The following is a 72,089-nucleotide window of genomic DNA, read 5'->3' on the forward strand; positions in this document are numbered from 1 at the left end:
ACAGCGCAGCTTTCATTTTACCTCAGCAGCACAAGAAATAGCAACCAATCACAGCAAAGCTTTCATTTTACCTCAGCAGTATAAGGAATAACAACCAATCACAGCACAGCTTTCATTTTACCTCAGCAGTGTAACAAATAGCAACCAATCACAGCACAGCTTTAACTTTACCTCAGCAGTATATTGATTAGCAACCAATCACAGCGCAGCTTTCATTTTACCTCAGCAATATTAGAAATAGCAACCAATCACAGCGCAGCTTTTATTTTACCTGAGCAGTATAAGGAATAACAACCAATCACAGCACAGCTTTCATTTTACCTCAGCAGTGTAACAAATAGCAACCAATCACAGCACAGCTTTAACTTTACCTCAGCAGTATATTGATTAGCAACCAATCACAGCGCAGCTTTCATTTTACCTCAGCAATATTAGAAATAGCAACCAATCACAGCGTAGCTTTCATTTTACCTCAGCAGTATTAGAAATAGCAACCACTCACAGCACAGCTTTCATTTTACCTCAGCAGCACAAGAAATAGCAACCAATCACAGCAAAGCTTTCATTTTACCTCAGCAGTATAAGGAATAACAACCAATCACAGCACAGCTTTCATTTTACCTCAGCAGCACAAGAAATAGCAACCAATCACAGCACAGCTTTCATGTTACCTCAGCAGCATAAGAAATAACAACCAATCACAGCGCAGTTTTAATTTTACCGTAGCAGTATAAGGAATAACAACCAATCACAGCGCAGCTTTCATTCTACCTCAGCAGTATAAGAAATGAAAGTAGAGCTGTGATTGGTTACTATTGGCAACAAAATATACAGGGGGTGTCGGTGAGTTTACGATGCTTAATTCCACCAGCATTGGTCACCTGGTGCTGAAGAACGCTCATGTAACATCTTACTCAAATCGGACCAGTTGGTGTGTTTTATAAATAAGATTACCCAGAGGTACAACTTCAATGAGGTAAATAGAGTCCTAAGGTCCAAGCAGGATCTCGCAGGACGTCCTCTGATACCAAGCCTTGGTGGACTTTGAAGATTGCAAGGGATAGTTGTCCTGTTGGTCCAATGACACTCAAGCTGCAGTTTCCTCATAGAAGGCATTATGTTTTCTCCTGATACTTGATTGCATTCATCTTTCGCTCCGCTCACTGCAGGAAACAAAGCTACCTCACAGCATCACCAAGCCACCGCCATGACTCACGGTAGGCAGGGTTCGCTTTTCTGTGTAGGCTTCATTCTTCCTCCTCCAGACACTGATCCTTAGACCAGATTTGTTTAACCTCTTAAGGTCATGGCCCTTTTTTTTCCATTTTCGCTTTTTCCTCCCCCCTGCTGTAACTGCTTTATTTATCCAGCGACATCGCTGTATGAGGGCTTGTTATTTGCGGGACAAGTTGTATTTCTCAATGGCACTATATCATGTACCATATAGTATGGAAAACTGGAAAAGTGGAGTGAAATGGAAAAAAAAAACTAATTCCGCCATCTTTCGGGGCGTCTTGTTTCTACAGCGCACAAACTGCATCAAAAACGACATGATAACTTTATTCTCTGGGTCAGTACGAATATTGTACAGTTTTTTCTTTGCCGCACTACTTTTATTTTTTTTTCAAAGACATTTTTTACAATTATTTTCTGCCACCATTTTCTGCGCATAATAACTTTTTTATTTTTCCAGCGACATTGTTGTACAGGGGGCTCATTTTTTGCGAGACATCCTGTAGTTTATGTTGGTACCTTTTTCGAATACATATAACTTTTTGATCACTTTTTGTTGCATTTTTTCTGGGGGACAGGGTGACCAAAAAAGTGCTTTTCGGCGTTCTTTATTTTTTTTTGCAGACGACGTTCACCGTGCGGGATGTACTACTTTGATAGATGGGACTCCCCGGAATTGACAGCAGCATTTAGGCCTCATGTCCACTGGCAAAATCAAATTGAGGATTCCATAGGGATCCATTAGCCATCCGCGGGCAATTAAATTGTAATTTGCACCCGCGGATGGCATTTTAATGGATTTGCGTTTTCTCCCGCACGTGAGAGAAAATGCAGCATGCTCTATTTTCTGCGGATCTCCCGCGCGGACAGCTCCCGCAGGCTTCCATAGAAGCCTATGGAAACCGTCCGGTCCCGCGGTACACCCGCAGCTGAATTTCTGCTCTCTGGCGCGGGAGTGCAGGAGAGCAGGAGTTCAAAAAGAAAAAAAAGAGAGTGCATGGCGCATGCGCGCGGCACGCTGCCGGCGTGCCGGGCGCATCCGCCGGGCTGAGAGAAAGAAGATCTGGCCGCGACAGACAGGAACCCGCAGAGTCCGGACAGGTAAGAAAAATCTATTTTCAGGCCTCATGTCCCCGGGAAAGGAGGGTCCCACTGTGGGATTCTGCATGGAGAATCCGCTCGGGCCATAATTTCCTAGTGGACATGAGGCCTTAAAGGGTTAATAGTGCTAATCAGACGCACAACTGATTGCAGCTATTGCCCACGGGTGTCAGCTGTAATAAACAGCCGACACCCGCGCTGTATGAAGAGAGGTCACTGTGCGATCTCTCTTCATACATATCCCGACCCCGCAGGACGTAAATGTATGTCCTGGAGCGGGAAGGAGTTAATCACTCCACAGAAAAGAACCGCACAGCTTCAGGCTTTGAGCATATTAAAGCCTCTTGAGCTTTTAGGTCAGTAGTGTATGTCTTGGGATTTGGGCATGAATACCTTCATTTACTGTGCAAACAGAAAGCTCAGTGACTGCCGCCACCAAATCTTGCTGTAGGTCTTTTGCAGTCTCTCGAATGTTTTTGACCATCAGCTGCCTCAGTGTTCCTTTAGCTTTAACCATTTGCAATCCAATTTTAGATTCAGGGTTTCCTATGGGGCTTTCTCTTTTTGCCATTATACAATGGCGCCGTCTGCTGGCTACAGCTAGTACTGCGGTATGGAACATGCTGGAGAGGCCCTGATAACAGAGTGGCCAGTAATATACAGTAAGAATACCCTGCCGGACATCTTCAGACATTGGAGCTGTACAGCCTTCAATCAGAATGTCTTCATTTGTCAGACAGTGGATTGGAAAGGGTTAGACTTGTGAACTATGCTTCTAACTGTATCTTTAGGAATATTCAGCAGCGTGACTGCTAAACTCCCAACCCCTTCACTGTTCCTCTCTGCCCCTAAGATCCACACCTGTCCCGCCTCCTCCCATTGCTGGCTGTGACAAGGGGTAGAGAGGGGGTGGGCTCTTAGCACACTAGATCCCGCCTCCTCCCTTAGCAAAGCTAAACTGTCTTCACCCGCCCAACAGCATTGCGGGCTTGGCGTATATGCACCGGGCCACTGCCATCTGAACAGGCACACAAACGTTAGACTTGTGCACCTGTTCACACGTTTTTACGTTGCTGGTGGGCAAACGTAAAAACGCTGACGCCCGTGTGAATCCAGCCTGAGGAGGGATTCTATTCAGAGGGGTTGAATAATTCTGAGACTGCATAAGTCATTATTAGTAACATTTTGCGCTGATTTTGGAGAAACCACTTGTCATATTAGTTGAGTTGAGCTATTTCAATTATTTTCATTTAATTGTTTTTTTTTTTGCAAATAAATGAAAGTTTGTAACTATGGCAAATAAACCTGATTTGTAATGGCAGTGGAATAATTTTTGTTGCAACTGTAACTAGACATATTGATTGTGATTCTCTTGCTGTCTGACCAACATGCCCAAAGCTTATCAGATTTGGATAGTTTATCTTCACTATGATGTTTAGAACCAGTCCATACTTCTGCGCAGGGGCGTACCTAAAGGCTCCAAACATGACTCATTCCCTCACTACATGAATATTAGTTTGCAGCCACTTTGGCCACCCTCACACACACCACTTTTTACTGTTATTAGTACGGGGTTCTGAGCACCGTGCTAACAGCAGTACAATGCTTCCATTGATTTTAATGGAGTTACTCAGACCTGAGCTCGAACACGGTGTTTCTAACAGCGCAATCTTCGAGAGCTGTCTGTTTTATTTTTGCACTTTCTTGGTTTTTAATGCACCTCCTCACCCATCACAATGATAGGGTGCATTAAAAAGCACTGTCAAACGTTGTAACATGCGTTCAAAACCACAGCTCAAAATTCCGATAAAAATGCTACGATTTCGAGCTGCGTTTTCTGAACGAATGTGTGAGTGGCCTTAGGGTGTTTTCCTATTTTTCGTTGTACTTTTGAACCACAATAAAGAAAAACACATTTTAAAAATAGTATACAGTATTCAAAGACCACATATGGTTTTAAGAAACTGCATACACTGTTATAAACCGCATGTGTTTTTGATGCATTTTTTAATTGCGTGTAAAGTGTGCAATTGTATGCAGTACATACAGGGAGATGTAGAACGTATACCAGCCGTAAATAGATATAAGAGAGAGATATAGATAGATAGATAGATAGATAGATAGATAGAAGTGAGGGCTCCTGCACACTTGCGTTTTTTTTCACGCTACTCCTCCTCCCCCTCCCCTGTCCTCCCTCCAAGTCCTTCAGACTCCCTTTTCCCCTTGCTCGTGCTGTCGGCCGTTCCTCACTAATCACGTGGCCGCCGACAGCGTGACCTTAATGTGTTTTTGTATATGGCAGAGGGTGGCCTCTGGGCCCCCTTAAGTGCAGTGGCCAGGTCGCTATTATGACCCCAGCGACCCCTGACGGTACGCCTATGCTTCTGCCCATTCCCCAAAGGTGGGGTCCCTATTACTAATCCAATTACGAAATAACAGAAGATAAATATCCCAACAGTAATACCTTGGACCTCCTTTGGCTGTCAGAACCACAATTCAGCATGGCATAGATTCCACTAGGTGTTGGAATCGTTCTGCAGTATTATTGACACATGCGGACAGGAAGCTTCTTGCAGTTGCCACAAATCAGATGGAGGTACTGACATGCTGTGAACAGCTGACAGGAAGGGCTCATCGATTCATGCTGCTTGTGCCAAATTGTGACCTTTGCATCGGTATGGTGTAACTGAAATCTTGATTCATCTGACCAGGCAATGTTTTTCCACTGCTCAGAAATCCAATGTTTGTGCTCTAGTCCACAGTCCGTCTTCTCCTTCTGTTTCTCTTAAGGTATGTTCACACTGTGGATTTTGGGGGGGATTATTGTTACAATACGCGTACCATTTATTTGAATGGGAAGTCTGTGTCACTGCCTTCTTAATGCAGATTATTCTGCTGCGGATTTCAAATCAACATTGTGGGGAAAAAAATCTTAATGTGGATCTGTGTCAGAAATTCTGCATGAAGACTTTATTAATTGACAAGACATTAATCAGCATCTAGAACTGCGGCATATAGAGTGGCAAATCAATGGCAGAAATATGCGGTCTAGCTGTCAATTTCTGCTGTGGTTTGACGCTGAATCCAGATGGAAAAAAATCACACCGAAACTGGTCCATGGTTGATTCTATGCAGCATGGTGTCATGTGTCGAATTTTCATACAGGAAAGGGCAGATGTGACTGGGATCACTCCGAATCTCTTGATGTGGGTTAGAGAATGCACATCTGATAAATACGCGATAGGGATGGTTATTCAAACGGGACTCTTGAACAGGTTTTCTTGGCCTTATTAGAAGACTGTCTACGGTCTTGATTCGCACCAAACCCCTGGTACCTTAGGTTTGCTGGAACTTCATTTGGATGATGGTCCTGTCCAAACTAAAATCTATTGAATGTTATATCAGGTAGAAAGCTCATTTCTGTGTACTGTATATATGCCTCTCCACCTTTGCTACAGAAATATATTGAAAAGATGAATAATTTTATTACCGTGTTTCCCCGAAAATAAGGCCTACCCCTAAAATAGGCTCTACTCTGAGAGGTGGGGGATTGAAATATAAGCCATACCCCGAAAATAAGCCCGAGCTACACTACATGAAAAAAAAGCAATACTTACCTATCAGGCGCCATCCGGGTCCCTCCCGCTAGTCTCTGCAGTTCCTTGCAGTTCTCAGCCGCCAGAAGAAAATCACTTGCTGGTATTGGGGCTTGTTAAACCCACCTCCAGCATGCAATTGCTCAGACTGGTTCTCGAACGCCGCGATTTAGCCAATCACTGCAATGCTCGAGAACTAAGCAGAACAATCGCTTGCTGAAGGCGGGGTTTATAAACCCTGTTACCAGCAAGCAATCTTCTGTCGGTGAGAACTGCAAGGAAGCCTGCCAGAATTGCAAAGACCAGCCGGAGGGACCCAGATGGCGCTTGCTAGGTAAATATGACAAGACATCCCCCAAAAATAAGACCCAGTGCCTCTTTTTGAGGCAAAAATTATTTTTTCAGACACAGTCTTATTTTCAGGGAAACACAGTAGGTTGGAAAAAGGGGTTTATGTTAAAAGAACTGTGCAAATTTGAGTCCATTTGGGGACCATGTACGACTATCCTCTGATTATATCTTCTTTGGACTCGAGAATGGTTTGTCTATATTTCTGAACTACAATAATGGGTTTTTCATGAAAGGCTCTCGCACTCGAACATCACTCAAGCTACAAGTTAAGCACAGGACATTCCCCCAAGCAGTCCAAATATCCAGGAACACCACTGCTGCCGCCTGTCATTGACTAAAGGCCAGCTCCTTTCTCTGCTATGGCTGATGTAGAGACAAAAAAGGGGGCTGACTTAGTCATTGAAATGAGCCAGACCCCATGACGGGTACAGAAAGAGGGGCCATACCATGTGACCGGCTGTCAGAATTGGGCTAAGAGTGGAGGCTTCAATATTGTCGGTCTGTTTGGGATTGCTTTCTCCACTCTTCAAAAGCCATAACCTTTTTTAACTTTCTGTCATCATAGCCATACGCTAGCTTGTTTGTTGTGTGGTGAGCTGTAGTTTTTATTGGTACCAAATTGCAGTACATTTAACGTATTTCATAGCTTTTATTACATTTTTGGGGGGAGGTCAGAGTAAAAGAACACCGATTCTTTTTAATATATGTGATATAAATGACATAACATTTTGCTGTGGGTCTGTACGATTACGATGATACAAAAATCATATATTTTTTAGGTTTTTCTGATTTTGCACAATAAATCCCTTTTTGGGAGAAATTAATTTTTTGGAATCACTGCATTTAAAGACCCTATCTATTACCCCTATTCTTTCACAATTCAAGTCAAGGATCCAGATCCAGAGGCCACTTCTTAGGCCTCCAGTTGCCATGCCAACCCATTGACCCTCCGCAATTGAATGGCAGAAGGTTGATAGGGTTAACTTGTACATACTGCAATTGTGACATGTATGGGGTTAACTGTGGGGATTGGTGTTAATCCCAGCTGGTTTCTGTTATGGACGGCGTGGGCGCAGACCTTGAGCCATCCATATGACATACATGTATGGCATTTCACGGGAAGCCCTTTCCTCCCATGATGTACATGTATGTCATAAGGCAGGAAGGGTATAAAGTGAAGTTAGAGAGGTGCATGTGTATTAGTAATATTCCCTTGTACCATCAGTTTGTACTGTTCTGCTATAAATATGCCGCTTCCTGCACCCCACGTCTCTCTTCCAAGATGGCTGCAGCGCTCCCCTCTCTACCTGATAATAATCTTTATTTATATAGCGCCAAACATATTCCACAGCACTTACAAAAACAAGGGGATACAGAAAGGCCAAAATCACGGTTACATAGTAATCAGTTGATGGAAACAGTAGGGGTGCGGGTCCTGCTCCAACGAGCTTACATACTACAGATAATGGGGGGATACAGAAGGTAAAGGGGCTAGAGATGTGCACGGTATGGTAAGATGGAGAGTGTGGGATGCTATACACATAGACAATGGTCAGACATTTAGCCGTGTGGTGCCTGAGTCGGTGTGACTGCAGGGGGCAGTTGATGGTGGCTAGCAGGGTTTTAGTCAGTAGGACAGGGAGCATGTTATCAGGTGGAGTACAGAGGGGTTTGGTTTAGGGGATATGGTATGCCTCCCTGAAGAGGTGCGTTTTTAGGGCACGTCTGAAGTTTTGTGTGTCAGTAATTGCCCGAATAGTTTTGGGTAGCGCTTTCCAGAGGACCGGTGCTGCTCTGGAGAAGTCTTGGAGGCAGGAATGAGAAGTTCGAATTAAAGGGGCACTCAGTCTGGTTTCATTAGCAGAGCGGAGAGCCCGGGCTGGTTGATGTATTGTGATGAGGGAGGCAATATAGGGGGCGCTGCGCTGTGGAGAGCTTTGTGGATGAAGGTAGCGAGTTTAAATTGAATTCTGTATTTAATGGGCAGCCAGTGCAGTGACCGGCACAGGGCAGAGGTGTCCGAGTAGCGGCTGGACAGGAAGATGAGCCTGGCTGCCGCATTCAGGATGGATTGGAGAGGGTCGAGTCTGGTGCAGGGGAGGCCGATCAGCAACGAGTTGCAATAATTGAGCCGGAAGTGGATGAAGGCGACAATAAGCGTTTTTAGCGCGTCTATGGTGAGAAAAGAGCGGATTCTTGCAATGTTCTTGAGGTGCAGCTGACATGTTCGGGTCACAGATTGGATGTAGGGGGTAAAAGAGATTGGCATCGAATATGACCCCAAGGCAGCATGCGTGCTGTCTGAGAGTTATGGTGGCGCCACACACTGAGATGGAGATGTCAGGATGAGGTCGGTTAGTAGAGGGCGGAAACAGGAGTAGGTCAGTTTTAGAGAGGTTTAGGCCTCATGTCCACGGGGAAAATCAGGCCCGCTCCGGATTCTCCATGGAGAATCCGTAGCGGGTCCCTCCTGCCCCGCAGACATGAGCGCTGAAAATAAGAATAAATAAGAATAAACTTACCTCCAGCCCGCTCCGGATCCTTCCTTCGCTGCCGCGTCATCTTCTCTGCGTCGCGGCCGGATCTTCTTTCTTCGGCCCGGCGGATGCGCAGGATAACGTCGGTGACGTGCCCCGCGCATGCGCCTGACCGAAGAAAAAAGATCCGGCCGCGACGGAGAGAAGATGGCGCCGCGGCGAAGAGAAGAAGCGGAGCGGGTAAATTCCGATTTTTGTCTCCCGCGGATCCGGACGGATTCCATAGGCTTCAATAGAAGCCTGCGGGAGCCGTCCTCCCAACGGGAGACCCGCACGAAAATGGAGCATGGTCCAGATTTTTTCATGCTCCATTTTTTTTAAAATCACTTTTATTGACCATCCGCGGGTATTTATCTACCCCGCGGGTGGTCAATGCATCCCTATGGGATGCGGATCCGCGGGCAGGAGAAGAGTTAAAATCTGCTGCGGATTTTAATTCTTATTTTGCCCGTGGACATGAGGCCTTGGTTTTAGGTAGAGAGAGGACATGGTGTTAGAGACAGCGGACAGTCGGTGATGTTTTGGAAGAAAGCTGCAGAGATGTCACGGGAAGAGGTGTATAGCTGGGTGTCGTCAGCATACAGGTGGTATTGGAGGCCAAATCTGCTGATGGTCTGTCCAATTGGGGCTGTGTAGATGAAGAAAAGAAGGGGGCCTAGGACTGAGCCCTGGGGGACCCCAACAGCAAGGGGAAGAGGAGGGGAGGTAGAGCCAGCAAAGGAGACGCTGAAGGAGGAGAACCAGGAGAGGGCAGTGTCCTTTAGGCCGATTGAGCGAAGCATTCTGAAGAAGAGATTGTGGTCAACAGTGTCAAATGCTGCGGAGAGGTCGAGGAGGATCAATAGAGAGTAGTCACCCCCTGATTTGGCTGTAAAAAGGTCGTTTGATGCATATTGTCTAGCGCTAGTGTGACACAGTTCATGTTGCTTTTGGATTGGCCAGTGATGCTCATGTGACAAGTGCTACCCAATCCAAGGGCACTAGATTTTGTCCCTAGTATGCATGCAGCGCCTTCTTTAAACTGGTTTAGTTGGAGCCGCCCTGAGACAGGTCTATGGAAGCTTCTGTACTCATGTTTGGTACTAAACCTTAAACTACAGCGCTGTTGTGGCGTCATACATTAGTGCCCCCACCCTGCTCCACAAGCGCCAAGCCCAAGGTAGCCTACAGGCGCCGGCAGCATTATACAGCTCTCTGTCCCTCCTGCATCCATCTCTCACACCCCATACAAAGTGAGGTATGTACTAAGAGACTACCGCAGCGTGTCGTGCACGCCCGGCCTCTGCACGCTCTGACGTCACACCGAGTCCCCAGCGAGCTGATTGGTGACGTTCCCCGGTGAGGACGCAGGTGCAGATACTTCTCAAGTTCTGATTGGTCGGCGGACCTGGGGTGACGTCACATGGGCGGTGCCGGCTGGTGAGGGTCTGTCCTGTGTTCTCATTGTGCACCTGCCCGTCTTTGTAGGTGGCGCGCAGCGCGGGCACGAGCCGTCGGTACTCGGTGAGTGAGGGGCTGCACGGGGCTGCGGGGTGTGAGGGCGCGGCATGTGCGGTCGGGGAGAGGGGTTACATAGAGGGCGTCCTGTGCTCGGACATGACGTCACCAAACAAGTGCCGACGTCAGCCAGGCGCAGGTGCCCACCACTGAGCTGGCAGGGACAGGTGTGCCCCATCAGTACAGAGGGTGCTGGGGTCTTCGGAGGGGCTTCTGACCTACTTTTCCTTGTTGGCAACAGTTCTATGGCACTGGCTGTGCAGGAGGCTCCTGACAATAGAAGCCAGTAGCCCGGTGTGACACAGCAGTCGTTCTGTCGGCTGTGCCCGCTTTGGGTCACCCGTTATCTGGTGGGTGCTGTGGGTGACACCCGCACTCGACAACCAATGGACTTTTTACTTTTCAGTATTTTTCTAACGTAGCAAAACAAAGTGCGTTTGGCCCCGTTCACATGGCGCAACTGCGGGGGTACAGAAGCGGTGGGCTCAGTCACGTGAGGGTTGTGGGCGCAGCATGTCCTATGTGGGTCCTTATAGCAGACCATTGAAGTCAATGGGAAAGCACAAATACACAGTGATGCGTATGATACACGCAAGTAACTGCGCAGCGGCCACACACAGCTGCTCCACGAACGCACGGAATCCGCAGGGTCAGTCTGTGAATCTGCGTATCTTGTGTGAGCGAGCCGCACGGTGAGGTTATGTTCTCGTCAGTTATGTACTGGCTCAGATGAGCGCCGGAGGTTCTGTCCGCCGTTACCGCCATCGCTGCACTCAGCTACATTGCTGGACGAAGGATATATCCACACTACTTTGTCCTGTAAATGCTGGTCATCTGACAACAGAATGGACCGCCATGTAGTCGCTGGGGACGTTCGGTTCTGTCACAAAACACTTCCGTTTGGCCAGCGGGTGCCACTTCACAACTTTATAACAGAACCCCCTGGCGCTAATGTGAATGAGCCTTAGGCCACTTACACACGGCCAGGTCGGATTCCGCAGTGGAATCTGACCCTGTGCCCGGAGGGTGACCCCAGTGTATCTGTCCGCCATCTTCATAATCTGCGGATGTGTCGACCGGCGCAGTACAGATTATGTTGCTAGACGAGGATGCAGATCCGGCGACGTTTCCACAATCATGATTGAGGAAGGGTCACAGGCGGACGGCTTACGTTGCGTTCAATGGAAGCCATTCTCACGGAATTGCAGCATGCTGCGCTTTCTCCTCCGCGGGTGAAAAATTGCAATTGCTTTCCATCCACGTAATGGCGTTTTGCCATAGCATGCTATGGGCGGCAGTTGCTAACGGATCTGTCAAAAAAAAATCCAAGGCTGTGTTTATATTAGCATTTTGTTTCCTGTTTTTGTGTTCTAAGAGCAGAAAAATGTGACCGAAAAAAAATGGATTCCCTAAACTTCTGATTTCATTGGGACTTGGAGCCCCTTCACAGGGGCCGAGAGATTGCTGCGATCCCTGTGATCAGCGAGAATCTGGACGATTATTGTCCCGTCTAAATGCGTGCAGGATAAATCTGCTCAGTGTCCGCAGGCGTAAGAACTGCACGGCCGATCCATCGCTCAAGCAGGCCGTCCTTCGTCCCTCAGCGACAGCCTGCTTACTGTGAGTGGTGGCCGGTGGCCAGCACGATCCGCGGCCTGCTCCACCTGCGTTCACTAGCGATAATTCTGCCTGTGTAAAGGCATAGCACTGATCATCACAGGGCGACATTTTGGGCATCTGCACCCGACAGATTGCTTTGTGTAAAAGAACTCTTATTTTATTTGTTTGTTTTCAAAGGAAACTAGACAGAATGTTCTTGTGATGAGGATTTAACATGCGCAGCAAATATGCATGTATTTGCTATGTACTGCGTATTTCACACGCATGAAAAATGTGCGCAGGACACATACGCCATGTGAGTGAGCCCTTAATGGAATGTCTGATGCAAACAGAATCTAAAGACCCATTTAGACACAATGATTTTTCGCTCAAAAATCATTCAAAAGACATCTTTCGAGCGATAATCGTTGTGTGCATTTACATGGCAAGAGGATCGCTCAAAATTTGCTGAAACAGCGAGTTTTGTGCGTTCACTTTACATAAGTGTGTAAATGAAGGCTCACCCTGTATGCAGAAGACAAGCTGGACCGCTATCTTCTGCATACAGCTGTTGTCTTCTTGGAGCGCTCAGCTGGTATACCAGCTGAGCTCTCCGAGCGGGGTATACAGAACACAGCTGGAGTGCTGTCTTCTGCATACTCCTGCTATGTTTACGGAGCGCATAGCTGGTACACAGCTGAGCGCTCCGAGCGGGGTATGCAGAACACAGCTGGATTGCTGTCTTCTGCATACTCCTGCTATGTTTACAGAGCGCACAGCTGGTACACAGCTGAGCGCTCCGAGCGGGGTATGCAGAACACAGCTGGAGTGCTGTCTTCTTCATACTCCGGCTGTGTTCTCTGAGCAGGATACCAGCTGAAACAATAATATGAGTGGTATCCCGCTGAGAACTCAGCGCGCAGCACTAGTAAGGCTCATCGTTCTTTCACCTTGCATGATGTCCGTGCAGTCAGACCCAACGATTCTCGCTTAAAAGACGGCTTTGAGCGGTTTTTTTTTTTTTTTTAACGACAATCGTTTGATCTAAGGCCCCCCTGTCCACGGGCATTGCGGTAACCCGTGGCAGAGCTCTGCGGCAGAGCTCTGCGGCGGAGCCGCTGCCCTGGAACAGGAGCCGCAGACGAATCTCCGCTGGTCAACGTAATCTGATAGATAGGTTGACCGCGGAGAATCAGGGCAATTCGCAGCATGCTGCGAATTGCCTGCCGCGAGCAGAGAATTGCAATGATTCTTCGCTCGTGGACGGGGGCCGTGCTTTCCATAGCAATGCTATGGAAAGCTTCACACGGCATGATTCGCCGGTGGTTTACCGCCGACTAAATCACTACCGTGGACAGGGGGCCTAAATGGGTGTGAACCCAGCCTATCCATTCTGATCAGTTTTTAACGCATCCGTTTTTTGTTGTTGTAAACTGTAGCTCTGTCTTACAGCTGCATGTGTATTAAATGGAAGCATAAGGTAAACAAAGTAGTTTCTTTTTACTTTCGAAAGCCAAGCGGAACTGATAAGAAAGATCTTTTGGAGATTTGGGACTTTTACAGGATGCATTATTTTCAGTTTTTCTGTTATTGGGACAGATCAGAAAAAAAAAACGGAACAGTGATGTGAACATGGACCAAGTCAACATATAGTATTTTAGGCTCTGTTCACATTGATGGTATGGCTTCCATTTCTAACAGAGCTAGGATATGCATCACTCTCTGCTTGGTGGGACCTAACTGCTGTGAATAAGGAGGCTTTAGTGCCGCTTCCAGAATGGCGCTGAAGACAGCGTTAATGTCAAAAATTTTGAAAAACCTGATGGAGCTTTTGAATACCAGTCCCTTTTGTATATATCCTCCATAATGTACTCTTACTATGCAGCATACACCCCAAAATAGTACGTAGCGATGGGCTGCGTACAACCAGTACACGATGTCATTGCATACTGGTTGCATGCTGCGCTCATGTAGGCCCGGCCTAAACACTGTGTATGTCGTGTTTTTTTTAACACTACTGACAAGAATAAAACTTGGGTCCCGAGTCTGCTGTTGGCAGCGGTGGTCTTCCTCTTGCACTACGCTCTTTTTTTCACATGGGAACTGACCTGTAGGGCTTATTAAAGGGGTTGTCCCGCGAAACCAAGTGGGGTTATACACTTCTGTATGGCCATATTAATGCACTTTGTAATATACATCGTGCATTAAATATGAGCCATACAGAAGTTATTCACTTACCTGTTCCGTTGCTAGCGTCCCCGTCTCCATGGTGCCGTCTAATTTCAGCGTCTAATCTCCCGATTAGACGCGCTTGCGCAGTCCGGTCTTCTCCCTTCTGAATGGGGCCGCTCGTGCTGGAGAGCTGCTCCTCGTAGCTCCGCCCCGTCACGTGTGCCGATTCCAGCCAATCAGGAGGCTGGAATCGGCAATGGAACGCACAGAGCCCACGGTGCACCATGGGAGAAGACCTGCGGTCCACCGTGGGTGAAGATCCCGGCGGCCATCTTCGCAAGGTAAGTAAGAAGTCACCGGAGCGCGGGGATTCGGGTAAGTACTATGCGGGTTTTTTTTTTTAAACCCCTGCATCGGGTTTGTCTCGCGCCGAACGGGGGGGCTATTGAAAAAAAAAAAAACCTGTTTCGGCACGGGACAACCCCTTTAAGTTCAGAGCTAGTCAACTTCTGCACATTTTTACCCCTTTCAATGTAGGTGGGTGGGCGGGCAGCACAATCCTCTTTCCACATTCCTATTTTCTGCATATCTGCAGTGGTTGTGGCCTTAGGGTACCTGCACACTTACCAGAAATGCTATAGGTTTTCCAACAGATTTGTGCTTGATAAATTAGGATTACAGTGGCAGCCATTTATGTACAGAATATCTCTAAATGGAGTGGGACATTTGTGGCAATGGACCTGCGATGTGGATTTTTAAATCCGCAGTATGTTAATTTCTGTCATGGATTTGTTGCATTCAATGGGTTAGTCAAAGTTTGCAAGAAAATCACAACTAATCCAGAGCAGATTGCTAAAAAAAATTGAGCATGTCGTGTATATTTTCACACGTGTGAAATTTTGTGCACAAAATGCATAATGTGAGGGAATTTATTGAAACCAGTAGGTTCTATTTTCTGCATTTTGCAGTACCAAATTTGCCTAAGGATGATTTCTCACCTGCGCCCGTGATTCTGCTTTCCTGAAACCCAATCTGGGTGTCTTGTTGCATCCGTTTCATGGTTGACTTTGGAAGTGTCCTGGCCTGATCATGGGTCTCTGGACCCAACCTCTGTGTGTGTGTGTGTGTGTGTGTGTGTGTATGTGTGTATAATGCTCCAAGTGCAGGGCCGGAGACCTACAGTCAGGCCGGGACACGTTTTGACGTCCGTATGTGGAACAGATGCCCCTTTCTCTGCGTTCAAGTGGCTATAATTGTAGTGTATTTTGTGCCAAAAGGGAAACGAGACCTCCAGAAGAGAAGCAGGAAAATGTAAAAAGTAAATTTGCCCTCGGATGGACCACAAATAATGCTGTTTGAGCTTATCCTGGGCTTCCCACGGGTAAGAAAATCGCACGCTTTTCGCCTGCTGCAATAGTCAATAAAAAAGCAGAATATGAAACCAATAACTTAAAACTGTTTCATTCCCACCTGTGATGTTTTCACTGATGCGATGTTGAGAGGATGAAAAAACGTGGCATGCTCTATCTATCTGCGATGTGCCGTGCCATTTTTCTTTATTTTTTAATCCCCCATGTATTCCTATGGAGGCTTCTTTTTATCGCGCTGCAAATGCGTGTTGCGATGCGATTTTTAACATTACGAAGTCCCATTGACTCTTGTGATTAAAAAATCAGGTGATTTTTTTTTATTTATTTATTTTTTTTAATCGTGGTCGTCAGCAAGATTCTCCATAAAAAAAGCATAGCTGATGCTCACAAATCCCAGCGAGTAAAGATCCAATCTTGCCACAATTTTCTTGCGGCAAAATCGCGATCGCCAGTGTGCAATTAACCTCGGTCTTAAAATTTGCATTCAGGATACTTTTTAAATTTTCAGTTACTCTGATGATAAAGGGTAAAATCTGCAGAAGCGTTGAGTAAGCATATGTCAAGTCTAAAATATTTATTAAAGCCTCCTCTGGTCATGTAAACTGATGCTCAACATTGGATCTCGATGAACAATATGGAGACTAGCAGAGCTCACTGTCCCATAGCAACCGATAAACTATTTAGGGTAATCTAATAGAGGCAGGTTGTCCGTTATAGCTGCCCGCTGCTAGAAGGCCACACAATAGGCAGGCATTGGCAGTCTGATTGTTAAGATTGTTAATGGTAATCCTTGCAGCGTTTAGGAGGGTTCTGGGATCACTGAATTGTAGTATTCGGAGCCCCGTTCATTTTGGTTCTGATCTAATCCTTGTGCCAGCCTGCGCTCTACTGGTACCAGAGCTGCATGTTCTCTCGCCTTTGTGGTAGCCCCTCATTGCTTAGTCCTTTATGATGTGCCACATGTCATGTTTTGCAGTGATAAAACGCCCCTTAATTGCCCCTCCGGTTGTGGTATTTGGTGGGAATGTCCTACTTCTCTGCTTAGCACATAATTGTTTTCATATTGCATACGTAACCCAAACCTTCCTAATAATGATTAGATATTGACTGTCTCCTGGCATCCAGATAGTCTTTACTGTAGTCCTTTTAAAGCTTTTAGAATGCATCACCCTCCCTTTAATCTGTTTGGCAGATTGTGTGCTGTGTATTGGATCTTGGCTTAGAAAATGGGAATATCACATTATCCTCTGAGGATATTTATTGCCAGGAACACACTGAAAATGTAGAAAATCTCTGTTGCCCAAGGGAATAGCTGCATCGGCTTCTGCAGCAAACTCAACCACTTCTCCCTACGATGCAGAGGACTATTTTTAGGGGGAAACTTTCAGCACTACTTTTTCTTAAGCCTTGATACATTCTGCATATCTGGACCGTAATCTCCATACCGTAGTAGAATAGCTGTTCTTATTTGCAGGTGCTTAACAAACAATGATGGGGTAGTTTGATATTCGAGTTACTGTAACGTCATTATTTGGAGCTTCAGTTACACCTTCTCTGCAATTTTATTTAAAGAAACATTCATATATTTGACCACTAACTTTATTGTGCATGGCCTTAGGTCATTTAAAGGTTTTATTTAAAGTGACACAGCAGGTATTAACATGATTTATTACTCCTGATTCTGCAGTTTTTAGAAATATCCCGCAAGTGGCCCTAGTGTGCTAATATCACTAAAACAGAGACTTCCAGGAAAGAAGAAGCACCTTTTTTTAAAATCAGGATTAGAGATGAGCGAGCATACTCGCTAAGGACAATTACTCGAGCGAGCATTGTCCTTAGCGAGTACCTGCCCGCTCGGAAGAAAAGATTCGGCGGGGGGGAACGGAGGGGAGATCTCTCTCCCCCTTTCCACCGCTCCCCCCTGCTCACTCCCGCAACTCACCGCTCACCCGCGCCGGCACCCGAATCTTTTCTTCCGAGCGGGCAGGTACTGGCTAAGGACAATACTCGCTCGAGTAATTGCCCTTAGCGAGTATGCTCGCTCATCTCTAATCAGGATGTTTTTTAGTCACATTTCAGGTTTGCATAGGCTTTCAGTTGACAAAACTTATGTGGTGGCGCAGCAGAGAGCTGCAGGCGGACGCTTCTCCTTCACTACTCACAACTTCAGGGAGGAAGGAAGAGGGGCAACGGTCTTTTTGGTCCCCGTCACAAGCTCCTTTTGCGTGCTGGAGCTTGTTCCACAGTGAGACCGGGCCGCAACTCCCCCCAGCAACTTATCGACAAATTCCACCGTCAAGGCTGAAAATTTCTCAGGATGTCTGCGCAAGTCACCGTAAAGGCTGGCAAAATAACTCTTCAGGTCGCTGCTTCATCAGAGGGTGAACTCAGAACCTCCGCTTCTTCCTTTTGGGCTCTTCCTCTGGCGTTGGTTGCAGTCCACCCCCACCCCCCCCCAAAAAAAACTGGGGGCTTGGCAACTTTTCAATTGGGCTTGTGATTTCTTTCTTTTTCTTTTTTTCTCTCCTCGCAGATGATCCATTAAGCAATCGCGTACCTCCTCACAGAAACATTCTTGAATCCGCAGTTGCCTGCAATCATTTAAAAACTAATTACCGCAATGATTCGCTTGTCTTCCGTTGCGGAAATCCGCATGCGGAATACTGGAGGCTGTGTGCATGTAGCCTAAAGGCCTCCTGCACACGGCACATCCAGATTCCAGCTGTGGGATTCCACAACGGAATCTGGCACTGGCCGTAGCTGGTGACCATGCTATCTGTTTTTTTTTTTCTTATCTGTACGGTGAATGATCCACCCATCGCACATGCACAGTCCAGATTTTCCCACGCCATCACTAGGTGGCTATGTGGATCCCGCAACCTTTCCGTAATATCTAACGGCTGTGGGTCGGTTGGCTCCCATTGACTTCAATGGTGCCCGTCCGTGCGAGGCCTGCAGAAAAATGGAGCATGCCCCCCCCCCATCTGCAATGTGTACGCCATAGAAATCAGACCTCCTCCCCAGATTGTGGGAGTGTGGTTCTCTTTCTCCTTGTCACTCCACAAAAAAATTTTTTTTGAGGTTTTCAGTAAATTATGTGGTACATAGGAAAAATATAACCCCCTGCCAAAAAAGGCCTCATGTAGCTATGTGAAGGGAGAAATGGGAAAATAAAAAAGTAACAGTGGCACGATATGCTGCAGACTGCCAATGACCATGCACTCTGTTGGCATGTATGTGTGCGTAATATGCACCAAAATAAACCATGCTGTGATTTTGATTCCACGCAATGTAGGTGATCAGTAGCATGGGAGCCTATGGCGGAGGGGTACAGTGTATTCTGCGTGTGGAATACGCTGTAACAATGTTTGTTTGAAGGAGCCCTAAGAGTAGATCAACTCCATATTCTGAGTCTAATACAGGAAAAAATTAATCGTCCAGACTGTCTGCTGGGTTAGTGCATAGCCATCTGTTCAGAATCCAAAAACAACATAGAGGGCGGTGTCCTCTTTGTTTTAACCTCCCCATACACCACCGATTGGCAATATGTTGCCAGTTGATGGTGTATGAGGAATTAGTAATATAGATGTAGTTGGGCTGACGCCACTTTTTGACTTTTTTTTTTTTCTTCATATGTCAAGTCTAAAATATCAGGGGTGCACAACATGCCATTCTGTGCGGCCCCAATCATCTTGTCACAGAAATATCTTTGTGGCTGCTCACATGTAGATTCCATGTCGGGGTGTAGAGGAGTGCCACATAGCAGTGCAATGGGAATGGACAAGTACTAAGGGTGCACTGAAGTCATGTCTTGGTCCCCTATATATTAGGAGATTGAAGTCTCTTGACCCGGCTGGCACTCCAGAATTGAGTATATGAGTTGGAAGCATTTTATATGCATGCAGCCCTCTCCATTGTAGTTTATAGGACACCCATCATCTGCAATGGGAAAAGCCACGTGTATTTGGGGGTGGTGGAAGGTGACCTCCATTCTCCCAGCAGGTGAGAGTCCTGGAAACGGAATTGACTTCAATGTATTATGGCATATACTTATGATCTACCATAACTGTCTCAAATGGGAACTACCTTGCGACCCTTGGAAGTGCTTCAGTATGGCAATGTGGCCTTCAGACCCAGAAAAGTTGTGCACCTTTCCTCAATACGCACAGACTATTTCTTTTCTGCAAAGCAGTTAGCAATACTGTAACTTGCCAGTGTTGGGATGTAATGGTCATGTATGTCCGTTCTAGAAAGCTTTAAAATCTGTACTAGTAATCTTTTGTCCACTTAAAAGTGGTTTAGCCTAGTTTGTTACAAAATGAGCTGACAAGTGTTGTTGGTCCCGTTATTGGATGTCTGCACTCCGGTAGTATCTGCTGTCAGTCCTACATGCCTTCTATATTATTGGATGTGTGAACTCCGGTAGTATCTGCTGTCAGTCCTACATGCCTTCTATATTATTGGATGTGTGAACTCCGGTAGTATCTGCTGTCAGTGCTACATGCCTTCTATATTATTGCATGTCTGCACTACGACGGTAGTATCTGCTGTCAGTGCTACATGCCTTCTATATTATTGCATGTCTGCACTACGACGGTAGTATCTGCTGTCAGTGCTACATGCCTTCTATATTATTGCATGTCTGCACTACGACGGTAGTATCTGCTGTCAGTGCTACATGCCTTCTATATTATTGCATGTCTGCACTACGACGGTAGTATCTGCTGTCAGTCCTACATGCCTTCTATATTATTGCATGTCTGCACTCCGGTAGTATCTGCTGTCAGTGCTACATGCCTTCTATATTATTGGATGGCTGCACTCCGGTAGTATCTGCTGTCAGTGCTACATGCCTTCTATATTATTGGATGGCTGCACTCCGGTAGTATCTGCTGTCAGTCCTACATGCCTTCTATATTATTGGATGTGTGAACTCCGGTAGTATCTGCTGTCAGTCCTACATGCCTTCTATATTATTGGATGTCGGCACTACGACGGTAGTATCTGCTGTCAGTGCTACATGCCATCTAGATTATTGGATGTCTGCACTCCGGTAGTATCTGCTGTCAGTGCTACATGCCTTCTATATTATTGCATGTCTGCACTACGACGGTAGTATCTGCTGTCAGTGCTACATGCCTTCTATATTATTGCATGTCTGCACTACGACGGTAGTATCTGCTGTCAGTGCTACATGCCTTCTATATTATTGCATGTCTGCACTACGACGGTAGTATCTGCTGTCAGTCCTACATGCCTTCTATATTATTGCATGTCTGCACTCCGGTAGTATCTGCTGTCAGTGCTACATGCCTTCTATATTATTGGATGGCTGCACTCCGGTAGTATCTGCTGTCAGTGCTACATGCCTTCTATATTATTGGATGGCTGCACTCCGGTAGTATCTGCTGTCAGTGCTACATGCCTTCTATATTATTGGATGGCTGCACTCCGGTAGTATCTGCTGTCAGTCCTACATGCCTTCTATATTATTGGATGTGTGAACTCCGGTAGTATCTGCTGTCAGTCCTACATGCCTTCTATATTATTGGATGTCGGCACTACGACGGTAGTATCTGCTGTCAGTGCTACATGCCATCTAGATTATTGGATGTCTGCACTCCGGTAGTATCTGCTGTCAGTGCTACATGCCTTCTATATTATTGGATGTCTGCACTCCGGTAGTATCTGCTGTCAGTGCTACATGCCTTCTATATTATTGGATGGCTGCACTCCGGTAGTATCTGCTGTCAGTGCTACATGCCTTCTATATTATTGGATGGCTGCACTCCGGTAGTATCTGCTGTCAGTGCTACATGCCATCTAGATTATTGGATGGCTGCACTCCGGTAGTATCTGCTGTCAGTGCTACATGCCATCTAGATTATTGGATGGCTGCACTCCGGTAGTATCTGCTGTCAGTGCTACATGCCTTCTATATTATTGGATGGCTGCACTACGACGGTAGTATCTGCTGTCGGTGCTACATGCCTTCTATATTATTGGATGTCTGCACTCCGGTAGTATCTGCTCTCAGTGCTACATGCCTTCTATATTATTGCATGTCTGCACTACGACGGTAGTATCTGCTCTCAGTGCTACATGCCTTCTATATTATTGCATGTCTGCACTACGACGGTAGTATCTGCTGTCAGTGCTACATGCCTTCTATATTATTGCATGTCTGCACTACGACGGTAGTATCTGCTGTCAGTCCTACATGCCTTCTATATTATTGCATGTCTGCACTCCGGTAGTATCTGCTGTCAGTGCTACATGCCTTCTATATTATTGGATGGCTGCACTCCGGTAGTATCTGCTGTCAGTGCTACATGCCTTCTATATTATTGGATGGCTGCACTCCGGTAGTATCTGCTGTCAGTGCTACATGCCTTCTATATTATTGGATGGCTGCACTCCGGTAGTATCTGCTGTCAGTCCTACATGCCTTCTATATTATTGGATGTGTGAACTCCGGTAGTATCTGCTGTCAGTCCTACATGCCTTCTATATTATTGGATGTCGGCACTACGACGGTAGTATCTGCTGTCAGTGCTACATGCCATCTAGATTATTGGATGTCTGCACTCCGGTAGTATCTGCTGTCAGTGCTACATGCCTTCTATATTATTGGATGTCTGCACTCCGGTAGTATCTGCTGTCAGTGCTACATGCCTTCTATATTATTGGATGGCTGCACTCCGGTAGTATCTGCTGTCAGTGCTACATGCCTTCTATATTATTGGATGGCTGCACTCCGGTAGTATCTGCTGTCAGTGCTACATGCCATCTAGATTATTGGATGGCTGCACTCCGGTAGTATCTGCTGTCAGTGCTACATGCCATCTAGATTATTGGATGGCTGCACTCCGGTAGTATCTGCTGTCAGTGCTACATGCCTTCTATATTATTGGATGGCTGCACTACGACGGTAGTATCTGCTGTCGGTGCTACATGCCTTCTATATTATTGGATGTCTGCACTCCGGTAGTATCTGCTCTCAGTGCTACATGCCTTCTATATTATTGCATGTCTGCACTACGACGGTAGTATCTGCTCTCAGTGCTACATGCCTTCTATATTATTGCATGTCTGCACTACGACGGTAGTATCTGCTGTCAGTGCTACATGCCTTCTATTTGCAACGGTTGTGCATTGTCCTTACAGGATGCCTTCTGTATTGCTGCTCACATCTTACAACTAGAGAGATATTAAAGATGCATGAGAAGTTTTAGTACCATGTAATTTTACCCCTGGCCAAGACAGATTTTTGCTTTTCTATTACACAGATAATTATCTAAAGTAATTTACTGCAACATGAGAAGAGCATTTCCTAGAGCTCGGCATACAGAAGGTTAGATTCATCACACTGCTATCTTAAGGCAACACTTACCCACCAATTGTGCTAATAGTCATGTTTTTGTCAAACTATAGTATAATGATAAAAGTCATAGAAAATGCATTCTAGCAGCCAGTGAGTGCGGGTCTGTAGTTGTAGTAATGCATTACATCATTAAAGGGTTGTTGTGGGAAAAGTTGCCTTTCATTATGTAGAATGCATATATTACTATAGGGGATTTTGTAATACATTGCATAGAACAAGAGGGCGTATGGCACAAGGATATTTTCAGTGTATCTGAGAATTGAGGGAGAGGGGCGCCTGGGTCAGGCTTGTACCCCCTTATTCATTTCTAATTCAAGCAGTACAGTATACTGAATTAGTGTAGCAAACAGTGTGCCAGTGATCACGACCCATATAATCCAAAAGACTTTGAGCACTCCTGAAATATTAGGGAAAATGTCATTTTTATTCATTTGGTGCAACATTACGGCTCCCTTTTTTCAAGCGTAAAATGATAGTAAAAGTGTACAATACTTAAAAGGTATGCATGTTTACAATCAATATTCATTGGTCACATAAAACCACGTAAATGTAAAGTGCAGTCTGTGAACAGTGTATATCACTTCAAAGAAGCTTTTACGGGGTTTCCACTTTAGAGGCTATAAAATGCACGTCAAAAATAGTGATGATTCATTAGTGTAAACCTCAAGTGATCAAGAGTTGGAGCCGCTCGCCAGTGGAATCCCATGCTCAGCAAAGATGGAAAAATACATCTTATTAGTGTCAACTTTCCAATATTGTTATGATGTTCATTTGCCTTTTCCCAATAAACTAATTCAGTCACATGGCCTCTTGCTTAGAAATCAACAGCAAATGGGGAGGGCGATCAATGAGTGGAACAGGTTGCCACAGAAGGTGGTGAGTTCTCCTTCAGTGGAAGTGTTCAAACAGAGCTGACAGACATCTGTTTGGTATGATTTAGTGATCCTGCAGTGAACAGAGGGTTGGAGCAGATGACTCTGGAGGTCCCTTCCAACTCTACCATCCGATGAAGAGGCTCAGTATAATAGTATCCATAGAAATCGCATTTACAGAGATCGAATGATTCAGGAAGATATACAGTACTTCTATATTATATATAATCTCCATAACTTAGTGTGGCCTATTTCTGTGACTTTTTAAAGACATTTAACCCCAGTTTCTGTGATTGTAAGGGTATGTGGAGCTAAACCGTACCAGAATCTGCATGTAGATTTTCACCTCTGCAATGATTAAATTCCACAGTGACAAGCCATGACATTTCCACAACAAATAGAACTTGCTGCAGATAGAACTGTGTAGCGATCTCTGGCAACTGACTACTAAAGACCTGTCCTGAGGATTGGTCATCAGTAGTCTTGCCAGTAAACCCCCTTCATTAGTACAAAATACGGTTTGCGTTTTATACAGTAGTTTTTGACATCCTGTAGAAATAAGAATGAATTTTAAATGTATTTGGTGGGATTCACATTCTTTCAGCTACAATAAAAGGGCCTGTTGGTACTTTTCCATTTCAAGAGCATGTATTGTTGATGTGAGATTTGCCCACCACTAACTGGCTGCTGTAAAGAGCATTACAGTTAATCGGGATAAACTTGCAAGCAGGTAAGCTTTAGCCCTTGACGGAGTGGAAACTTTTTTTTTTTTTCTCCTTTTCATTCCCATGTGAACAGCACTATTGTATGTTTTTCTGCTAGTATATTCTGGGCTATGGGGACTTCATTTAGTTTCATCCCCCTTATGGCAGCTGTGTGCTACTATATATCTATACACATCAAATCCAAAAGGTTTGTTAGCTATCAAAAGCCATCGTTTACAAAATTGTTTCTCTTACAGAGAGCACTAATGGTTTTTTCTCTACTGGCTGACATGGTACCAACGTGTGTATGTGTGTATGTATGTATAGTATAATATAATATAAATATATATATAATTAATTACACACACACGTTGGTACCATGTCAGCCAGTAGAGAAAAAACCATTAGTGCTCTCTGTAAGAGGTGTGTGTGTGTGTGTGTGTGTGTGTGTGTGTGTGGTTTTTTTTTTTCAGTTTTTTGTTTTTTTTCTTCTATTTTAAGCAACTATTGATGTTTTGTGTCATCATTTTTTTTTTTCCCCCTCAGGTTTTTGGATGATGTGTTTACTATGGCTAGCGACCCCCTTGAAGGCTTTCATGAAGTGAATCTTGCTTCACCCACAACTCCAGATGTTGGTGTTATCGACATAAAACCTCAGGAACCTACTACCTCACCTAATGTCATCTACAGACATTTAAGTGTCACTTCAACCCCTGTTCAACCAAACACATTAAATGCATCAGACCTACCAACACAGCCTGTGTATTCGTCTCCAAGGCATGTAAACTGTCGAGACATTACAGGGATAAGGTGAGACATGCACGATTATTCTTAATCTCTTATAGCAGTATTCTGGTTTCAGGAAACTCTCCCCTTTATATACTGAATAGGTATATATTTTCCAATAGTCTTCCTGTAGGAGTTCCTCGTGGTTTACAAGATATGTGCAGTCATTCAATAGGAACTGTCATTATTCACATATCCCATTCCATATGACTCTGCAGGTATATTGGAAAACCTGTGGAAGTAATGCAGAAAGTATATTAGATAATTGTAAAGCTTCTCACTATATACATATTTATTACATGTAACTGGAATATGGCTTTAATTGTATTCTTGTTAGAGCAACCCCAACACTGGAGGTGCAAGATCGCCCATGCATTCATTTGAATGGCCAGTCTGTGCTGGGTTTTTCCTTTTGACTGGTAAAGGGGAAGAATATGGTCAGACACGACTTACCCCGATCCAAAGAGCTGATTGCTGGCGGTTGGCGAAACCAAACCCACCCCTTGCTTATGCCATTTCCTATTATTAAAAAAATGGCCCAACTACTTAAAAAAAAAAAGATGACAGGCAATTCTGTGTCCTGTAGATGGGGCTCTTAATATTTCCAATCCAAGATTACTGACTAATTTATTAGGTACAAGTGATCTATTATAGCAGAGAAGAATCAGCTTTCTCATCACTTATGAGTGGTCTCTTGAAATGATGCCAAGATAATGTAAGAACAATGTCTCTGGGGTTTTCTCTTTCTACATAAAGTAGCAGTTCATAGTTACCCCCAGTAATTTTTGTAAAAACAAAATGTTGCTTTTGGCCACTTAAGGCCCTTTTACACGGAACAGGCTGCCGGACAAACGATGCCTGACACTCGTCCTTGTGATGCTCGCTCCTGTACTGGTACACAGAAACGAGCATCGCTGAAGGTGCTGCCGGCATGGAGGTTGGTCAGCCGGGGAGCGCTCTCCCCTCGCCTGCCTGCATTCACTGTAAACGGCAGTCGTTCAGAACGGAGACGCTGCTGTTTACACTGAACAGCTAGTCTTCAGGTTTCTGCATGCAGTAACTGAATGACTGAACAACTATCACTCAGTAGTTCAGTCTCTGCGTTCATTTACACAGGACGACTGTCGCTCAGACTCCCGCGGGAGCACGAGTTTTGACCAACCCTGAACTATATCGTCCCGTGTAAAAGGGCCTTTAGTGCTTTATGCTTTGTGGCCCTTTTCTCACAGTACACTTTACTAAAGTATATTTTTTTCATATTTACAGCACCAGCCTAATAGATACATTATCTTGTTCTACCTCTGGATGTCGGACATGTTCTCCCAAACATGGACGAAGAAAGGACGGCAATCGAGCGGAGCGGGAATTTCTGCAGGGGGCAGTAACAGATGCAGTGGATGGGACAGATGATGTCCTGAACTGGAGTACCGACAGCCTATCCCGTTTACGGAGCCCATCTGTACTAGAAGTTCGAGAGAAAGGATATGAGCGACTAAAAGAGGAACTTGCTAAAGCTCAAAGAGTAATAATTCTGGCGTGAATTTACAGTAGTAATACTTGTTTGCATGGACTTTAGTGATCTGAAATTGTTTAGATTGTGCAGTGCAATAAATGTTATGTTGTCCATTATTCTTTTATTTTCCCCTTGATGCTATAAGCTGTATTCTGGATGCCTGCAGCTAGGTACCAGTACCTTAAATGTATGGCATAGTCTTGACATGGCACAAAAGCTGTACCCATCGTACCACCTGTGGGAGGATTTTGTGATTAACCGCTGTCCAAAGGGAGCTCAATTTAGATCACTTAGATGTATGGTCACTAGGGGTTAAACTGAGTCGAAGCTCCCCTTATCCTACCATCAACTCCCCCTGCACAATCATAGAGGAATAATGGTTAAAGGGCACTCATGAATGCCATATGTAAATATCCAATAAGCATCTATCTCAAAAACAGTTGTTTAGCCAAAGCATCTTTTTTTGCTTTTTAAACGAAAATATGTATTACCTTAGGATAGTACTATTCAATAATACAAGTTTCACAAAAACAAGCCCTCATTTATAAATACAAGTAGAAAAATCAAAGTTATACTTGATGAAGTGCTGTAAGCATCACTTCTATGATTCTAAGCTAAAACAAAACCAAACAAACCTGCATCCTCAAGACCAAGTTAGCTGCGACCAATGACGTACCTGGTACGTCATGGAGCGTCGGGGTATGTATGAAGAGAGGTTGCGTGGCAACCTCTCTTCATACAGTGCGGGCATCAGCTGTTTATAACAGCTGACACCCGCGGGCAATAGCCGCGAGCGGCCGATCGCGGCTATTAACCATTTAAACGCCGCTGTCAATTCTGACAGCGGCATTTAAATCCCCCGAACGATGTTCGGGGGTCCCGCGCGGCCCCCCCGCGGTGAGATCGGGGGAGCCATGCACGTATCATGGCAGCCGGGGGCCTAATATGAAAGGCCCCAGGGCTGCCTTAGCAGACTGCCTATCAAGCCGTCCCCGTGGGGTGGCTTCATAGGCTGCCTGTCAAAAAGCAGTATGACGTAATGCTATAGCATTACGTCATACTGCAGGAGCGATCAAAGCATCGCATCTTAAAGTCCCCCAGGGGGACTTCAAAGTAAAGTAAAAAAAAGAATCAATAAAGTTTTTTTTTAATTGAAAAAAAAAAAAAGTTGTAAAAGTTTAAATCACCCCCCTTTTGCCATATCTATTATTAAAAAATCTAAATAATAAATTAAAAATATGTATTTGATATCGCCGCGTCCGTAAAAGTCCGATCTATCAAAGTAGCACATAATTTTTCCCGCACGGTGAACGTCGTCCGAAACAAAAAATGAAGAACGCCAGAAATGCACTTTTTTAGTTACCCTGTCTCCAAGAAAAAACGCAATAAAAAGCGATCAAAAAGTCATATGTATTCCAAAATGGTACTATCAGAAACTACAGGACATCCTGCAAAAAATGAGACCTTGCTCAACTACGTCGACGGAAAAATAAAAAAGTTATCGCGCGCACAAAATGACGACAGAAAATAATTGAAAAAAATTTTATGTCTTTTAAAAAAAAAAAGAGGAGTATAGTAAAAAAAAACCTAAACAAGTTTGGCATCGTAGTAATCGTACTGACCCATAGAATAAAGTTATCATGTCGTTTTTGTTGCCATTTGTGCGCCGTAGAAGCAAGACGTACTAAAAGATGGCAAAATGTCGTTTTTTTTCCATTTTACTCCACTTAGAATTTTTTAAAAGTTTTTCAGTACATTATATGGTACTTTAAATAGCACCATTGAAAAATACAACTCATCCCGCAAAAAACAAGCCCTCATACAGTGACGTGGATGGATAAATAAAGGAGTTATGATTTTTTTAAAGGGGGGAGGAAAAAATGAAAATGGAAAAAGAAAAATGGCCGCGTCATTAAGGGGTTAAAGGGGCTGATCATAATGTGTGCACTCATGGATGTTAAATAGCCAAATCTATGTGTGGAATTCAAAAGCCTCACTGCAAATTGTTGTTCCTCCCAGGAGCTTAAACTGAAAGATGAAGAATGTGAAAGACTTTCCAAAGTGCGGGACCAACTGGGGCAGGAACTGGAGGAGCTTACAGCCAGTCTTTTTGAGGTAGGTGCATCTACTGTGTAAGAAATTGTCTTGCTTGACACGGTTAATTCAGAAAATAGCTTTTGGACACCATTTGAGTTTACTACATTGGTATTTACCCCTATTCCATATTAATTCAATGTATTTAAGCTCTAAATCCATTTATGAGCTCATTATCGCAGACACAGGTTTATGTAAAATACCAACTTCTCTTAATTGATATTGCGATTCATTTCTGATTAAACCAGTCGTTTGTTACACTATAGTAATATTGTAAATCTAGATCTGCCAAGTATACTGTGAGTCAGTGTATTAGTACCCACATATGAGATACTACTTAAACACATTAAGAATTAGGTCATTTTGTGTCTTGCTTTGCTTTCCTCCTCCTCCTCCTCCTCCTCCTCCTCTCAAAATGTCATACGTTTTGCTGACAAAACTGTATAAAGACTTTTTTTGTCAGACGAGTTATAATTTTTCAAGGGTACCATGCAATGTATTGAAAAACGTTTCTAAGTGAGGTGCAATGGAAAGATGTATGTCGGATTTTGTTATGGGGGTTAAATAATACAGCCATACTATACTGAATTGCTGGGACACAGTCCACAGCCTAAGTTGTTGGCTTTATGGCTTTGAGGGTTTGTAGTGCACAACTGACATGCTGCTGAGATTTGTGGGCTGCAACTTTGAGATCAGTGTTTCTTTTTAAGTTTGGTTGGTAGGCGAAAGTCTGTTCTGTTGAGAAAATTAGTTCCACAGTGGTTGGATAGGTGTGAAGGAGAAGCGGCAGCATTGTCATACTGGGGAATAACTGATTATTCAGGTAGGGAAATGTAGGAAATATGTAGATTATGTCAGTGTTGAATTTTAAGACCAGGAGGAGGAGTGGCTGATACTCTTTTAAAGGAGGAGAGAAGGGCTGGGCACTGAGCTGTGAGATAAGCTTGCTGACTGATTCAACAGTTGGATATTTTGGGGGGGTTATGCTTCGACAATAATCAAGCTCATGTACTATTGCTGACACTAAAAATACTACTTCAGAAAGATGTACATTCTTTGCAAACTCCAAATCATGTGACTATTCATGGGGCTGATAGTTTCTTCCTTCGAGGCGATTCCTTTTGGCTAACTTCTCACATGGCCTCTTCAGTATACCATTCTCTGTGACCTCTCTCGATCAGATCTGTATACCTGTGCACATTCAGTGCTTCCTGTTTTGTACTGGAGTACCTGCAGGTCCATCTTAGACATTCCTTTCTGACTCTCCAATGGCAAGTACTCGCCATGAATCCCAGCCTTTCCAGCTGGAGAGGTATTCTGAAGAATCTCTCGGCACAAGGAACTTAAGCCAAAAAGAAGACCAACCTACAGATTAAATGTGTTGGAACGTCAGGCCATTCTTCTGTCCCTTCAACACTTTGCACTCCAACTGACAGTTCTGGTCCAAACTGATAATGCGATGACCGTCGTATACATAAATCATGAAGGCGGGACTTGCAGCACCAAGGTCATGGAGGAAGCGGCAAAGATCTTGATGTAGGCTGAAGATCATCTTCCAGTGCTCTCTGCAGTCCACATACCGGGAGTAGAAAACTGGATAGCAGACTTCCTTAGCAGAGAGACAGTTGACCTGGGAGAATGGGAACTACATCCCAATGTCTTTTAGGAACTTTGTCGAAGGTGGGGTCATCCGGATGTCTACCTCATAGCGTCCAGAATAAATTGGAATCTGCCAGTCTTTGTGGCCAGGTCTCAGGACCCCCAAGCTCGAGCAGTGGCTAGTGTAGTAGTTCATGGACATAATTCCTGTTCCTGTATATCTTTCCCCAATTCCACTAAACCCATAACTTCTGAAGAAGATCGAGATGAAAGGCCCTCCGGTGACTCATTGCCCCAGATTGGCCTTGCAGGGCATGGTACTCAGCTATAATCAACTCTCCATGGCGCGTACCTCTTCGAGAAGATCTTATTTTACTAGGACAGTCTTCCACCTTGAACTTGCCTTCACTTCGTTTAACAGCAAGGAGGTTGTAGCTGCGGTCAAGAGAGCCTGTTGATTTGCAGAAACTGTCATGCAAACCATGATGTAGACTATGATACTCTCTCCCTCGCATTTGGAAAAATTTCTTTCACTAGTGTGAAGTATGCAGAGTTTTTTTTGTTTGTTTTTTTTTTCCCCCCTTTCCTTCACCCTGTCCCCTGCCATTCCTACAGGAGGACCTGGATATGGGTTTGAGTCTCAGGCCACTCTCGCACACGGCGGCGTCAAAAAGCTACAATTTTTATCGGCTTTTTGGAACATGGGTTACTGTGTTCGACAGTGCTTTTTAACACACCTGATCATTGTGATGGGTGATGAGGTATGTTAAAAAGCACCAAAATAGAGCAGAAAGTGCTCGAAAATGGCAGCATTTTCTAAAAGCAGGTCTGTGAGGACCCATTGAAATGGGAGCGTTTACAGAGATTACAGTGGCGTTCAAAACACTGCTGTAAAAAAACGCATGTGAGAGAGTGGCCTTAGTCCTTTAAGGCCGCCTGCAGACGAGCGGGCCGGATCCGGCGGCGAGAATTCTCGCCGCGGGACCCGACCCAAGAGCCTGCAGGGACGAGCGCGTACTCGCCCGCGCCTGGCGGCCCCGGAGCCGGCGGCCGGGTGAGTGACGTTTCTGTGCGAGGCTCTCGGTGCAGTGTTAGAATTAAAGATGCTTTATATTGCTTTGATGTCTAATTAGATTACCAAATGGCACTCTGCTAATGTTTTATTTGTGGACTTGTTAGATTTCAAATTATTTAGTAGTTTCGTGTTGGTAATACATGATTGAATTTCTAAACTGTTAGATTTTTATTTTACTGTTATTAAAGAAGTTTTTGGGGAAAAAAAACATTTTCTCCATAATCCAACTTGCCAAGGTAAATAATAAAACTCCCCATTTAATCCACTGTCCCGGCTCCCTGCACATCCAGTCCATATCCATTCTACCCAAGTGTTTACAGGCTGCAGGGATGTCAAAGTTTGACCCTGCAACTTGTAAACAGGGCACCTGTAGGGAAAAGAGAGGTGCAGGGACTCGGGATGGGTGAGTATAGGCTATTTTATCTTTTTTAGCATGCCCAGCTGGATTTTGAAGAAATTTTTTTTTTTTTTTTTTTTTTTTAAACCCTTGATTGCTATCAGAAATGGAGGACATAAAATCTGTCATTCTTAAATTTGTTCCAGGAGGCACACAAAATGGTTCGTGAAGCAAATGTAAAACAGGCCACAGCAGAGAAGCAGCTGAAGGAAGCGCAGGGAAAGGTACGTGTTCATGTAAAATTCTTTCATTCACTTCACCTATTTGGTCTTGTATTTGAAACATCCACTTTGCCAATGATCTATGTACTTCAAGCTAATTTGGATTTGTTTACAGTTATATTTTTGTTGAAGTGTAAGATTGGAACGTGGATCTTGTGCCATGTATGTTTCCTTAGGGCCAGGTTACACATTCTATAACTTTTAACAAGACACTACAAAGCTCTGAAGTCCATCAGGAAAACACAACTGACTTGGCTTATAACCGCAAATGAAAGGATCTGGCACAGCAGCCTCTTGTCTCCTCTGTAAGCAGAGTATTCCTGTTGTGGGAGATTATCTTAGTATGGCTATACCCATACTATGTGCAGTTTATCATTCCAGCGATCTAGGTGTTTAGGTACAAATACACTGGGTATTAGGCCTGTTTTACACGGCTTACAAAATCGCACGATCAGTACGAAACGCATGGATGTGAAGCTCATGGTTTCCTATGTTTTGTTTTTTTTTTTGGTTTTTTTTAAGGCTACAAAACCTCTCGTGTGAAAGAAGCCATTGGAAACTATGAGCTTCACATACATGCGTTTTGTAGCAACATTATGTAGCCCATGTAAAAGAGCCCTTAGGAATTGATAGAATTTTTTTTTAATAACTTTTTTTAAGCATGTTTTTGTGTTTTTTGATGAAGAATGATATTTTTAATAGATTGATGTGTTGCAAGCAGAAGTTGCAGCCCTTAAAGCTCTTCTATCCACATCCCCAACCTCTCCGACAAAAGAGCTACAGCCTGGTGGGAAGACTCCATTCAAGAAAGGTCATGCAAGGAACAAAAGCACAAGCAGTGCTATGGGAGGTGGCACGCTGGACCTCACTGTAATGCAGCCAATTGTGAAAAAATGTAAAGAGGTAATGAAAATAATTTTGCCTGGTTTTATGAATTTTAACATCACTTTTTTTTTTGGAGTAGTCATTATTTGTAATGCCCTGCTATTATACTTTCACCCCTTGGCAACATGCATGTATGTTAGAAATGTGCAGGTTTGTATGGAGCTGGCTTTGACAGACGGCCACATTGGCTGAGATCAGGTGTTAATCCTTTAGATGCCAGGGTCAGCGCTGACTTAAGTATTTTAGATGGTCTAAATGCGATCCCCACTGATTAAAGCGGCCTCTGCACCTCAGTGAGCACTGCAGCCTCTTAAATATTTACATCTCAGCAACATGTGAAAAGAAATTTAAAATATTGAACTTTTTTAGTAGTAGTTAAACCAAAAAATTATATAAATTTGGTACTGCTGTACTCAAAGTAATCCAGAGAATAAAGTGAACATTTCACTTTTGCTGCAATGTGTCTGCTTTAGCTAATGCTCGTATTCTTGGTGAAATAACTGTGCTGCTGCACCTTTTCTTAGTACTATGCTTTTTTTTTTTTTTCTCTCCTCTATTACTCCTGGAAATTGGGTGTGTCCCTACACAGGCCAGTGTGTTGGGAGCAAAAATCCCCATTGACAAGGGGCATGGTAACACCCGGTTTTTACTTTTACATTTCCAGGGGGAATAGGAGGAATGACAACGCAGAGATCAAAGAAAAGATACTCCCGAAGTATCTGGGTAGTGTAAGTACTTACTAAAACAAACCAATCGGGAAAGTGGACAGCTCCTCTTTATTTTCAAAAGAGGTTTAACTGTGGTTTTACAGTATTGGATACGGTTTTACTTTTTAGAACTGTAACTTTTGTAATTGTGCTTACAACTGAATATTGTAAGCACAACCATTTATACTCGAGCGATGCATCTGTGAGCAGTTAAACAGAGACCCCTGAAGTAGTTGGTCGCGAGACTGGCAGACTGTGCAGCATGGGTAAGATTTGGTCTGCAACAAGAGAAAATGCTTTCGTTTGTGTTAGAACTGAATTGCTTTAAGAATTGGCAAGCTTTTGTAGACTTGATAATGATGCCAGTGCATATTCCACCTATCTAATATTTATGTGCAGATGTGTGATTTTTCGAATTTTTGTTTTTCAAATTTACAGACTGACTTATCGCTTTACAATGAATTCAAAGCATGGAAGGAAGAGCCACTGATGGATAGAACATGTCAGTTTTTGAACAGGATCTATCAAGAGGACATCTGTCCCTGTTTATCATTTCCAAAGAATGAGGTATGAAATGTCTTCAGGTTGACTGACTTCCTATAAAAGATCTTCTAATAATCATTTTTATATTGCAGTAGGATTATTTCCCTTCGACATCATGACAGCATACATCTGGAGGTTGCTCACCTGCTGACCTGATGGGACAGGAAAAGGCAGAGCATAAAAGAAACCTCCCCTCCACCAAACACCAGTGCTTTTCCTGTCCCTTCAGGACAGCAGCGGCAGAGCTCCAGCGATGCTGTCCCATGCCGGAGGTTCCAGGGCTTACCGGTGAGCGGCGGCATCTCTCCTGGCAGCCCCGGTTGCCCCAGTGGGAAGTACCTCATCTGGGAGCTAACCGGGGACTGCGTGGGCCTGGGTCCAAGTATGGGCTTTCCGGCACCACTGCGGCCGTCATTTAGGCGGCGGCTGCCATCTCTGGGTCCAGGGCCGAGCAGCAGCATTCCTCAAGGGGGCTTGGCCTCGGCGGAGCTCCGGGAGTGACGCAGTGACGTTAGACGCTCTGCAAGGGGGCGTGGCCTAGCGTGAAAGGGCCGTGGCTTAGCGCGGCTGGCGCCGGATTCAATTTTTAAAGCTCCTCTGCACCAGGGAAGACGGCTGGTGTTTCTTCACGCTGGGGAATCGATCCTAAGTACAGGAGTTGATCCCACAAGCGCATGATGTCAGCCAGAGAGGACCCAGAGAATCTCCAAACTGTAAGTGGTCCAGTGGGCCAACCTACAGACACCTGCACTACATACACTTCCTGACTAAGAGTTCTCCCTTGCCATTTCAGGACAGGGATACTCAAAAACCTAGGGAGGCTAGGAGGAGGAGTAAAAAGTGTCCAGTGTGCTTGGCCAAACTCGACGACTCCTACACTAAAACATTATGTGCCGTTTGTTCTGCAGGAGGAAAAATCTTCCCTTATGTCCGAAATTCGGTCGGTTGTCCGGGAAGAAGTTCAGTCCTCCCTCTCGGACCTCCAACCTGGGCCCTCAGGGGTTACACGAAGGTCTGCTCCGGCTGTGTCAGAGTCCGACTCTGACATGGCGGAAGATTTGGAGTTTGATAGTCTTGGGGAAGTGTTGCAGGAGGAGAAAAAGTACCTTTTTTCCACCGCTGACATGGATCAACTTTTAAAAGCTGTACGTAGAACCATGCTGGTGGAGGAAGATGTGCAGCAACCCCGCACGGCGCAAGACGATATGTTTGCGGGATTGCTTCCACAACGGAAATCTTCGTTTCCTGTAAATGCCACATTCAAACAACTAATCCTGAACGAGTGGGATTGTGTGGATCAGGCTCCGCTAATCCCTAGGGAGTTCAAGGAGCGCCTTTTATTTGCGGGAGACGAGGTGGCGTTTCTGGACGAAATGCCGAAAGTAGATGCGGCTATCGCTATGGTGTCCAGGAAGTCTGGATTACCATTTGAAGATACGTCCCACTTAAAGGACTCCTTGGACAATAAAGTGGACATGACCATGCGTAAGGCCTGGTCCACGTCCAGCCTTATTATAAAATCCAATATCGCGGCCACTTCTGTGGCTCGCTCCATGGCGGTCTGGCTGGATCAGCTCGCGTCCCTAATTGACCAAAAAGCCTCCAGGGAAGAGTTTGTGAGCGGCATCCCTCTGCTACAGATGGCAACGGGGTTTCTGGCGGAAGCCTCTATGGAAACGGTCCGCTTCGGAGCTCGCATGGCAGCCCTATCCAACACCGCCAGAAGGGCAGTCTGGGTAAAGGAGTGGTCGGGGGACTTAACATCCAAAAACAAGCTGTGTACCCTACCCTTTCGGGGCGCACGCATTTTTGGACTGGACCTGGATCGCCTGCTGGAAAAAGCAGCTGACAAGAACCAGGGACTGCCAGCCATCAGACCGCCCAAGAGACCCTTCACTCCACGTCCCTCGTCTACATACGCTGGGAAAGGGAAGACCGGAAGATGGTCTTATCCGAAGGGTGGAAGGGGTAAGACTCTTATTGTTGTCCCTCAGCCCGCATCTTCGTGCCCGGTGGGCGGTAGACTGGCTCGTTTTGCCACTAGTTGGCGTAACATAACGACTAACGAGTGGGTGCTACACCTGGTGGCGGAGGGGTACAAGATCGAACTAGAATCTCGCCCCCCTGACAGATTTATTGTAACCTCAATCCAGTCTCCAGCCCTAGAGCAGGCTCTGTTGAGAGGTGTACAGAACCTGCTGGATCTTGGCGCGGTTATCCCCGTCCCCAAGAAGGAACAGGGGAAGGGATTTTATTCCCCCCCCTTTTTCTGGTTCCCAAACCAGATGGCTCCCACCGCACAATAATTAACCTCAAAGAACTGAATAAATTCATTGAGTATAGGAAATTTAAAATGGAGACTATCAGCACTGCAACTCCCCTAATTGCCAGGGATAATGTAATGGCTACAATTGACCTAAAGGATACTTACTTTCACTTCCCTATTTACGCCAACTCGCAAAAGTTCCTGAGGTTTGCGCTGAGAATGGAAGGGGAAATCTGTCACTTTCAGTTTTTGCCTCCCATTTGGAATTTCCTCTGCTCCGCGGATTTTTTCCAAGGTGGTGATAGAAATGCTTGCCTTTTTGCGCAATCGTGGGATTATTATCGTCCCCTACTTGGGCGACTTCCTGTTGGTGGCAGATTCCCCGACTATTCTGAGGTCACACTTGGGTTCCACGCTTCAACTGTTTAAGGACCTGGGTTGGATTATTAATGATCTAAAATCCAATATGGAACCAGAAACCAGGAAAAAATTCCTGGGAGTCATTCTGGATTCCAGTCTCCAAAATTCGTCCCTTCCTCCTCTAAGGAAACAGCTTATTTTAGAGGAATGTTCCACTCTCTATAAAAAATCTAGAGTAACAGTAAGAGATGCAATGCGGATCCTGGGGCTAATGACTTCGTGTATTGGGTGGTTCCCTGGGCCCAGTTTCATAGTCGCGGTCTCCAGTCACTAATCCTTCAGAATTGGGACAAGTAACAGTCCTCGACCAGACAATCTCTATTTCTGCTAAAGCCAGATCTTCACTCCGCTGGTGGTTGTCATCGGACAACCTTTCACGGTCATCCGAATGGAACTTGGACCCTGCAATAATAATCACAACAGATGCCAGCGCCAAAGGGTGGGGGGGCCCACTTTGAAGGCGGTCATATACAGGGTACTTGGGACGCTCATGAGAGATCTGGTTCGTCTAACTTTAGAGAACTTAATGCGGTGTGGAAATCCCTACGTAGCCTGCAATCGCTCTTAGGGATGAAGCATGTGAGGATCTTTTCAGATAATATGACGACAGTGTCACTCATTCGCCACCAGGGTACCACCAGGAATCCTCTACTGCAGCAGTTGGCGGGAAGGATCCTTCAGTGGGCGGAACTCACAACCAAGTCACTGTCGGCCTTTCACATAAAAGGAGCCGAGAATTCAGCTACGGACTTTCTAAGCAGGAAGAAAGTGGACCCAGGAGAGTGGGAACTCCATCCCGAGGTGTTCAGCCTGCTTGTGACGAAATGGGGGGTACCAGAAATAGACCTATTTGCGTCAAACGCAAATACCAAGTGCTGGCTTTTCTTTTCCCGAGGCGCGGAGAAACAGGCCTTGGGCACGAACGCTCTCTCTCACCCCTGGGTTTGGGACTTGGCGTACACTTTTCTCCCTTTACCATTAATTCCGCTCCTACTAAGGAAATTACTGCGGTCAAGCCTGTCAGTAATTCTGGTAGCACCTTATTGGCCCAAAAGACCTTGGTTTCCCCTCCTGAGATCTCTGTCAGTAGGAGAGCCTTTCCACCTTCCACCAAGACCGGACCTATTGCTGCAGGGCCCTCTTCTTTACCTGGAGGTTCACAAGTTCAGGCTTACGGCCTGGATCTTGAACGGGTAAAATTCTTGGGGAAGGGTCTTTCTCCTAACGTAATTTCCACTATTAGTGAGAGCCTTAAACCCTCGACAAAAAAAGATCTATTCCAAAGTCTGGAAAAAATTCTCAGAGTGGATGGGCCAGGACATCCAGCAGTTAGATCAGCCAGACATCCGTAAAATCCTAGATTTTCTCCAGGCGGGCCTGGATAAAGGGTTGAGTCCGAATACCCTCAAAGTCCAAGTCGCGGCTTTGGGGGCATTCTTTGATCTCGCGCTTGCGGAGCACAGGTGGATTAGGAGATTTCTTAGAGGGGCAAGTAGATTGCATCCATTTACAAGGCTTACGGCACCCCCCTGGGATCTGACCATAGTCCTTCAGGCCTTCTGCGATCCCCTATTTGAACCTATTAGAGATCTATCCATCGCCTTGCTGACGTATAAGGTAGCCCTCCTTGTGGCAGTCACGTCGGCTAGACGCGTGGGTGAAATCCAGGCCCTCTCACGAAGGGCCCCATATATGACTATTCACCCAGACAAAATAGTATTTTCTTTAGACCCGTCCTTTCAGCCTAAAGTCTTGTCAGATTTCCACAGAGGCCAGCCAATAGTCATTCCAGCCTTCTGCCAAGATTTCAAAAACGAAAAGGAGCAGAAGCTCCATAATCTAGATGTCAAAAGAGCTGTACTAGCGTACCTTGAGGCAACGGAAAGTTTCAGAAAGACTGATAAACTTTTCATTCAATTTCAGGGGCAGGCCAAAGGAAGGGCCGCTTCTAAGGATGTGATCGCCCGGTGGCTCAGGAGAGCTGTCCAGGAGGCTTACAAGGCCAAGGGCATCCCTCCTCCAGATGGATTGAAGGCCCACTCGACGAGAGCGGTGACATCTTCAGAAAGAGCGCACGCGTCAATCGAGCAGATTTGTAACGCAGCCACGTGGACTTCTGGCCATACTTTTATTAAACACTACAGGCTGGACTTTAAATGTAGTCAGGACGCAACCTTCGGTAGGAAGGTGCTCCAAGCGGTAATCCCTCCCTAAAAAAGCCCATGCCAGTTATTTGGTATTCCTCCAGGTGTATGCTGTCATGATGTCGAAGGGAAAACGGGAATTTTTCTTACCGATAATTCCCTTTCTTGAAGGCATCATGACAGCATACAGGCTTTTTCCCCCCCTACCGACATGGTTACCCTTGTTTTGTCCAACACATGAGGTAATGTGTATGCTTATGTTTTTTTGTCTGAGGTGTGTGATGTCAATAAAAACACACCTTCTGGTTAAGTATTCTGTCACTGTGGTTATTGGGAACGCACTGGTGTTTGGTGGAGGGGAGGTTTCTTTTATGCTCTGCCTTTTCCTGTCCCATCAGGTCAGCAGGTGAGCAACCTCCAGATGTATGCTGTCATGATGCCTTCAAGAAAGGGAATTATCGGTAAGAAAAATTCCCGTTTTTTTTTTTTTGTACTTTCTACTTTACTATTGGTTTACTAGGAAAATCTTGAATGAAGTTAAAAAAAATTGCTATAAAGTGCTTTGTACAATGATACAGGACTGAGCTGTATCTGTGGCAACCATACAGTGCCAGTAGTTGCCCTTGTAAAGCTCCTATTTTCAGGTTGCCTCCAAACAAGATGATCATGCTTCATTGAAGTTACACTTTAATATTCAGAATGCCCTATATAGGAACTTCTCAATGGGATAACTGTTAAACACTAATGGCAGAAGATAACATTTAAACTGTTCCGTTAGTTTACATCCATTGAAATAACTTTCTTGTAGTCGGAAAAATTGTCACCACAGATGCAGTGTTTAATGAATTGTCCATTAATTGTTGGATATTTGGCAAATCTGTGCTCAGCTTAAGGGCTAATTCAGACGACCGTATATCGGCTGGGTTTTCACGACGGGCCGATATACGGTGTCCTTGTCTGCACTGAGGGGGGGGGGGGGTGGAAGAGCCAGAAGCAGGAACTGAGCTCCCGCCCCTTGTCACTATTTGCAATACTGACCGGGGCAGAGCTAAGCTCAGTTCCTGCTCCTGGCTCTTCCACCCCCCACCCCACTCCCCCTCAGACAAGGACACTGTATATCGGCCCGGCATGAAAACGCAGCCGATACACGGCCGTCTGAATAAGCCCTAAAGGTTATCAACGCTTTCACTGACTTTTTGGGTATATGTATGTATGTATGTATGTATGTGTGTATATATATATATGTATATGTATATATTATATGTATATATGTGTATATATATATATATATATATATATATATATATATATATATATATATATATATATATATATATATATATATATATATATATATATATATTAGACGAAAGCCCTGACTGACTCACTCGCCAAAAGTTCTCCAACTTCCTGATGTCGTAGAAACATTAAATTTGGCACAAGCATAGATTATCTCCAAAATAGGAAAAGTAATTGGGTCCCAACTCGATTATTCAATTCTAGCGCAAAAGAATTGGCATCTAAATCACTTCCCAATGTCATAGAAACTTAAAATTTGGCACGGGCATTGATTGTCATAAATAGGAAGAGCTAATGGGTCCCAATTCGATTATTCAATTCTAAGCGCAAAAGAATTAGCGTCCAAATTTTACGTACGGAATGTATTTTTCTCACTTTCCAGTGTCATAGAAACGTGAAATTTGGCACAAGCATTGATTATGTCATAAATAGTAAAAGCTAATGGGCCCCAACTCAATTATTCAATTCTATGCGCAAAAGAATTAGCATCCAAATTTTACGTACGGAATGTAATTTTCTCACTTTCCGGTGTCATAGAAACGTGAAATTTGGCAGGAGCATTGATTATGTCATAAATAGGAAAAGCTAATGGGTCTCAACTCGATTATTCAATTCTATGCGCAAAAGAATTAGTGTCCAAATTTTACGTATGGAATCTAATTCTCTCACTTCCTGATGTCATTTTATATAAAGGAAACGTCGCATGGTTAGCTCCCTGTGGTGTTTCCTGGGTAACGCAGGGAACTATGCAAAATGGTGAACATATGTTTTTCCGGTATCTCTAAAGTAACCACGACTTCATAAGATTTCCGTGTGCACACCAGATAAACACCAGTACCAAATTAACTCGGGCGAAGCCGGGTATATCAGCTAGTTTTTATATAAAATTGTTTTTCATATTGGATGGTTTTTAAAATGTACAGTTTTCTACACTTATCATTCTGCTCCAATACACTGCATGTGGGTGGGCTAAGATTTTTGCAGGTTTGAACTCTGACAAACGAGGGGAAGAGACCACTGCACTTTGTAGTTAGGAAGTGTAATGACCTTCTAATTGGCTAAATAATACGACCCAGTCCAATTCCTTTCCCCTCAAACCCCATGATATGACCTACCCCACCTGATTTAACCTGCATGTAATAGATCCTCTGCCTCTTTCCTCTCACTAGTTTCGGAGTCTGATTCTGCACAGATTTTAGTCCTCCAGCTTGCTATGTAATGGATGGAGTACAGCGCAGGCATATAAATAAATGTTTGAGAAATCTTAACATCCAATTAAAAAATAAAAAAAATAAAAAAAAGCTTTTCATGTAAAAACTATACATTAAAAAAAGTGTCCATAGCCTTTAAAAATCGAAGCCAACTATAAAAATCTCTTGCACTCTGGTGCACCTTTTCTGAGTAACTAAATAGAGAATGGTATTGATTAGATGTTGCTAATGGGGCTTAATGCTATTTTCATCTTGTAGCTGGCAGCAGCTGTTCTTGAAGCTGTTGAAAATAATACTTTGAGTATTGAACCTGCGGGTCTTCAGCCAGTTCGATTTGTGAAAGCCTCGGCTGTTGAATGTGGAGGACCAAAGTAAGTAAAGCAAAAAAAGGAATAATGTGAAAAGAAAAGAAATGATCAGCTCCCCTCCTCTATAACGGGAAAATCCAGGATCATGCATGCATATATGTACGGAGTATTAGAACGGCAATTGTAGACATCCAACACGATAGTGTCAGCTCTACGTACAAAATATATGCTTTATTTCCTTTATAGACAGGACATCACATAGCACAGAAGACTTGTTTCTACCGACAAGCTGTCTTTGATATGTATATTACAGCCCTGCTGTATATTACCAAAGTTATTCCTATGCCTGTAGGTTGCTTATATAGGTATCTAATATAGATTATTTGTATTTCATTTATATGAGAGAAGTTGCAGGTAAATCGTTAATAGAATGTTTTCACGTTATTTTGTGTTTCTATAGACTGTTTGCAAAGTGATTACGCTTATAGGGTTCTGTTAAGCTATTTTGATGTAAGAAGCACATTTATTTACAGTAGAAGTGCTATAAAGCGGTTCCTCTGTTCTATAAAGTTTCTGTAATGGGATGACTGACCACTTTTAGATGATTTTTTTGTTGTTGGATAAAAGTAACTTCAAACGTGAGGAATTCTGCTTTTAAACATTTATTGTAATTGTCTAAAACATGTTTTATTGTTACTAATGTATTACTATTTGTCTTTTAGAAAATGCGCTCTGAGTGGTCAAACAAAGTCATGTAAGCACAGAATCAAACTTGGAGACTCCAGCAATTATTACTATATTTCTCCATGCTGTAGATATAGGGTGAGTAGGATGAGAATGCTTGTTTTACGCCCCTTAATGTATATGTATACTAATGCATTTTACTTTTGTTTTGCAGATTACCTCTGTATGTAATTTCTTCACATATATTAGGTACATTCATCAAGGACTCGTAAAACAGCAGGATGGTGAGCAAATATTGTAGGATTGCTTATAAGACCAAACTATTGTGAATCATGTTATGTATTGTACCAGAAGCCATATTTCCTGGTTTGTAGAACGAAAGCTGAAAGGTGGAATATATTTAATTGGCGCTAAGTTAATGAGTTCTTGAAGTTGAGGTGTTGGAAGCAGGAAAAATAGGCAAGTGTAAGGATCTGAACAACTTTTGAGAAGGGCCAAATAATGAAAGCTAGATGACTTGATTATAGCTTCTCTATGGCACGTCTTGAGACTCTCCAACATCCAGTGGTTAGTAGTAAAAGTGGTCCAAGGAAGGGTAACCAGTCAACTGGAACCCAAGACTTGATGCATGCAGGGAGTGAAAGCTAGTTTGTCTGGTCCAATCCAAGAGAAGAGCTACTGTAGCGCAAATTGCTTAAAAAATAATTTTGGTGATGATAAACGTGTCAAAACAAATGTTACTGCATAGCTGCAGACTGGTCAGGGTGCTCATTATGGTCCCTGTACTCTGTGCACAATGTGAAAAAGACAAGCCAGAGGAGGCAATGCTCTGCTGGAAAACCCTGAGCCATGGTACCAGCTACCTAAATATTGATGCAGACCAGATATACCCTTTCATGACTATGATAAAAACTGTTCAGGAATGGTCTGAGTAGCATGATGAATTAAAGGGGATGGCTTAGCCTTCAGATTCCCCAAATCTTAATCCAATCGACATATATGCGATATGCTGGAAAAACAAGTCTGATCCTTTTGAGGTCACGCCTCACAATTTACAGGACTTAAAGGGGTATTCCTGGAATGCTAAACATGGCCAAAAATATTGTATGCAAAACATTTGTGTTATACCTTTATAACTATTGGTAATATATTCTCTAGTAGTTCTTTTCTTCTTTTTTTTTTTTTTCTCACGGCAAGAATGTGCATTTGCATGATGCTCTCTGTACTCAGTTCACGTCATTGGTATGAAAACGGCTGTGTAATTGTCTGGGAGGAGACACAAGGCTACTGGGAAATGCAGTTTTCCCACAAGGAAAGTGTAGTCACGTACTGGGATGCTGGACAATACAGTTTTCTCTATGGAGGCAGAAAATTAAACGGGAACTAAAGGGAGATAGAAGAGAAGAAAACTACATAAGTTTGTTAGGGCGAGTTTCTCTGTTTCGTAGTTATGAGGGGGTACAGACCTCTGAAGAAACCTCAGATTGTGGGACACTCCTATAAAAGAGTAACTTCACTTTTATTAAACTTTTGACACTTCTCTCTGACATGTGAAAACTTTTCTGGATCTGTGGGAGTTTCTCTGTTGAGACCCCTGCTGCACTCCCTCAAATACTGCCCTTTCAGCTGTCTTCACTGATTTTTGGCTTCTCCCCGCAGCTAAAGACTGCCTCATAACTTCTATGAGGCAGTCTTCAGCTGTCGGGAAGAGCAGCAAAGACAGCTGAGGGGGCACAGTGTTTGGGTGAGCACTGCAGACCCTCATTCCATCACTCAGCGGGAGTATCAGCAGTACCCCTACTGATCAAAACTTCTATTTCAAAACTTTGACAAAAGTAGTTGCTCTTTTAAAATATGTCCTGTTAATGTCTTGGTGCCAGACACCACCAGACACCTTCAGAAGTCTCCTAGTGTCCAATCTTCAGGCACACTCCTAAGCCCAGATGGAGTATGGATTTAAAGCATACCTGAATTTTTAGCAGATTTTCCAAAAATGTACCAGTTTCTACTTACCCTCTCATTTGTTTATACCGTTTTAAGCCTGTAATTTCTGAGATGGTCTTCCCCATTTTTCTGCTGTTTGCAATCCACTTTCAAGGAAGGAGTGTCTAGCAAGCCAGTAGTTCACTGTCCTGTACTTCCCTGCCCTTCCCATGCTGCATTGCACAATCTTTTGTTCAGTCTGCAGGGGGGCAGTATCTGAATGCCAACCTCTCTTCTGCCCCGGGATGATCCAAGCTTTTAGAGACCTTCTAGACAAATGGTTAGAAAACCCACTATAATGTGTGCAACACACATTTGCATGCTGTCACAGCAAGAGAGGCAGAAATTGTGGAGATCCTTATCCCAGAGTCTGCTGATCTGTCAACCTGTGGTCGGTCTGAGTGCAGGGTAGCTGTCTGTGAATATGGTTCCTCCCCTGTTGCTATGGAACCATCCCGGTGTCCTTCTTAGTGTAGAAGCTCCGTACTTAATGACAGGGTCAATTGCAGACAAGCTGGTAGGGAGGCCCCTAGTGGCAGCCACTTCAAACGTGATTTGCAGATATAAGGCAACAAACTTTTTAATGGAAGTATATTACAGAAATGATGAGACGAATAAAAGCTTAGTAGATGAACAGAAGTTGTCTGAAAAGTTAGTGCCCCTTTTCACCCCTTCAGTGGCAGGTTTAGGTAGTCCTCGGCACATTTCAGTGCAGCAAGCCCCGGAGATTTTCTGGCCGTGCCCCTAAGAGGGTTAAATGAATTAAGGTCGTCTTCTCCTGAACTTTTTCCTACAGATATGCACATCAGTCTGCTCTGCTTCTGCTCTATAACATGCTGCCTGCAGTTTGCCATGTCATTGTGACACATTCCTTTTAAAAGCTACAGTCAGTCTACAAATATGGACATAGATTGAGTGGTCACTAATAATAAAATTGTAGATTAGATTATTATTTTTGATATACAACATGTATTTCTGTATGTATGAATGTGTTTTTTGTTTTTTCTTATAGCTGATCAGATGTTCTGGGAAATTATGCAGTTGAGGAAGGAGATGTCTCGTGCAAAGCTTGGGTTTTTCAAAGAAGAACTTTAATATACTATAATAATATATCTGGACTTTGATACTTTTTCGGAACCATGAAGGAAGAAATGCAGACGGCTAGCCGTAACACAGGGATTTGCATATCTAAGCCACTGAAATAACTAGATATCACAACATATCTATACTGTTCTTTGTGAGCTACACTACTTAGAGTTCATGTGATAATCTCAAATTGACTTGTCCTGTGTGCGCCTGATATTATTGACTGCTACGATTCTGGTAAGCATTTGCTGGCATTACATCTGTAAATTATTAGTCACATACAAATTTTAAGAAATAAATGAGTAGTTTGAAATTTACCTTCTTGTTTTTGTGTACGTGTAATAGTTGGGCTCTTGGGGCTTTGAAGGGCCTTCATGTTGGATAAGTGTTGTGACTCGTCAAGTTTCTACAGGAACTCCACTTTAGCATTTTACTGGACTGTTGCTACTTTTTGAAAGTGTTGTTTTTTTTTTAAATTTTGGGTGCTTGCAAGCATAAACAAGTAACTTTCCTCTAAACGGTAAGGTAAGTGTAAAAATGTCTTGCTGCAAATAGATTGCTTATTTTGAGGGAAGGGGTTGGTACAGGATGAGTAATGGCACATTAAGTGAATCCTAAGTTTTGGTTTCTGCTTATGTTGATTTAGTAATACACCACAGGAAATACATTAAACTTTAGGTGGTACCAAATTTCAGTAACTGCTATTGGCCCTTGTAGACTGGAAGAATAACATTCTAGAAGTCTGTGGTTCCTTCCAAACTCTCCGTAGTTTACATATCCGGAGTAAGACTAGGAATGGCTGGTTACAGGGAGCCCTTGCCTAGCTTATCCTACCTGTTTAAGAGTGATGACCGAACCTTTTTGCCTGTGTAAATACAGCATCAGCATGAGTAAGGAATACTAGTTTCTACACCTTTTTATGCATTGACTAAGTATTTTTATATATAAAATGAAAAATGTAAGCACACGTGTTTTACTTAAACCCAAGTATATGGTAAATAATATTTAGGCATGGGCACTCTGGAGAGCTGATTGATGGAAAGCATCTGACACATTGTATAGTCTCATCCGTGCTTTTTGATGGGCGGGAGGACAGTGGCTTGTTCTACTCATCTGTTATACAGGACAAGCTATAATTTTTTTTTTTCCTCTACATTTTTATTTCCCCTTTTTCCATCTGACCATGTGAAAACTTGCACATGTGAATGGCCTAATAGGCTATAATATGTACATGTGCTGTCTGTGAAATACAGTATATGAAGCCTGATTCACACTCTTTCCAGCTTTCACTGCCTCCACCAGCATTTGAAAAGCACGGACAATATTGGCAACTAGGTGTATATTCTGATTGTATTGCTGATTTATTTTTTGATAAAGCATATACATTTGAAAGATACACATGAGCTATGGACTTTGGGACGTACATATGCAACATTACAACATGCCTGGGGAATCCTTTTGTATTGATTGTATCCAACTATGTATCAATTTCCAAACTGTTATAAAAATAGAATGGAGAAACAGACCTATACTTACATGGCACTCTGCTGATTTTGTTCCGAGGGGAAAGGGGGGCATTGAGCGCATTCAAGCTGTGTTTAGCTGCCACTGTCAATAGTGACCACTTCATATTGTCCTGCAGATGTTTTAGTCTAGTACCTGGCTCATGTTCCATAACTGCCCAATAGTTCATTAAGCAAATCCCTGGTTTAAGCCTGTACAGTGAGGTAGTAAGGGGTAAATACAGTCTACCTTCCTGTACTCGCCCCTCACTAGGATGGCAGATGTTCACCTTGGATAAGCAGAACACGTCTACCTATCCTTTTTTCTTTGTAGCTAGTCCAATTTGCATCTGGCTTCCTCTGGAACCCAGCTTGAAACTGGAGTGACCAAAATGGACACTGCTCTCCATTTGTAGTAGTAATAATCTTTATATAGTGCCAGCATATTCCACAGCGCTTACAAAACAGGGGAGAACAGATACAAAAAACTAAGATCTAAAAACCACTGTTACATGGTTTACATCATAGACAATGATCGGACTTAAGCCATGTGGTGACTGCAGGGGGCGGTTGATTGCTAGCAGGGAGTGCAGTCAGTAGGACAGGGAGCATGTTATCAGGCGGCGTACAGAGGGGTTTGGTTTAGGGGATATGGTATGCCTCCCTGAAGAGATGCATTTTTTAGAGCATGCCTGAAGTTTTGTGTCAGGGATTACCCAGCTAGTTTTGGGTAATGCGTTCCAGAGGACTGGTGCTGCTCTGGAGAAGTCTTGGAGGCGGGAATGAGAGGTTCGACCTAAAGAGGCACTCAGTCTGATTTCATTAGCAAAGCGGAGGGGGTGAGCTGGTTGATAGAGATAAGGGAGGCAATATAGGACAGCGCGGTGCTATGGAGGGCTTTATGGATGAAGGTAGTGAGTTTGAATTGAAGTCTATATTTAACGAGCAACCAATGCAGTGACTGGCACATGGCAGAGGCGTTCGAGTAGCTGCTGGACAGGAAAATGAGCCTGGCTGCCGCATTCAGGATGAATTGGAGTGATCAGCAGTAAGTTGAATAATTGAGCCGAGAGTGGACGAGGACAACAGTGAGCGGTTTTAGCGTGTCCACTGTGAGAAAGGGCAGATTCTTGCGATGTTACCTGCACTTTAAGAACGCATTTGGATGAGAGATTGGATATAGGGGGTAGAGGAGAGAGATCGGGTTTGAATGTAACTCCAAGACAGCAGGCGTGCTATCTGGGAGTTATGGTGGTGCCACACACTGAGATGGAGATGTCAGGATGAGGTCTGTTAGTAGAGAGCAGAAAAAACAGTAGGTCAGTTTTTTGAGAGGTTCAGTTTTGGGTAGAGAGAGAGGACATAGTGTTAGAGACAGCGGACAGACAGTCGGTGGTGGTCTGGAGGAATGTTGCTGTGATGTCCCGGGAAGAGGTGTATAACTGGGTGTTGTAAGCATAGAGATGGTACTGAAAGCCACATCTCCTGATAGTTTGTCCAATGGGGGCTGTGTAGATGGAGACTAGGAGGAGGCTGAGGACCAAGCCCTGGGGGACCCCCAACAGCAACGGGAAGAGGTGAGGGGGAGGTAGAGCCAGCAAACGAGACCCTAAAGGATCGGTTAGATAGCTAGGAGGAATACCAGGAGAGAGCAGTGTTCTTGAGTCCAATGGAGCAAAGCATTTTGAGGAGTTTGTGGGCAACAGTGTCAAATGCTGCGGAGAGATCTAGGAGGATCAGTAGGGAGTAGTCACTCCTTGAGTTGGCTGTCAAGTCATTTAACACTTTAGTCAGGGAGTTTTCTGTCGAGTGTAGAGGGCGGAAGCCAGACTGTAAGGGGTCAAGTACAGCGTTTTCTGATGGCTTATAATGTGGGAGTAAACTAAGCGTTCTAATTGTTTGGAGTTGAAAGGGAGATTTCCCCAGTCGTCTCCACGACAGCACCAATTGAGATTGCCTCCTCCTGATAGGACAGGAACATACTGAGAGGTTAAAAGACCCCCCCCCCCCCACACCCTTCCCCACTTTCCTCAGTGTCTTCCTGTCCTGCCAGGAGGCAGGATCTCTGGAGAAGCCAGCCAAAGCATACTCACGGGCGGATCGGAGGGCAGTGGGTCAGCCTGTCCTCCCTTCCCAGCCAGACTACTCCCGGGACGCCACATGGGGTGGTAGCCCCTGGGCCAGGTTCCTCCCGCGGCGGCCCATGGGGGGCACAAAGCGGGAGCCTCAGTCCCCCTCCTCCTCCTCGTATAGTCACAGCGCGGCGCTCCAGGAAGCCCTTTGACGGCGGGGGACGGGGCGTCGCGACACGTGTCCAGCGTGGTGACGTCATCCTGCTCGCATCAGGAGACGCACGGAGGGGCGGGGCTTAGCGCAGGAGCGCGAAAATTCAAAATAAGGAACCTAAGAGAAGCCAGAAGGTGGACCAGCACTACAGGTTGCAGGGTGTCTGCAGCATCGGTATAGTAATGAGTGCTCCAGCCCCAGAGACAACTAAAACCTCAGCCACAGCGGCCATAAGTAGCCAGTGCGGCAAAAACACAAATGCAAAATCCAGTGTATTGTGTATGGAAAGTTGCATATTTACCCGCAAAAATGCTTTTTTTTTTGTCAGGGGGATAAAAAAGACGCCGCCCCCCCCCCCCCCCCCCCCCCCCCCAGAATAAAACAATGCGTGGAGTGCGGGACAAGACTGCCAGCTACGTACCAGAGGCCACTATGCAAGGCGTGCGTAGCTAGGCTAGTCAAAGAGGAATCGGGGGGGGGGGGGGTATTCATGGAGGACGTTAGGAAGCTGGTGAAAGAAGAGGTTCGATCAGCCCTAACGTCACAGATGGCGCCGCCAGCTAAGCGCCGGGAAAAGGCGTACGTTCCCGAGGAGCCTTCCGACTCCGAGAGTTCAATCGGGTCGGAGCAAGAGGAACCAGCGGCCGAGGAGTCCTCAGATGAGGAGGACTACAAAAAGTACCTATTTCACCAGGACGACTTAACGGAACTGATTAAGTCGGTCAGGGCTACTCTAAAAATGGAAGAGCCCAGGGAACCACGCACCCTGCAGGATGAGATATTCGGGGGACTAGGGGAGAGGCGTAAGCATACCTTCCCTGTCCACAAAAACATCACTAGAATTATTCAAAAAGAGTGGAAGAAACCCGACGCAGGTTCCTTCTCCGCTAGAGGGGTAAAAAGAAGGTACCCATTCGAGGAGGAAGTTTGCGCAAGTTGGGAGGAGGTACCCAAGGTAGATGTCACAGTGGCCAAAGTAGCTAGGAGGACGACCCTGCCCTTCGAGGACGCCGCACAATTAAAAGATCCCATGGATCGCAAAGCTGAAGGCCTCCTAAAAAAATCATGGGAGGCAGCGGCAAACATACCCAGGCCAGGTATCGCAGCCACTTGCGTGGCGCGGACTCTAGGGGTATGGCTAGAACAGCTGGAGCTACATTTAACTAATAAAACGCCAAGGGAACAGATCCTAAACTCGCTCCCTATCCTGCGGATGGCAACAAATTTCCTAGCAGATGCAGCGGCCGAAACAGTCCAAGCTCTCGGCGAAAGCTACAGCCCGGTCTAACTCAGCCAGACGGGTGTTATGGCTGAAGTCGTGGTCAGGCGACTTAGCCTCTAAAAATAAGCTATGCACACTCCCGTTCTACGGCCAGTTTCTGTTCGGACCGGCCTTAGACAAGATCCTGGAGAAGGCGGCCGACAGAAAGAGGGGGTTCCCGGAAGAAAAGCCACAGAGAGGGAAGACCTTCTTCCGTGCCCCAGTGCAACAGCCCGAGACCCACCGAGGCAAGGGCAAAACGGGACGTTGGAGTTACCCCAAGAGGGTCAGAGGAAGAAATATCCTCTTTAACCCTCACCAGGGGGAGCCAAAGCAGAGACCCTGACGCCATCCCCGTAGGGGCAAGGCTGGGGAGCTTTGCGAATCAATGGGCCGCGATTTGCGAAGGCACATGGATCCCAAAGATCTTACAGCAGGGATACCGGATAGAACTGGTGTCTCTCCCCAGAAGGAAATTCGTTACCACAGGAGGTTCAGAGCAACAGTTACACCTACTAAGGCAAAGCGTTCGGGAGCTACAACAACTAAACGCAATATCCCCCGTACCGCGAAACGAGGAAACCCAGGGCCATTATTCCAGGCTATTCCTAGTAAGAAAACCCTGCTGGAAACAGCGGATGATAGTGAATCTGAAGCCTCTGAACGCCTGCATCAGATACAGGAAATTCAAAATGGAGTCCATCTCCTCAGCAATAAAGTTGATTCCCAGAGGGGCCTACATGGCATCCATCGATCTAAAAGACGCTTAGTTCCACGTGCCGATCCACAAGGGGTCCGAGAAATACCTAAGGTTCGCAGTGGATATGGGCAAAGGAATAGAGCACCATCAATTCAGATGCCTGCCTTTCGGGATCTCCTCAGCACCCAGGATTTTCACCAAAATTATGGCAGAGGTAGCCGCCTACCTGAGGAGGGAACTCCTAACAAAACACCTGGAGATAGTGCTAGAACTTCTCCAGTCCCTAGGATGGGTCATAAACTGGGAAAAATCCAGCTTAAACCCCGGCAAGGAAAAAACGTTTCTGGGCATAGCGCTCAACTCAGAATCTCAATGCTCCTGCCTGCCCGAGGAAAAAATACAAAAAATCCGACGGCTGGTCAAAATCTTCCTACGGAGACAATCATGCACAATTCAGGAAGCCATGTCTCTCCTGGAAAGCCTGACTTCATGCATTCCAGGAGCAGCATGGGCCCAGGCTCACACCAGAGCTCTGCAAGCCTCAGTCCTATCCACGTGGGACAAAAAACAGTCCTCTCTAGGGACAAGAATGTACATCCCAAACGCAGTAAAAACATCCCTGCGTTGGTGGACATCCCCAGCAAACCTGCGGAGAGGAGTCCACTGGATACAGAACCCGGCCACGCACATCACAACGGACGCAAGCGCCTGGGGATGGGGAGCGCATGTGGGTGACCAGTTCCTTCAGGGCCTATGGCCGCAGAGAATACGAGACCAATCCTCAAACTACAGGGAACTACAGGCCGTAGTCCTACAGCAGTTAGGAAACTCGCTACAGAACCAGCACATAAAGATATTGTCGGACAATACCACCGCGGTCGCCCATATTCGGCACCAGGGGGGGCACAAGGTCTCCCGCCCTGCAAAACATCGCGCAAAAAAATTTCCGCTGGGCAGAGGGCCGGATCCTTTCGATCACGGCAACACATTTGAACGGGACGCTAAGTGGATTTTCTCAGCAGGAGGCAGTTAGACCCAGGAGAGTGGTCTCTCTCCCAGGAAGCATTCAGAATCCTGACCAACCGGTGGGGGACCCCACAATTAGACCTATTCGCAACCAGGGAGAACGCCAAAGTAAGCAACTTCTTCTCCCTCCGGCCAGGAGATCCGCCTACAGCAATAGCCCCCTAGGCCAGGACTGGGGAGAGGGGCTGGCATACGCCTTACCTCCGATACCGCTGATCCCCAGGGTCTTACAACATTTCAGAACTCAGGTATGCACATTAATCCTGTGTGACCCCCCCCCCCCCCCTTCTGGCCCAAGAGAAGTTGGTTCGGTCTCCTGACAACACTGAGCGTCCAGGACCCAGTCATCTTTCCTACCTGGACAGACCTGCTATCACAGGGCCGCTGAACCACCCGGGCATAGACAGGCTCCATTTAACACCATGGCTCTTGAGGAATCCTCACTAAGAGGGAAGGGGTTCTCAGAGAGAGTGGTCGAAGCGTTAATGTCCAGCAGGAAAAAGACAACCCACCTTATCTACCAGAAGGTTTGGAGAAGGTTTTCCTCATGGAGACAGGGAAGGGATTCCTGGGATTCCATCCCGGATATCCCTCTGATCTTAGAGTTCTTGCAGGAGGGTCTAGAAATGGGCCTCTCTCCAAGTACCCTGAGAGTCCAGGTCGCAGCCCTTAGCGCTATATGCGACACAAAGTTCGCAGAAAACCGATGCTATCAGGAACCTGCTGACCCAGCAGCTAGACTGCAACCCAGGCCCATAAATGTTTGCCCAGACTGGAACCTTAATTGGGCCCTAAAAGCCATGACAACTGAACCATTCGAGCCGATCGAAGCATTACCGATAAAAATGCTTACGATCAAGACTATTTTCCTAGTAGCCATCACCTCTGCAAGGCGAGTTAGCGAGTTGCAGGCCCTGTCCATTCGCCACCCGTTCCTGAAAATCTCGGACTCCAAATTTAGTATTTAAAACGGACCCTGCCTTCATGCCGAAAGTAGTATCACATTTTCATAGGTCACAAGACATAATAATTCCCTCCTTCTTCAGTAAGCCTAAAAACGAAGAAGAAAAAACACTAAGCTGCCTGGACATTGCTACATAGACGCGACAAGCCACTGGAGATGGGACGACAACCTGTTCGTCCAGTTCAGTGGCCCAAACAAAGGGAGCAAAGCGGCAAAAAGCTCCATAGCCAGGTGGATCCGCCTGGCCATCATAGAGACCTTTAAGACCCTCGGGAAGGAAATCCCCTTAGCTCTTAAAGCCCATTCTACAAGGGCAGTAGCATCCTCATGGGCCGAACATAGCTCAGCCTCGGTCGAGCAGATATGCAAAGCCGCAGTCTGGAAGAAGCCCCACACGTTCATTAAACATTATTGGGTAAAAGTGCAGCAGGACGAGGACATGGCCTTCGGCCGCAAAGTCCTCTCGGCAGCAATCCCACCCTAGAAAAAGACTTTAGTTGGTACGTCTCAATTGGTGCTGTCGTGGAGACGACTGGGGAAAAAATAGATTATACCTACCCGATAATCGGGTTTCCAGTAGTTTCCACGACAGCACCCGTACCTTCCCCCCCTAAATTGATAGAAAAGAAATTTATAGAATATAATTCCCCCCCCCCAGTTGGGGAAAAAATTTTTAATTTAAGCTCCTACCCCGGCAATTCGTTAGAATCCACTGAGGGAAGGGGGGGAGCTTTTAACCTCTCAGTATGTTCCTGTCCTATCAGGAGGAGGCAATCTCAATTGGTGCTGTCGTGGAGACTACTGGAAACCCGATTATCGGGTAGGTATAATCTATTTTTTAAGATGGGTTGGTAGTTTGCAGCATCGGTCGAGTCAAGGCTCAGTTTCTTTAGCAGTGGGGAGTTAGTGACTGCCTACAGAGTACCTTGCTGCAATAGATGACTTGTCCAGTTCCAAGAGTAAACGACGTTTAGGCCTAATGCTCACGCCCGTATTTGCACTGGGGGATCCAGAGTTCCGGTTCCCGCAGCAAATAGAGCCCATAGGACATGCATTGAAAAATGTATTTCCATGCCCACAAGTGGAAATCAACTGCGATACTCTGCTCACTGGGTGAAAATCGCAGCATGTCCTATTTCAGTGCGAGCCTTGCATGGGCTCGTATGGCCACGTCATTACTGATGCACCGGTACTGCATTGCGCATGTCTTGCTGTGCGCCAGCCGAAACATTTACAGCGCAGAGTGAATACGCCGGACAGGTAAGCCGGAGGTCACTGCAGGGGCACAAGGGTGCATCCCGCTGCGAGAATCTCAGTCGGAATCTGACCCGGCCGTCTGCATTCAGCCTTACACACACAAAGGCCAGTTTCAGAAGTTTATAAAAAACACTGTTCTTAATATGGATCCATATATCAAGACATTACACCCATATATAATCAATTTTTCATCCGTATTTGCCTCTGATCCGTATTTCCCCAATATGAAAGAACGGAAATATGGAGGTAAATATGCAGAAAAAGAATTATGCTACGTTTTTGAAAAATGGATGGAAAAGGGGCCATATGATTTTAGCTCTATAGGTTTACATTAGCTCCGCATTACAGTCTCAACACTCACCCTTAGGCATCCTAAATTGCTTGTTACAGAGTCTGGCATCTTTTTTTGCTTTTGTTCAGTGGAACAATATTCTCAGAATTAAACAATTCTTATGTTCCCAGATTGCCCATGGATATGCATATGATGTGTACTGCAAATTAGACAATTTCACATCACTAAATAACCACTAGAAAGCTTATTTTGATGAAACCCTGGCAAAATATTACATGCCATTCTAAATGATCTGATGGGAGTGTATAGACCTGGCTGTATACAGATGATAGTCCATGCTTGCTCAGTCAGATGACTATCTTTTTCCAGGAACATATATTTTTTATATGCAGGTTGCTGAGTGATCTCACAAAAGCCATTAATGCAGCTCAGTAATGTGATCAGTTTATAGATTATATTCAATGATAACTTGTTTTACATGTTTAGCCAGCTAATGCTAGATTTTATACTTGCATTTTTAATAATTGAAGGGCTTAGGGGAAAAAAAAGTCCCGCTTTAGTCCGTTCAGAGTGCAGATCTCAATCCAACTGTGAATGTGTTAAACCTGAACATAGCTGTTTGTCACTGAGTCTAAAGGGATTTTTCTGACTTTTACATTAATGGCCTTTCCTTGGCCCTTTTTTTTTTTTTTTTTTTTTTTTTTAATAGTGTTTGGCACATTTATACATGTGGCTGTACTTGATCTAGCTTAGCCCCGTTCAGGAGAGAGCACAGTGGCCTCTTTATTCTGATGAATAGTGTGTGCCTGGAGGTTAGACGTTAACCAATTATACATTCATGACTATCTAAAGAATAGATCCTCACAGTTTTTTCTCGGAAAACCCCTTAAAAGTGAAACTCCACCCAATTCTTTCATTGTTGATCCTCAAATGCAAGTCTACAAGGCACTATACATTATGTACACTATAACTCTTTAACGCCACAGGCTGTGCTTTGATCTGGATTTAGGATCGGTGTCTGTAAGCCTAACCCAGGTGTGGGTCCAAAAAACTGAAGCGATGTATATCATTCTATTGTACTTCTCTGTAGGTTTCATTCTAGATTTTGGTGCAAACATGTTGTACTAATGCAAAATACTGACCAGAATAGTGCAGGAAAAAAAACCTTTGCACGCTTTTCCCTGCTTTGCTTCTTCTATTTAGGCCAGTGCCACACCACTGTATTTTGACTGTTTTTGCTTCTATAGTACGGACATATGTTCCTGTTTGACTATGTGCCTCCCAGATCCATACTCTAAGCATTAGAGGACTCTATGATGCTTGGACATCCGGTCAGGAGACTCGCGGTCAAGCCGGGACACGCATCCCAGAAGCAAAAGTGCAGCTGAAATATGTCAGTGTATCACTGGCCTTAATCGTGTAATGATGCCCTTCCCATGGACAACACAACTCAGAATACAGTAGCCAGTGCCAAAGATATGGTGGGTATGTGACTGCAGCAGCTCATATTGGCCCTATAGATGTTGCTGGGTAAAGAGGGTACAGAGTGACCTCTACCTGAAGAGTGGGAGTGAGAGAATGGAGTATCGTTGTAAATGTTAGGGTATTGCAAAAAATTTTTTTGCTGCATATATTCACACTTCACACTGGAGTGTACAGTACTATGCTATTGTGCATCGGGACAGCATGGTGGCTCAGTAGTTATCACTGTTGCCTTGCAGCGCCGGGGCCCTGGATTGAAATCTGACCAAAGATAACATCTACATGGAGTTTATATCTTCTCTCCATGTTTGCCCATGTTTCCTCGGGATACTCTGGTTTCTTCCTGCACTTCAAAAAACATACTAATGTGGCTCATAGTCTAAATTCACCTATGGCCTCATGTCCACAGGGAGAATCGGGCCCGCCGCGGATTCTCCATGCAGAATCCCGCAGCTGGTCCCTGCTTTCCTGCGGACATGAGGCCTTAAAAGAAGAATTACTTACCTGTCCGGACGCTGCGTATCTGCCCTCCGTCGCGGCCGGATCTTTCTTCGGCCCGGCTGATGTGCTCGACACACCGTCCCTTTTTTTTTTTTTTTAACTTTTACTTCTGCTTTCCTGCGCCTCAATAGAAGCCTGCAGGAGACCTGCACTAAAATGGAGCATGCTGCAGGTGTTTTCCCGCACATGCAATCCGCGCCTCAGGGAAAAATGACATGCGCAGGTATTTAACTACCTGCAGGTGTCCAATGCATCCCTATGGGGCGTGGATCACGCATGCTGGTGAAACGCTGCGAATTTTAAATGTATTTTAGCCGTGGACATGAGGCCTAAGGGTGGCAAATCCCTATGATGTACATTGCTGCAGAATAGGGGCAGCTTGTGCTTTCAGCTCTTGACTTCTATTGGAGCCTATAGCTAGTAAGATTACACATCACCAGCACAATGGCCCATCGGCTGAGTGTCTTTGTAACAGATACTGTGCAGCAATATTTTTTAGTAGTTCAAACAGGAGTGACCAGAACCTGCTTCTGCTTGGCCCAGGAACTGCCCAATGTGCTCATTTGCCTTCACTATCAGACGACAGTTGTCAATCGTTTCCCCATACACAAACGTACAATGCGAACCACTTTTCAGGGGCAAGTTGAGCTGCAGGGTTTAACACTTATCAGCGGGTTCGGACAACTAAAGTCTAATGTGTGTCCGTACCAGAGCATGTTACCTAGATTTACAGGCATAAAGCATGTGCTTTGCACACATGCAATAAGTTTATGGCTCTTGTAGGTTTTCTGAAAACAATATATTATTAAATGAAAGTAAACCTGACAACCTGAGTGATTAAAGAGCATAGACAATGAAATGTTACAAACATGAGGGCAATCGCAGGAGTAAAAGTGTAATGCTGGCACTTATCATAGAAATTAACCTTGGAGATATTGCTGATGGTTTATATCTTGTCATTTTAATTACACCAGAAATGAGATAAACAGATAAGCATTTATCCAGACCTGTGCTTTCTGCTCAACAAAAAGAAAATTACAGGCCAGAGCGCCTTTAAAAAAAAAAACAAAAACAAAAAAAACTCGTTTTATTGAGACTACAAACATAAATTATATTACTCAGTGACAAACCTGAGTCTAACATGGTTCAAATCGGTTACAATTACTTAAAATATTATACACTGTATAACCGCATACTTGAAAAGGTATTCTGTAGAATTCGGGATATGATCACCATACTTGTGAAGGGCTAAATGGCACCTGGATGGGTCAAAAACCTCCTTTTGGTTCACCAATTGCTGAAATGGGTTTTGCGTGTGGGTTTTGGTGGTTGAGCCACACCAAGTTCCCCAGATTTTATAGAATTTATCTGAGTTCTTTCTATTTTTTTTAGATACTTTTTTTTTTTCTCTTTTTATAATCTTTTCATATTGTAGAATAGAATTGACTAGATTACGCCAACAGGAGAGTGTCGGGAGTCTCCTATCCATCCAGCACAATGCTACAGCCTTACGGGACAGAAAGAGCACCTCGACAAGAAAAATGCAGATATGGAATTGCCACTGCTCTTCATCCAGTATAACTAGCAGACATACAGCGAGGTTTGGTGGAAGGGGTACACCCAATAGTTGTCCTAGGAAGTCTAACATTCATCCAGAAGGAGTATATAATTGGGCAACTCCATATTAGATGGTTAAAGTGTTGGGTGTCTGACAGTGACATTGCGTGTTAGGCGTTCTTTTCATCTTACGGAGTCTGCTTGGTGTCAAGTAACATTGATATATAATGTGCAATTGAAACCTCTTGTTATTAGCTGCTGGCGAGACTGAAGTGTAGGAGGACACTGCAGTACTCCACTCCTCTTCAGAGAGCGAGGGGATTATTTGGCGCCATTTGTCAAAGACACCCAGTTCTACAAATAAAATCTTGGCTTGAATGAGGTGCATATATATCTATCTGCAAGATTAACCCCCTAGGTTAGCGCATGTCTTAGTTGGAGGTATCTGTAAAAGCCTGTTCTGGGGATCTGGTAAGGCTGCTGCAGCTGTTCATAGGAGGCCAAAGCTCCCAAGCCTATCCAGTATTGTGTGTCTGCGAGGTTCAGCAGTGCAGTTTTATCCCATAGAGGGGTTTCCAGGGGAGTGCTCCCATATCTAGTAATCTGTTTATACATCTGGCAGGCTCTAGTGGCCAATCTGTGTATTGGGAGTAGTAGTCTAGTATGTAGATCTGCTTTTTGCAGTAAAATTGCTGTAGGGTTTCCAAATGGAGTTTCGCTCTGGCTCTTAATAAGAGTTAGTGCCACAAAAGGTTAATAAAACTATTGTATCTGTATGTTCCAAGCAGTACAGGAATTTGGGAAGGATTATCATCTTGCTAAGATTTATTCGGCTTGCTACTGATAGGGGCAATGAACTCCAACTCTTAAATTTATTCTGCAGAAAGGGGAGAAGAGGGGCCACATTCATATTAAAGCTGTAAGTGAAGTCTTTAGATATGTAAATTCCCAGGTGTTTAAAACTTGAGGAGACTTAGAGGTTACATATCTTATCCCACATGCTCCAGTCTCCGGTTCGCAGTGGCAAAAAGGTGGACTTTTGCCAATTTACGTATAGTCCTGAAAAACGCCCAAACCGATTAATCAAAGAGATAGCATGTGGCAGAGTTTTCTTAGGGTTTGACATACATGGAATCAAGTCATCTGCATATAGTCTAACCTGGTTTTCTCTTGGGCCTATTACTATGCCTTTGTAAATAGTATCTTGACAAAGGAGTTAGGCCACCTGCAAACGGCCGGGTCAGCTCCGGCTGCGAGAATCCTTGCAGCGGGACCCGACTCGAGCCCCTGCAGAGAGCAGCGCGTACTCACCTGCTTCCACGGCTCCGGCTCTTTGATGTGCCGGCTGCTGGGCAGCAGGCGCATGCGCAGACCAGAGCCGGCGGCCGGGGAGTGAGATTTTGAGAGCATGAGGGCAATCGAATAGAGCATGCCGCGATTTGTGTGCCGCGCAAGATTTCGTGCGGAAAAATCGCGGACGTCTGCCTAGGATTGCGTTTTCTAAAGCAATCCTATGGCAGCGGCCAAGGGCGGAAATTCCTCTGGAAATCCCACCGCGGAATTTCCGACCGTCTGCAGGCGGCCTAATGCTAGTGGTTTTATGGCCAGTGCGAACAAGAGGGGAAATAGGACAGCCCTGGTGAGGTAGGGGGTAGAAGTCTTATCATTTACTGAGACCATAGCAATCGGGAAACTATATACTATGGAGATCCCTATGCTCACATGGAGCAGATTTGACGAAGATTTTCAATGTGGACCCGCCACACGGACAATTTGCAGTATTTGCATTTAGCAAAAAGTAGATGAGTTTCAAAGTCTCGTCCACACAGTCTCGTGCAGAAACTGACATGCAGTGCAGACTTTATAAAGCCACAGCATATCCATTTTAGCGCTGGATCTGCTGTGGAATCCACTTCTTCTCAATGAGAAGGTTAATTCTGCACCAAAATCTGTGTTTAAAAACCACGTCAATCCACCCCAAATGGTGCGCGTTTTAAAAGAAGACTTTCAGCTGCGGCTCTGCTGTGTGAACATGTTCTTAATGTTCTCTGTGTGAACATGTTCTTAATGACTTTATGGTGGCATGCAAATTGGAGTATGGATCAATAAATTGAAAGTAGAAAGCTGCTAATCACTGAGATAAAGAAATGACTATAGGGGCAAATGTTTTGCTGGATTTCCTGTCATTTAATGGAAGGTCAATACAGTTAATCTCCCCTATCTGAAATAACTAATTACAGGGGAATATAGATATTAGTCTTGAGGTGTGGTCCCTTCCGTAAGCACTCAGCCTCCTGCATAGTAACATACTGCACATAGGAAACTAGCACCTCCATGTGCAGCCATCCAATGGGAGAGACTGCTACAGGACAAGGCGGTTAGTGAAGTGCGCGCATGACTTCGGTAATTCAGTAAAACGGTACAGCAGTTGTAATAAATGTGTTAGTATCGCGGATTCACATTACAAAGTCTTCTTTTAGATTTAACCCTAAAGTGGCCAACCTCTTTAACTTCCTTTTCACATCCTATTGCTGTGTCATTCAAATCCTATTCAGGGAGGCGTATCCCGATCCTTGATTGCATACATTGTAAAAATATTTTTGCTGCATGGAAGGACAAACGTTAGATAAAAATTAATGGTTATTACTCTAGTGTCTACGCATGTGCCAGGCTCAGCTTGTAGAGCAAAGGTCTCTAGAACCAGGAAGGGATGGTCATGGTCTAATCTGCTGCTGAATTAAAAAACATTTTTCAACGGATATCCAGGATATTCGCCATAACTTGTACATTTTCACAAGATGACTGCACGGAGGTGATGAAATATTTAGATGGAAGTGGACTTGAGCAGTTTTTTCTGCTATACTACAACTAGCCATGGCTATGCGTAAAACATTCTCACTAGGAACTAAGGCCTAATAGAGCCGATTTGGGATTTTTAACTACTTTTTCTTATTATTGCCTTCTTAAAACAATTGCTAAGGAAACTATCATGGACCAGCTGGCTGTGTTGGGGGAAAATGAAGCATTACAACAGTTCTTTGAAGGTAAATTTTTCGTTTTCTTGACTATAACCATGATGTAATCATTCTGTGTTTATCAGCTAATCGATTTTTGAACTCCCAGCACTTGCCTTGCCCTTTCCCTTTCCAGCAAGCTCAGTTCATATAAATATATGTATTTATACACATCAGACATGCGTGAATGCAAAAATAATTAGATTTAGAAAATAATATATAACATAATACTTTCTTAGGCTCTGTTCACATTAGTTTCACTTTTTCTGTTCTTAACAGACCCATGACACCTTGATTGGAATTGTTATAAAATAGACATGAATTCTCAGATAAGTTACTGTAGAAAATACCATTTATTACCAGTAAAATGCAACGGTACCAACACTGATTGGAAAACGGCCCCAGTGTAAACTGAGCTGTCCCAGATGTGGACACAAACTGCTGTTTGGGTACACAGCAGAACGCTGAAGGAGCACACACTTTACTGGGATATTTTTCAGATGCCATGTGACATTTGCTAAGTACCTGAGATACCTAAATAATAATTATCAAATCTGCGCGGTTCTCTCGCGCATGAAATCCACATACCCGCATCCCATAGGAAAGCATTGACCATCCGCGGTTAATTAAATATACCGCAGATGGTATTTTACGTGGTTTGCAAATTTCAAATGCGGAGAAAAAAAACGCAGCATGCTCCATTTTAACGTGGATCACGCGCAGATGGGCTCAGTTGTCCTCTATCTCAATGTATCTCCTGCATGCAAAAAAACAAAGACAATTTAAAGTGCATCCTCTGCGGAAATCTGCATCAGAAATCCACGCGGGCAATATTTTTCCCGTGGACATAAGGCCCAAGGCACACAGCCGGATTTGCATTGCGGAATCCAGAGCGGGTGTCCGCCTCCAGATTCCGCAGTAAATACCTGCCATAAGTGGCAATGTAAAAGCGGGTTTCCATGCCCTCAAACGGAAATCGATTTACGATTTCTTTGCTTGCAGGGGTAAATCGCAGCATGCTTTATTTTCAGCTGGACTTCGTGCGGACGGCTTCCATTGAAGTCAATGAAAGCCGTCCGTCCCGCAGCCCTTCCGTTATCATCATTGCAGAAAGGCCGCGGGATCCGAGTCATTGCCTAGCAACAGCGCTGTCACATCTGTACTGCACATGTGCACCGGCACATCCGGACAGGTAGGCAGGGCTCACTGGCTGGGCACTGGGTTAGATTCCGCTGCGGGATCCGACCCGGTTGTGTGCATTCGGCCATAATGTTAGTTCTTTGCCTATGAATTAGTTTTCAGATCTTGCTACAGCATCTGTCTTCAGTTAAAATTAAATAAATAAAAATAACTAGGATACATGGAGATCAGCTGTATTTTTTTTTCTCTCATGCTCTTCATCTGTCACGTACAACTCTCAAATGAACATCTTGAGAAAAATCACAGCTAATCTCCAACCCATACTTCACAAAGACTTAGGCCTCATGTCCACGGGGAAAATCAGATCCGCTGCAGATTCTACATGTAGAATCTGCAGCGGGTCCCTCCTGCCCCGCGGACATGAGCGCTGAAAATAGCAATTTAAAAGCATTTACCTATCCGTAGCGGGCGGCGAAGCTCTGCTCTTCCTCACGGCCGGATCTTCATTTTCGTCCGGCGGATGAATTCCTGACGCCGGCGGCACGTCGTCGACGTGCCGCGCGCATGCGCCGGGCACATCCGCCGAGTCGAAGCAAGGGAGATGCGGCCGTGAGGAAGAGAAGAGCTTCGCGGTCCGCTGCGGGTGAGTAAATGCTTTAAATTCCTATTTTAGGTCTCCCGCGGATCCGGACGGCTTCCATAGGCTTCAATAGAAGCCCGCGGGAGCCGACCCCGCGGGAGACCCGCATGAAAATGGAGCATGGTCCAGATTTTTTCATGCTCCATTTTTTTTTAAATCACTTTTATTGACGATCCGCGGGTATTTATCTACCCGCGGGTAATCAATGCATCCCTATGGGGTGCGGATCCGCGCGCGGGAGATCTGCTGCGGATTTTAAATTTCATTTTGCCCGTGGACATGAGCCCTTAAGAAAATCTTCACAGATTTTTCTCTCTTCTTCTACAAATGGCAACCAGAATTAAGTGATGCCTACAGTTACAGAGCCTCGTGTGGTGCAGAGTGTTATGGCAGCATAATGCAGTCCTAAGCTCTCGCTCCCGACCTGAAGGTTGTGGGTTCAATTCCTGCATGAGTACCCAGCTTGCTGGGGGTTAAAGATGACTGGGAAAGGCAATGTCAAACCATCCCACAAAAACAGTCTCCCAAGAAAACGTCACAATATGACATCACCCTAGGAGTCGGTCATGACTCGGTGCTTGCACCAGGGGACTTTATCTTTTACCTAGAGGGCACACTTTCCCTTGTATCAACAGCAGATGCACGACCTGTACCCACGTCCTGGCAACAGACACCATCCACATACCAAACCCACAACTGGACTATAAAATCACTGACTCTTTTGGAATGTATATTGGATAAACAAAACAGTCCAAAGAATGTGTATTGGATAAACAAAGAAGCTGGATACACCATTTCTCTGGACTGGATCACAGTTTAACCCCTTGAGTGGCACGCCCGGAAAATTTCCGGGACGAGCTCCACTGCTCATAGCAACATAGCCCGGAAGATCTCCGGGCTATGTATCACTATGGGAGCTTCAGAGTACAATGCCACAAGCTGTGACAGTGTGCTCTGCCTGCACAGACCCACAGAGAACAAAGCAAGGGCTTTGAAAAACCAGCAGAAGATATTGCCGATATGCCGGCAATCTCCACTTTGTTTACAGGTTGCCATAGAGACCATCGGCTTGTCAGAAGCAAGCCGATGGTCTCTGTGGCAGGGAGAGCTGGTTGTTAGCTGTCAGAGGACAGCTAGGTACCAGCTCTTACAGCAGAGATCAGAGAAAACCTCTGATCTCTGCTGTGTTAACCCCTTACATGCTGCAGTCTATGTGACTGCAGCATGTAAAGGGCTGTCACTGCAGCATGTAAAGGGCTGTCACCATCGGACCCCCGGAATGTGATCAGGCGTCCTGATGGGTCCCTGTGGAAGTCCCCTAAAGGGACAAAAAAAAATAAACAAATAAAGTTAAAAAATTATAAAAACACTTGTCTCCCTTTACTTTGTAAAAAATCAAAAATACAATCACACATGTGGTATCCATGCATCGTAATGACCCAGAGAAGGAAGTTAATACATTATTTAACCCCTTAATGACATGGCCCCCTTTTTTTCTTTTTTCCCCATTTCTTTTTTTCCTCCCCCCTGTTTAAAAAATCACAACTTGTCCCACAAAAAACAAGCCCTCATATGGCCGTGCCAATGGAAAAATGAAAAAGTTATGGCTCTTGAGACACAACTGCAAAATTAGTTGAAATTCAATGATTAGACCATTTTAAAAAACCTGCCCTGGTGGGCACGACAGGGTGGTAGGAAACCCGCCACTCAAGGGGTTAATGGATCTAAAGGTTTTGATACTTTAAAAGACTTTTTAAATATGACAGAGAAATATGGAAATTTAAACTAAGGAGTTTATAGACATTAACACATGGGCTTAATTTGTCCTCAGCGTATACGTCCTACTACCTGGAAACTTCACACTCCTCAACCTTTTCTATAATTTCCTAATCATCATCCCTCCCCATTTTATCTTATACACAAACCCCAGAGCTCACTCACACGGGTGTATGGGGGCTGCGGGTTACATGCATTTTTTTTTGTATGTATAATACGCAGTACACGGTTATATACACATGTAACCTGTATTTACTACGTATTTTTAACTCCAATTACCTATAATGGGCGTATAATGCACCAAAATAGGACACACTGCATTTCCTCCTTCATGCGCGTGATACATGTCTTAATGGTCCAATGTAAAGCAATGGGCTTTTAGGACTGCATATTGCGCACGTGAAAAATACGGTGTAATTCGCAGCCCCCATTCGCAGCCCCCCCCCCCCCCTGCCTGATGAAGGGGCATTAAGCAACCTTGTAAACTTGCGTATATAATTTTTCTGATTAGCCAATAAAGGTATCACCACCTATAATACTCTTGTCTTTGTTAAAGAAGAGTATTTAATATTACTAAGACTTCAACTCCATCATTTAAATGTAGATTTGCTTATTGAACTTGAGTTTATGCACAGATGAGCAGGCATCCTGGTCCTATAGACCACATACGGGCAGGAAAGAAAGCTGCACTATATAAAATACTGTTTTTGTCATGATTTAACCACAATTGTCTTTGTGGTTTATAAGTTAGTAGTTCATGGAAAACTTTGAATAACCCTTATCAATTGTGGTTATTAAAATCCACTGTTAACTACAATGTAGCCATAGAACTTCAACATCACATGAGCAACCATGGAGCTAGAAATGTCAGAATACTGCTTGTTTATGCAAAGGGAAACGTTCTGGGAGACCCTTCTAGCAAGAGGAACAAGTTGAGCATGTTTATGAAAGGGCCCACACATAACTTTCTTGCAGGTTATAAATGTCTAACATTTCATTCATACTGCATGGTGAAGTGGTGAATGCTGTAAAATCGAAACCCATACAATTGATGTCTTTTTTTTTTATCCCAACCCCCACCCCTTCAATTAAAAAACATAAATAAATAAAAATTAAACCCGGGTGCATTGTGCACAGTTTACATACCAGTAAAACCCCAAACAAAACAAATACTGTTTATACCCATAGATCAGGGGTGTCAAACTCATTTTCACCCAGGGGCACATCAGCATTATTGGCTGTTTAAGGGCTTATTTAGATGGGCGGGGGAGGAGGTGGGACGGGACAGGAGCTAGTGCACTGAGCTCTCGCCCCCTCTCCGCCCCTTGACCCTGTTTGCAATGGGAGGGGGCAGAATGGGGTGAAACTTAGCACCGCCCCTCTAATGGCAAACCATGGGGAGGGGCGGGGGGGCTCAGTGCACTAACTCCCAGCCCGTCCTGCGTGAAAACCCAACCGATATACGCCCCTCTGAATAAGCCCTAATTGTGAGACTATGTATCTTAAAGGCTATATTAACCCCTTCACGACCAAGGACATAAGGGTATGTCCTGGAGCGTCGGGGTATGAAGAGAGGTCACACGGCGTCAGCTGTTTATTACAGCTGACACCCATTGGAAGTGGCTGCAATCGGCCGATCGCGGCTATTAACCCTTTAAATGCCGCTGTCAATTCTGACAGCGGCGTCTAAATCCCCCGGTGTTCGGGGGTCCCGTACAGCCCCCCCGCGGTGATATCGGGGGAGCCGTGCAGGTGTCATGGCAGCCGGGGCCCTATTGAAAGGCCCCAGGGCTGCCTTGGGAGACTGGTATGGCATTACATCATACTGCAGGAGCGATCAAAGCATTGCAGGAAAAGTAAAGGAAAAGTAAAAAAGATCAATAAAGTTTTATGAATTGTAAAAAATAAAAAAAAGGAATAGAAGTTTAAATCACCCCCCCCCTTTTGCCTTACCTATAATTAAAAATTCTAAATCACAAAATAAAAATACATATTTGGTATTGCCGCGGCCATAAACGTCTGATCTATCAAAGCAGCACCCTGTCTCCCAGAAAAAAAACGATCAAAAAGTTGTATGTATTCCAAATCGGTACTAACGTAAACTAAAGGACATCCCGCAAAAAGTGAGCCCTCACACAACTACGTAGACATAAAAATAAAAGTTATTGCGCGCAGAAAATGGCGGCAGAAAATAATTGAAGAAAAATTTAATTTCTTTTAAAAAAAAGTAGTACAGTATAAAAAAACCTATACAAGTTTGGTATCGTAGCAATCATACTGACCCATAGAATAAGGATATCATGTCATTTTTGTTGCAGTTTGTGTGCCGTAGAAACAAGACGCACTGAAAGGTGGCGGAATGTCTTTTTTTTTTTCATTTTACTCTACTTAGTATTTTTTAAAAGTTTTTCAGTACACTATATGTAACAAACAGTAAATGGCACCATTTAAAAATATAACTCGTCCCGCAAAAACAAGCCCTCATACACCAACATCGATGGATAAATAAAGGAGTTACGATTTTTTGGAAGGAGGGAGGAAAAAACAAAAATGGAACAAGAAAAAGGGGCTGTGTCATTAAGGGGTTAAAGTAGGGGGAGAAGAAATGGACCAGAGCAAGGTTCTAGTCCAGAAGAACTGGGGCATAAGTCCCCCAACACAGACAGTTGACTCTGTCAGGTAGTCACAGAAAAGAAAAAATTATGGGAGTTAGCATAACCTGGGGAAAGGTTCTCAGAATATTTTTTAGGTCTGAGCCCAGCAAGCAGCGCTATACTGCAGGAGACCTCCAGTGGAAGAAGCAGACAGTAGTGCTCGCTACAGGCTCTGGGGGTTGCAGTAATAGCCACAGTGCTCTGTCCACATGCACCTGGCATCAGTGTAGGACCAGGATGGCGGCCAACGCAGAAGCAGGCTGTGAACAAGTTCCAAAACAGGAGTCACTTTTGGGGTGGTCAAATCTTGATATTTCAAGTGCTTGCAAATTTGACATGGTATTCCATCTAAATCTGTACTTCAAAAGCCAAATGGTGCTCCTTTTCTTCTGAGCCTGGCCATGTGCCCAAACAGCAGTCTTCATGCACATAAGAGCCATTTCTACAATCTAGAAAAATTGAGTAGCAAATTATGGAGTGCTTTTTCTCCTATTGCCCCTTGTGAAGCAAAAAATGTGGGGCCAAACCTATGTGTTTTTGTAAAAGTTGTAATTATTCATTTTCAAAGCCAAATTCTAAAGTACCTGTGGGGCCAAAGCCCTCAGTATACCACTTTGTGAATTCATTGAGGGGTGTAGTTTTCAAAATTGGGTCATTTGAGGGGTGTTTCTTGAATTAGTGCTTCAGGACCTCTGCAAACCTGAAATGGTGCCTGGAAAGCCTCCTAATAAATGGTAGGCCCAAAAATCCACAAGGTGCACCTTGATTTCTGAGTCCTGTGTTTGAGTCATGTTGCAAACTAGGGCCTCAGTAGATTTTTTTTTTCCACCTGCAACTCATACTGTGGCCCCATAGACCTCAATGTGAGTGCAAGGTTGCAGGGCTAGACAGCAATCTTTGGTCATGCAACCTCTGTCTAGGCCAAAAGTTGCCATGTAGCTACAGCCTAAGGACTCCTTCACACTGTTGATCAAGATTTTGCCACATGGAATTGTGTTCTGGCAATTTTTTTGCTCAGAAGTACTGCTAAAAGTAAAAACTGTAGTGCACTTCATGGGCGTAATTAAAGGCTTAGGGGCCTGGGTGCAAAAATTCAGTTTGCCCCCCCCCCCCCCCTGTACCCATACCCATACCTGAATTACGCAGCGTACAGCTGCAAAACAAATTTGCGTACATGATCTAGCCCCTTGGTATAAGCTTCCCAAACATGACCCATTTCCTGGACTACGTGAAAATGTGTTTATAGCCCCTTAGACTGGGCTCACATGAGCGTATGATTACCGGGTATTACATGTGCGTTCTACGTGCATCTGATATGTGATAATTCACTGGCAATTCAATACATTGCCAAACGCAGTTCTGCTCACACTTGCAAGTAGAAATTACGTAATATGTGAGCACAAAAAAGAACACAGCCTGTTCTATTTTGTGGCGTAATATTGTGTGAGTGAGACCATTGTTCTCTATTGAGGCATAATCAACGCCGCCCATATGTAATTATATTGTGTAGAGACCGCGCGGGAAATATACACAAAAACAAATGGTGGCCTGTGCATGACAGCGTGTGTGAGATACGCAGTCATGTGCAGTACAATTTTGCTTTGATACACAGCGATGGATCAGGTCACCCGCTGCTCCATAGCAGTAAAACGCTGTGTGACCCATGCAGGGTTTTACGCTTACAGCTGAGTGAGCCCGGCATTGGGCTGTGTTCATGGTTTTTGTTTAATTTTTGAAATACAATTTTTAAGAAAACAAAAACGCATTAAAAAACTGCATACACTATAAAAAACCGGATGCTGGTGTAACCTGTATATGTCCTCTATATAATTATATATGTACTATTGATATGTTATACCTCTTCTGTACATAGTGATATACCAGGTTATACCAGCATGGTCTACATCACTACATACCTGATGTGTAGCTTATACCAGTACTACATATATAATTATATACAGGGCACATCCAAGCTATACAAGCATGCTCCATATTACTATAAACAGGGGGATGTTTACAGTGATATATACCAGCTGTACATACAAGATGACATTCGGTACACACCTGGTTGCACTGCATGTCTGTGGACTCCGCTCTCATTTTCACTTTCAGTGCACGACCGGCCGGCCGGACTAATCACGCAGCTGGCAGTGCACTGACAGACTCTAGTTGTGACCAATCACAACTGCAGTCTCTCAGTTAAAGGGAGGGCCGCGCCGAGGAAGTCTGCAGCCTGTAATTGCAGGGGTAACAGTCCCTCCCCTACCTGGGTGCCACCCACCGCCAGGCTGTGGCGGTAAAATGGTGTATGGCGAGAGTCAGTGGTGCACTTTAATTCAATGGATTGTTGGTGGTTCTAGAGGTCAGACCCCAGCAATCTTTTATAGATGTGACAGCAATAAGTACATGCATGTTGCATGCTATACCTCATATGTCCCAGACAGCTGCATCTAACATTTTTTTAATGATTTACTGAAAGGAGTCACATGACAATGGGAATATACTGGAATTGTTAGGGCCTGTCTTACTTTACCTTACAATTATGCATTGGCAGCCTTAGCTATTTATTTATAGTTGTACTCTCTTGTACATCCTAACACTACTTCCAATTATTTTTTTTTTAAATAGTAATTTTTTATTCATTTTACAACAAGAAACATAGACACAACATTGCTTATACAAAGATTTTCTAAGTGGTTCTCACACAATGATACGTAAACATGCGTTTTGCTTTTGAGTCCTTGTGGTTGTGTTCTAGTGAATCGAATATAGAGTATAAAGGATAGAGAAGGAAATATAAACAAATTCAAAACAACTTTTTTAACTCAAATTGCTGCCAAAATTTCCAGTTTTGATTAAACTTAGCAAGACAGTTATTGTTTTTTGCATAAATTTTCTCATAACAGTAATGGTCTGCAGTAGCATCTAGAAGATCTTTGATAGAGGGGGGGGATGTCACTCTCCACCTTTTTGCTATAATATTTTTTGCTGATAGAAGAAAGTGACATATCCACCGCCTCTTTTTCGTCGGGATTATATCACAGTCTATAAGAAGGAGAGCAAGCTGAGGTAGACGGGGTAGGCGTATCCCTGAGATGGTCTGTATGGAATTAAAGACCTCTTCCCAGAAATTTCCAATCAGGGGACACTCCCAAAACAGGTGGAATAATGAGCCCTCTCGGCCACAATTCCTCCAGCATTTGTTGTCAAAATTAGGGAAGAATCTACTTAGTTTTGCGGGGGTATAATACCACCTGGATAGCACCTTATAATGGGTTTGAAGAATATTAGCAGATAGGGTGGCTTTGTTGGCCCAATCAAATGCTTTTGTCCATTGTAGGGTGGTTATTTTCTTTTTTAGGTCAAGCTCCCAGTTTAGTAGGTGTATTCTTTTTGGGTTGTTTTTGTTACCTGAAGTGAGGTTGTAGAAAACTCTAGTGTGGGAATTGTGTGAATTTATGCATATAGAGCGTAGTTGTTCTAATTCCCTTGGGGGAGAGAAGTTAGTTAGGTTGGAGTTCTTTAACAGGGAGTAGATTTTTATGAAGGAGAAGGCTTCAGAGTCAAGCAACTTAAATTTATTTTGTATTTCTTGAAACAAGAGAAGCCTTCCTTTGTCAGTTAGATCAGACAATCTCTTTATCCCAGAATTGTTCCATCTTTTTAGGTTGAAATCTCGTATAAAATAACTGAGAATCTCCAAAGGGAGATCTATTGACGGTCCTCTCGGGCCCGGTTTGAGTTTGTGTGTTAATTGCCTCCAACATTGAAGAGTAACCTGCATTAGGGGGGTTGCATCTTGAAATTGTAAAAGAGGGAAGATTTCTGAATTTAATGCTCCTATGATTGAAGCGTTAATTAAAGACCCCAAAGATCTGTTTTTATTTATACATTTTTCCATATGGCACCAGGAGGGGAGTTGCTGGTCTCTCAGCCAATTGCTGGATTGGCTTAATATAGTGGCATTGTAATAAGCCTGGAGGTTAGGGACCCCCAGGCCTCCTTGCTTCCTATGCTGGTATAAGATAGAAGCTGCTAATCTAGGTTTTTTGTTATTCCATATGAAGTTTAACATTTGTTTTTGGAATTTAAAAATTGTAGATTGGGGGATCGGTAAGGATAGCGTGCGAAAAAAATACAAAATCTTTGGAAGGACCAGCATTTTGTAAATGGCTATTCTTCCAAACCAGGATAGCTCTCTTTTGCTTAGTTCTTCCAGTTCGCCTCCAAGAGAAATCAGTAGTGGATCCAGGTTTGATGGAATTGTTTCCGAGTTGTTGCTGCATAGCTTGATGCCTAGGTAAGGCACATTTGATCTCCATTGGAAAGGGAATTCTTTTTGGATGAGAGTTTTTAGTTTAGAGTCTATGTTGATCCCCAGTATTAATGACTTGTCAGTG

The 72,089-nt window shown here is 44.5% G+C and overlaps 1 protein-coding gene across 1 annotated transcript; it reads left to right on the top strand.

Moving 5' to 3' along the window:
- The first annotated feature begins 10,214 nt into the window (after nt 1–10,214).
- On the top strand, nt 10,215–45,954 carry RAB3IP (RAB3A interacting protein). Its single transcript, XM_066591628.1, has 11 exons — nt 10,215–10,321; nt 24,963–25,226; nt 26,469–26,724; nt 28,735–28,830; nt 32,027–32,104; nt 32,804–33,004; nt 34,132–34,260; nt 41,835–41,947; nt 42,607–42,706; nt 42,783–42,852; nt 45,564–45,954. The coding sequence occupies exons 2-11, from the start codon at nt 24,985–24,987 to the stop codon at nt 45,644–45,646; spliced, it is 1,368 nt and encodes a 455-aa protein (XP_066447725.1). The 5' UTR covers nt 10,215–10,321; nt 24,963–24,984; the 3' UTR covers nt 45,647–45,954.
- Nucleotides 45,955–72,089: the final 26,135 nt, after the last annotated feature.

Source organism: Eleutherodactylus coqui, chromosome 2 (genome assembly GCF_035609145.1).
Source record: "Eleutherodactylus coqui strain aEleCoq1 chromosome 2, aEleCoq1.hap1, whole genome shotgun sequence".
NCBI lineage: Eukaryota > Metazoa > Chordata > Amphibia > Anura > Eleutherodactylidae > Eleutherodactylus > Eleutherodactylus coqui.

What these genes read in the sequence shown, in the direction of transcription:
- RAB3IP (XM_066591628.1), top strand. Translation starts at nt 24,985, where the DNA reads ATGGCTAGCGACCCCCTTGAAGGCTTTCATGAAGTGAATCTTGCTTCA. An exon ending in AACTTGCTAAAGCTCAAAGA is followed by an intron (nt 26,725 to 28,734) that starts GTAATAATTCTG and finishes TGTTCCTCCCAG; the next exon opens with GAGCTTAAACTGAAAGATGA. An exon ending in CTCCATGCTGTAGATATAGG is followed by an intron (nt 42,707 to 42,782) that starts GTGAGTAGGATG and finishes TTTGTTTTGCAG; the next exon opens with ATTACCTCTGTATGTAATTT.